This window comes from Zingiber officinale, chromosome 6A, assembly GCF_018446385.1.
Source record: "Zingiber officinale cultivar Zhangliang chromosome 6A, Zo_v1.1, whole genome shotgun sequence".
Classification (NCBI taxonomy): Eukaryota; Viridiplantae; Streptophyta; class Magnoliopsida; order Zingiberales; family Zingiberaceae; genus Zingiber; species Zingiber officinale.
This window is the reverse complement of record NC_055997.1, coordinates 132,937,381-133,008,059: the sequence shown is the minus strand read 5'-3', so window position 1 is coordinate 133,008,059 and position 70,679 is coordinate 132,937,381. Positions and strand designations below refer to the sequence as shown.

General features: G+C 38.8%; 6 protein-coding genes across 9 annotated transcripts; 2 read left to right on the top strand and 4 right to left on the bottom strand.

Annotated features, from left to right (window-relative positions):
• Positions 1–34,302: 34,302 nt before the first annotated feature.
• On the bottom strand, positions 34,303–37,147 carry LOC121998199 (COP9 signalosome complex subunit 5-like). Its single transcript, XM_042552993.1, has 6 exons — positions 36,684–37,147; positions 35,523–35,804; positions 35,292–35,439; positions 35,055–35,137; positions 34,730–34,810; positions 34,303–34,640 (listed from the first exon to the last, which is right to left on the bottom strand). Exons 1-6 carry the CDS (start codon positions 37,086–37,088, stop codon positions 34,542–34,544), a joined length of 1,098 nt encoding a protein of 365 aa, XP_042408927.1. The 5' UTR covers positions 37,089–37,147; the 3' UTR covers positions 34,303–34,541.
• A 28-nt stretch (positions 37,148–37,175) lies between these two features.
• LOC121998200 (ethylene-responsive transcription factor ERF003-like) lies at positions 37,176–38,085 on the bottom strand. Its single transcript, XM_042552994.1, has 2 exons — positions 37,903–38,085; positions 37,176–37,757 (listed from the first exon to the last, which is right to left on the bottom strand). The coding sequence occupies exons 1-2, from the start codon at positions 37,980–37,982 to the stop codon at positions 37,403–37,405; spliced, it is 435 nt and encodes a 144-aa protein (XP_042408928.1). The 5' UTR covers positions 37,983–38,085; the 3' UTR covers positions 37,176–37,402.
• Positions 38,086–39,818: 1,733 nt separating this feature from the next.
• LOC121994435 lies at positions 39,819–41,493 on the bottom strand. The gene is made up of 3 exons (XM_042548472.1): positions 41,215–41,493; positions 40,501–40,683; positions 39,819–40,416 (listed from the first exon to the last, which is right to left on the bottom strand). The coding sequence occupies exons 2-3, from the start codon at positions 40,582–40,584 to the stop codon at positions 39,958–39,960; spliced, it is 543 nt and encodes a 180-aa protein (XP_042404406.1). The 5' UTR covers positions 40,585–40,683; positions 41,215–41,493; the 3' UTR covers positions 39,819–39,957.
• A 5,497-nt stretch (positions 41,494–46,990) lies between these two features.
• LOC121995365 lies at positions 46,991–49,090 on the bottom strand. Its single transcript, XM_042549122.1, has 5 exons — positions 48,976–49,090; positions 48,563–48,838; positions 48,154–48,207; positions 47,807–48,039; positions 46,991–47,047 (listed from the first exon to the last, which is right to left on the bottom strand). Exons 1-5 carry the CDS (start codon positions 49,088–49,090, stop codon positions 46,991–46,993), a joined length of 735 nt encoding a protein of 244 aa, XP_042405056.1.
• Positions 49,091–54,288: 5,198 nt separating this feature from the next.
• On the top strand, positions 54,289–65,774 carry LOC121998197. Of its 3 annotated transcripts, XM_042552988.1 has the most exons (18): positions 54,289–54,443; positions 55,281–55,386; positions 56,610–56,616; positions 56,728–56,812; positions 57,745–57,792; positions 57,888–57,936; positions 58,053–58,101; positions 59,930–60,000; positions 60,799–60,857; positions 61,100–61,198; positions 61,765–61,822; positions 62,157–62,293; positions 62,374–62,430; positions 63,180–63,277; positions 63,747–63,934; positions 64,780–65,023; positions 65,122–65,217; positions 65,334–65,774. In XM_042552988.1, exons 1-16 carry the CDS (start codon positions 54,420–54,422, stop codon positions 64,848–64,850), a joined length of 1,206 nt encoding a protein of 401 aa, XP_042408922.1. In that variant the 5' UTR covers positions 54,289–54,419; the 3' UTR covers positions 64,851–65,023; positions 65,122–65,217; positions 65,334–65,774. The 3 variants fall into 3 exon arrangements, with proteins under 3 accessions (XP_042408922.1, XP_042408923.1, XP_042408921.1); XM_042552989.1 differs by lacking the exon at positions 65,122–65,217; XM_042552987.1 differs by having other exon boundaries at positions 64,780–65,217.
• Positions 65,775–67,049: 1,275 nt separating this feature from the next.
• LOC121998198 (prefoldin subunit 1-like) lies at positions 67,050–70,414 on the top strand. 2 transcript variants are annotated; one of them, XM_042552990.1, is made up of 6 exons: positions 67,050–67,205; positions 67,349–67,402; positions 68,177–68,282; positions 68,840–68,846; positions 68,970–69,054; positions 70,155–70,414. In XM_042552990.1, exons 1-6 carry the CDS (start codon positions 67,182–67,184, stop codon positions 70,266–70,268), a joined length of 390 nt encoding a protein of 129 aa, XP_042408924.1. In that variant the 5' UTR covers positions 67,050–67,181; the 3' UTR covers positions 70,269–70,414. The 2 variants fall into 2 exon arrangements, with proteins under 2 accessions (XP_042408924.1, XP_042408926.1); XM_042552992.1 differs by having other exon boundaries at positions 67,082–67,210.
• The last annotated feature ends 265 nt before the right edge of the window (positions 70,415–70,679 follow it).

Here is a 70,679-nt window from a genome sequence, read left to right as displayed (position 1 = left end):
GATGGAAATTGATGATTTTTTTTTATTTTTTTGTTTATTTTTTTAAGCTCCCGATTATGCCAACAAGCTTTTGAGTTTGAGATTTAGGAGTTGGGTCATAGTATTAAGCAAAAAAAAAAAAATTCAAATTGAATTTTTTTTGTATGCACGGGATGTGTAATAGGGGTCACAATTCGGCTCGGGTTGGGATTGGCAGGTTCGGGTTAGTGGGTTGACAGGTTAGAACATCAAAATCTGAACCCGTCCTAATTAATATTTCAAATCAAATTGTTCAACCCGAACTTGACTCGTTTATCTGTATTTGACTTGAACCCGATCTGAAATAACCCACAACCCGAATCTAACCCAAACCTGACCCGATCCGAAATGACCCATTTATAAAAATATGTTTATCTTAACCCGAATATGATCCTAAAAGACCTATTTTATTAAAATATGTTTATTTTTAACCCGAACTGAACTAGAATCTGACTCAAACCTGACCCAAAAATATTTATAAATAAGTTTGTGGGTTGTAAATGTGTTATTTCAAATTAATCTAAACCTAACCCGTTTATTAATTGTACCAATCAGGTTGACCTGAACCCGATCTAAACCCAATAAGACCTGACCCTAACTTGATTTTTTTTCCTATTCAGTTCGGGTCGTGTTTTCGTATCAAGTCAGAAATTGCCACCCCTAGTGTGCAGGATAAGTTGTACGGGATATCAAAACTCTACATATGTAAACATTACCCTGGCGACAACAGTGGGTGATGGTCATGGGTGGCACTCACAACAACAGAAATCGATGTTTTTTTTTCATTTTTTTAAGCTCTTGGTTATGCTAATAAGCTTTTAACTTTAGGGTTTAGGGATTATGTTATAGTATTAAGTACAAAAAAAATTCAAATAAAAAAAAAAATTTTGGTGTGCAGGGGATGTGCAGAGTATCAAAACTCTACATTCGTAGATGTTACCCTTGGAGGCAACAATGGGCGACGGTCATGAGCAGCACTCACAACAGTGGAAATCGATAATTTTTTTATTTATTTTGTTTTTTAAGCTCTTGATTTTAGTTATATAGAATTTAAGAGTTAGCATTGCCCTTAGATACATACTACTTAATCATAAAAACAGACAAATGGGGGGGGGGGGGGGGGGGGCTCTATTTAGTAAAAGATCAAAATATGATCCCAAGACTTCAGAGTCTCTTTGTCGTTATGCCTCTGGCAAATATAAAGAAAAAGTTCGTCTGACCTCTTTAGATTAAGAACTTCTAGTAGTAATTTACTGTCTCGAGGCCTTTATATTATTTATTTGCAACAAGCTAGAAATCACACTTAGAACAGATTGTGAGGTTATAGTCAAATATAGTCAACAATTAAAGGATGTTAGGAAAGACCTTGGTTCTAAATGATCAATCAAATTCTTAGATATTATTCTTAACAGAGGCCCTAAAATCCATTGGGAATATATTAAAAGTAGTAATTATTGGCGCAGCAGAGCCGGCAAAAGGAGGTAATTGCCTGAAAAAGAAAATAACACCTTTCTCGCTCTTTCAACTCTAATTAAAAGCAACAATGATGATAAATTAAAATAACGACTAGAAAGAAGAAGTACAAGGTTTACTTGATTATAATCTAGATAGTTGTTAATCTAAGGTAAATGAAAGCGCAATAAAAATCCCTTTTATTGAAGGCGGAGAAGCCTCTTACACTCGTTGAAAGGCTCAGACAATTGCTAGGAAATGATTACAAGAGTTGATATGGATTTCCTAGGTCCAGGGGTCTTTTTATAGCCCATGAAAAATCTTATCCGTGCCTTGAGGGTGCCTTCCATAGAGCTGGAAGGCGCCTCCAGCGAGGCACCAGTGCCAAGATTACATGCTTGAACTTACACCGCCAAAACTCATCCTTAGACTTTCCTCCTTTGCCAAGATGATTCTTGGACTTTCCTTGTTGTACATGTATCCTGCACACTCACAATGCATATCAAATATAATAATAAACCTAACTTAAACCTTTGTCCAAACATCAAAACCTAGGGTACCCAGATTGCTCCAATAATCTCTCCCTTTTTGATGTTTGACAATCCGTTTAAGTTAGGAAAACAATATAACAATAATAATGCAAATAAACATGCAATCTACACATGCATAAATCATGGAACCTAATCCTAGGCTCCCCCTTCACCTAAGCTCCCCCGCAAAAGATAAACTTCTCCCCCTTTGCAAATAAATGAGCAATTGCTCCCCCTTCACCTAATCTACCCCTTGAGTTAGGATTTCTTGCAAAGGTAAGTAGGATTCCCTCTTAAACCTAAACTTCTCTCCCTCTGCCATACATCAAAAAGAGTTCCAACAATATCCCAATTATTGAACTCTTTGACCTCTAATGACCATAAACATCATGTATTAATCTCCCAAAAGATTACATACATGTTCACCACTCTTTTGGCCATTTTCTAATGCTGAAAAATATTTTTAGACCATATCAGTCGATTGCCATAAGTCCTAGTCGACTGTCATCGTCAAAATGAGCTTACAGAGACATTCTGTGCTCAAAATTACTGTTACCAGTCGACTGGTAACTGTACCAGTCGACTGATACTCTATTCTGCATAAATCAACCTTTCTGACTCAACTTCATAAATGCGCCAAAAATTTCACAGACCTTCAAAAAATCCAAAATTTTGTGGAGAAGTCTATTTTATTCATGTCTACTTGAAAAATATATATATATATAAATATATTTATAACAGATCCCGAGATTGATATAAAATTCAAAATTAGCTAAATAGTTCAATTGAACCTTGACCCAAAGTCTTAGTTTTAGCTTCCTCTTGATGTATCTGCCTATACTAAACCATAATGAATCTCTTACATTAGTTTATATGACAAAAACTAATTTTCATACAATTGAACCCAATTCATATTTTCATGAATGAAACTTAACCTAATAGTGTCAACCAACTACAATAGAGACTCAAATCCATCTCTAATCCCTTTGGCACATATTGGTTCACTTGAGATCATTTATCATATGTCCCAAATACTCTTTGAGCTCCCCCTTAAGCTCTTAATCTTATCCACTTCCCTAGATGACTCATTTACTATGGCTAGGCAACTTCGGTGTACCTCGGGTGATACTTGGCTTACAAAACTCACCTTCTTAACTTTAGACACCTTGTCTTTGGTTAGTTTCTTCCTGTCCTTCACCTTGGACACCTCATCCTTGCCATAATTATATGCCACCCTAGCATATTCCTTCTTATTGGCCTTGGATGACTCTCCCTTGTCCTTCATCACACCTCCCTTACCAATGTCATGTGCTACTTTAGCACTTAACCTCCTTTTGGTCATGGAGGGACCTAATTTGATATTTTTGGATCTTTGACCACCCAAATATATGTCAAGTCCTTTAGGTCTAATAATGAACCTCTCTAGGACTTTCTTCATTTCCTCAAGATTTGCCTTCAAGACTTGATTTTTCAACTCTAGGGTTCTAACCCTAGAGTCAACATATTTATCTTGGACATCCCTAGACCTACCCACATTCCTAGACATATGTCTCTCTTTCTTGGAATTAATGCTTAGGTTTTCACCTACTTTCCTTCCCTTTGGCAAAGTGGTTTGAGTCTTATTAGGTTTACTCTTACTAGATTTAGCATGAATAGGTCTCCTAGGGTTATCTCCTATATTAACCCTATTCCTATCATTATATCTAAATCCATAATTATGCTTGGATAAATAATAAAAATTATTTCTAGCATGCATGGAGGAATTTAAATTTGAACTTGAATTCAAATTACGGTTTACCTCCCTTACCCTTGAAGCTCTCTTCTTCTCCCACTTCATCAAGTGCGCCAATTTCTTGAGCTCTCCTCTCCTTGGACACTTTGTGTGGTAGTACCCCCACTGACCACACGTGAAACACCTAATGTGTATTTTCTCCTTCCTACAACTCACATTAGTTAAATCAACCTTTTTGAGTTTAGGCTTTACCTCCCTTACCTTTTGGAGCATTGGACACCTACTCTTGTAGTGTCTCATCTTACCACACTCAAAGCATTTGATGTGGTCATTTGTGCTCTTCTTGGTAGTTGAGGTGGAGGGTTGAGCTTCCAAGATCTCTTCTTCCTTGGATTGCTCTTCTTCCTCTACACTTGAAGATGTGGACGGTTCCACTTCTTCCTCCCTTGAAGATGTGGATGATACTTCCTCATCTCCCTTCTCCTCCTCGGATGTTGAACCTGTGTCAACATCCGATTGGTCCTTCTCTTCTTGGACCAATGAGCCCTTCTCCTTGGGCTCCTCTTATTCTTGGATTTGTGTAGGACTCTCATGAAGTGCAATAACCTTTTTCCAAAGGTTGCTTGCATTCTCGTATTCACCTACATTCAATACTGCATTAGGAGGTAGTAAATTAATTAAAACTCTAATTATCTCCTTGTCCGTCTCCGATTGCTCCCTTTGCTCCTCGGTCTAATATCGAGGTCGGAGACGCTTTCCCTTCTTATCCGTTGGAGCTTTAAACGGTTCTTTCTGTTGGATCGAGAAGCGCTAGAGGGGGGTAAATAGCGCTCGTGGCTTTCACGCTTTTCAAATTCGTAAAACTATCGAGTTATAAAGCAGCGGAAATAAAAATGCACAAACACACAAGAGACACAAGAGGTTACTTCGTTCAGAGCCTATCTCGACTCCTACTCGAAGGCCCGCGGTCGTTGACCGCTTTCGGTGGGCAACAACTATATTCACGATAAGTATTACAAATTAAGTGCAATTATAAACTGAATTAAACTTTATACTGACAACAATAAAGTTGAAACTGAAGCTCCGGGTCGTCGGGATGTCGTTGTAACACTTCGGGATCGTTTTGTTGGCAGCACGTTGAAGAAGAGAAGCTTTGAATTCGTTAATACAAGGTGCTGCTCGAAACCCGCTTTTAAACAGTGCCCAAGGCACCTTAAAGCCCATCCAAGGCGCCTTAAACTAGCCGAATCAACCGCGTGGATCACATCGAGCCAGGTCGCACCTTATTTGCTTCAAGGCTCCTTCATTGCTCTCCAAGGCGCCTTCAACCACCAGTCCAAGGCGCCTCCAAGTTTGCTTCGTAGCCAGCTCCAGCTTTGCACCCGAGGCGCCTCCAAGCTCCATGGAGGCGCCTCGGACACTGTTCATCCGAGGCTAAGTTGTGCTCCTTTGGCCCTGCAAAAAGTGTTAGTCCCAAACACATAATCTGCAAAACAAAGTTAGCACAAAACAACAATATAGATATGATAATAGAATATGATGACAGTCTCCGGACTGTCCGGGTTTGACTTCAGATTTTCGACCGGAAACCCTAGGTCGACCCGACGCCTACTGTTCCCTCTACGGGGAACGCGTCCTTACCTACTCCCCTCAGGAGAAATTACCTGATGTCAGTCCGGTCCTCGAAACCGACTGGACTTTCCGCCTAGGGTTACCACCCCTTAGGATTTTTCTCCACCTAGGGTTACCACCCCATAGGACCTAAGGTTACCCCCCCCCCTTAGGATTTTCCTCCACCTAAGGTTATCACCCCCTAGGACCTAAGGTTGCCGCCCCTTAGGGTTTTCTGCCACCTAGGGTTACCACCCCCTAGGACCTAATGTTACCCCCTCCCCCCCTTTAGGATTTTTCCTTCACATAGGGTTACCACCCCCTAGGACCTAAGGTTACCCCCCCCCCCTTAGGTTTTCACCTTGCCTAACCGCAGCTAGGATTTTTGCCTAAGCATCACTTAGGACTTTCCTGTAAGCTCTATGAACCTTGTTAGATAACACCACAACTTAAATTTGAACCCTTTGCCATAATCAAAACTCAGGTTCGATTATCTGGTGCTCACTGCACCAACACTTTCAACGCAATCCATTGGTTCTAATTCATTTAGAACCATATCTCCATGCGCTTCCTCCAATAGTCAAAATCCTCGCGCTCATATGGAGGTGGGATTCGGATGTCCCATTCTAGCGGACCTTTCGACTCCATCTTCTTCCTCTAGCACTCACTCCCTTGGCGATTAGTCCAACAAGAGCTCACCTAGCTCTGATACCACTCGTTAGGACCTTGACACCGCTAAAGGGGGGGTGAATAACATCTCACCCAAATCAATCACTTCTTATAATATTAGTGCACAGCGGAAATACAAAAATAAATCTAACAAATAGAATGTTAAACCTAGAGGTAATAACCAAGACAATCAAACCTCCAACATATTTATGTAATGTGGTTCGGAGATCACTTACTCCTACTCCGCGACTGTCCGTAAGGTGGACGATCTCAATCCGTCGGTGGATAACTCCCTGAAAAACCTTCGGCTAGCTCAAGCTCTTTGTCGGTGGAGAAACCTCGCCATAAACACTTTGTTGGTGCGGGAAGCATCCGACGATCGAACTTAAGTTTTGATAATGACAAAGGAGGCAAAGTTAAGCTTTTTGTTATCTCATGTGTCTGATTGAGATTGCAGGAAAGACCTAAGTGCTTTTAGGCAAAAGTCCTAGTTGCGCTTAGGCAAGGTGAAAATCCTAGGGGGTGGTAACCCTAGGTCATAGAAGGTGGTAACCCTAGGTCCTGGGGTTGGTAACCCTAGGTGGAGGAAAACCCTAAGGAGCGGCAACCTTAGGTCCTAGGGGATGGTAACCCTAGGTGGTGAAAATCCTAAGGGGGATAACATTACGTCCTAGGGGGTGGTAACCCTAGGTGGAGAAAAAAACCCTAGGGGGCGGTAACCCTAGGTCCTAGGGGGCGGTAACCCTAGGTCCTAGGGGGCAGTAACCCTAGACAGAAAGTTCAGTCAGTTTGGAGGACCAGACTAACATCAGGTAATCTCTCCTGAGGGGAGTAGGTGAGGACGCGTTCCTCGGAAGAGGGAACAGTAGGCGTCGGTTCGACCTAGGGTTTCTGGTCGGAAATCTAAAATCAGAATCGGACAGTCCGAAGACTGTCAATTTACTTACCTATATATTCTCTGCTATATTCTAACTCTATTTTGTAGGAGAATATTTCTAACAGTTTATGTGCAGGGTCAGAATTGACCGGGATCGATTGACCGAATCGGGTTATCGGTCGACCGAACCCCCAAAGCAGCAGATCAGATTTCCAGCGAATGGATCCGACTCGACTAGGGGATCGTTTGACTGAACTGAGTTTTCGATCGACCAAACCAGGGAAAAGACTTAACCAGATCGAAGCGGAGCGAGCGGAGCGAGCGGATCAGGCGGATCGGATAGAAGGAGATCGCCTGATTGGTCGACCGAACGCGGGGATCGGTCGACTGATCCACCTCGGGTCAAACCTGATCCCGAGACTTGGGGATCCAGATCAGTCTTACAAAGCCTATAAAAAGGAGCCTCGGGAAGCATCCTAATCATCAATCTCGAACAAAACAATCGGTGCTTTTGAACGCTCTCCAAACGCTTCCACCACGCGCTGCTATACCAACAACTAACAACCTCATTTCTTCAATTCTTGTATTGTCGGTATTATTTCCTTATTTAACATTTGTACTCTTTAATTGTAAAATATTTTTTCGAATTTATAGTGATTGCCCACCGAAAGCGATCTACGATCGCGGGCCTTAGAGTAGGAGTCATCACAGGCTTCGAACCAAGTAAACACCTTGGTCCTCTGTGTGTATTTATTTATTTATTTCCGCTGTGCTTAATAGTTTTACGAATCTGAAACGCGTGTGATCCGGCGGTAACGACGGGGGACCCCCTTTGAGGGAAGTCAACGCCACGTGGAGGTCAAAGGTCAAACGACCAACCGGAGAAGGGGATGCCGACCGGACGAGCGGGATCCTAGCGGAATCAAAGACGACCCGGCGAGGACTCGGGGTTCCGACGCTCATGGGAACAGGGTCGCCTGGCCGAGCGGGCGACCTGCTCGGCCGAAGCGTAAAACATCCAGACTGTAGAAGCCGTCTTAGCCATGCACCCGGTCGGACCTATACTTAGGCTCGGTCGGACGATTGTAGATGACCGAGCGCTTGGACGCTTGGCGTTAGGAAAAAGAAGCCAAGGGCAAGGGGACATTAGGGAACATCATTTTCTGACAGCAGGTATGTTCGACGACCAGGCCATATATAGAATCGTACGACGGAAGGATCTACTGTCCCATCAAAGAGGTGATCAGACTGTATAGTATGGTGTCAGACATGTCCCTCTGACAAGCTCATGCTAAGGTATGGTACCAGGACACGTGTACGCCTCGGTAGGTGTGCACGAGCCTCCCCACAGCTCTATATAAGAGCCTTCATACTTCGCCGGAGGTACGCGATCTCATACATTCGAAGCCACTTCTTAATTTCCTCTTGCCTGACTTGAGCGTCGGAGGGTCGTCGTCGGGAACCCCTTCTCGGCCCGACTTCTTTGCAGGTTCGCCGGAGGTCCACACGACTGGTCGGAGATCTACATCAGCACTTTGGAGAGCGCCATGTACCCAGCGTCCATTGATTCAACGTTCGGACAGGATCAATTTGGCGCCGTCTATGGGAACGCATCTGCATCCGAGCTGAAGCAATGGACGATGCTGGACGACCGCATACGATGATGCTCTCCACGGAGGAGCTCGACGCTCTGATCGAGACAAGAGCAGCTAAGCTTGTAGAACAAAATTAGAAGGCGCAAGCCGAGCGGATGGAGCAACAAGCGACGTCCGCATCGTGAGGCCGAGCGGAAGCACCCCCGGCCACGGTTCCGTTTCATCGGACCCTATTTCGGACACCTCCTGAAGCCGCAACAGTTAACCGTGATCGAGGATCTTCGTCCGATGAGGCACCTCTGCGAGACAACAGAAAAGGCAAGGCCCCCCGAACGGATGCCTTGCCCGAGCGGATCAACCGGCAATTTTCAGAGGCCATCCTGCGGGACCCTCTACCAAAGCACTATGTGCCCCCGGCGATCAGTGAGTACAACGGAACCACCGACTCGGATGATCATCTGGGTAAGTTCGACAACACAGCTACCTTTCATCAATACACAGATGGAGTAAAGTGTCGGGTGTTCCTTACTACCCTCTCGCGCAACGGTGGTTCCGGAGGCTGCCGGACGGATCCATTACAAGTTTCAAGGAGTTCCGTATAGCTTTCCTTCACCATTTCGCAAGCAGTCGGCGTTATTAGAAGACAAGTGTCAGCCTGTTCGCCATCAAGCAAGAGCCCAGAGAGCCGCTCAGAGCTTATATACGACGATTCAACCAGGTGGCCATGGATATTCCAACGACCACCTCAGAAACGATGATGAACGCGTTCACGCAAGGCCTCATGGACGGGGACTTCTTCCGCTCGCTCATTCGGAAGCCGCCTCGAGACTACGATCATATGTTAAACCGGGCCAATGAATACATCAATGTGGAGGAAGCCCAGGCAACCCGAAGAAAAGAAGTTTCAACTGAGCGGCTAGCTCCTGCCGAGCGGAAGGCTGTCACTCGTCAGGAGCCGCCCAGAGGACCGCGGACCGAAGCAGTCCGCTCTCACCATGCGAGGTCCCATGTTGTGCAAGAAGTAGCTGTCGAACGGCCCAAACCAAAGAAGAAGGTATGGACCCCCATGTTCTGCTCATTCCATCGAACCGACACGCATAACACAAGAGATTGCCGAAGCCTTCCCCTGATCGCCCACCCAGTTCCCCGGAGTGGCAGCCGTCGATCGCCATCATCCGACAGACGACAGTGCCCTCATGAAGCCGATCGGATGATATCCGACAGGCGACAGCGACAGACTTCCGAGCGGCATCATACTCCGAGGCGTGAGGACAATCCCCGGATGTCTAGGGAGCAGCCTAGGTCGTCCGCTCGGGAAGAAGAAAATAGAAGTAACACTTCCCGAGGCGAAATCAACATCATCGCTGGGGGGCCGACCGGAGGCGACTCCAATAGAACAAGGAAGGCGAGCGTCAGACAGCTTCAGATCCATGCGGTCGGCTGCAGCCAAGAACGGGCGAGCGGTCCCGAAATCAGTTTCGGGCCCAGGGACTTGGAGGGAGTCGAAGTGCCACATGACGACGCTCTCCTCATCAAAGCGGTAATAACTAACTATACTATTCACCGCGTTTTCATCGATACAGGAAGCTCGGTCAATATTATATTCAAGAAGGCCTTCGACCAACTGCAAATAGATCAAGCCGAGCTGCTGCCCATGACAACCCCCCTCTACGAGTTTACGAGCAATGAAGTTCTGCCGGTCGGACAGGTCCGACTGGCTATTTCGCTGGGAGAGGAGCCGCTCAGAAGGACGCGGACTGCAAACTTCGTCGTTGTCGACTCTTCCTCAGCATACAACGTTATCTTGGGACGACCGGCGCTCAGCGAGTTCCGAGCGGCCGTCTCCACCTTCCACCAGAAAATCAAGTTCCCAGTGGAAGATAAAGTGGGAGAAGTGCGAGGAGACCAGCTGGCAGCTCGGCGATGCTACGTCGAGCGGTTGAAGTCGGCGTCGAGTCTGTCCGGATCCAGAATTATGTTGATGATAACACCGAGCGGAGGAACATGGAATTGGACCTGATTGATGAAGAGCGAGCCAAAGCGTCCGTCCGGCTGATGGCGTACCGGCAGAGGATGAAGCAGAATTACAACCGGCGCGTGATTCCTAAAGCATTCCTAGTCGGCGACCTAGTGTAGAAGAAAGTAAAGCCGGTCGGCAACGTTGGCAAGCTGGAGGCTCCTTGGGCGGGTCCCTTCAAAGTCATCGAAAAGCTCTGCTCGGGTGCTTATTATTTAGAAGATGAAGATGGACGGCAACTGATCGACCATGGAGCGCAAATCATCTCCAGTCGTACCGAGCTGGGTGAGAGGTACGCGGATGTAATTCATTTTGTGTATCTCTTGGTCGCCTGTGTTCTTTTAATGCAGGAAGCAAAATGATAACGCATTTGGCAATCTTCGCCGAACGGCAATGTTGAAGTTAGCCTTGGAAGAAAAGACCGTCGAGCTCCGACGTTAAAAATCGAGAGTCGAGCCGGCGACTATAAACCCTCCGAGCGGAAGATCGTCGAGCTCCGACGTTAAAAATCGAGAGTCGAGCCGGCGACTATAAACCCTCCGAGCGGAAGACCGTCGAGCTCCAACGTTAAAAATCGAGAGTAGAGCCGGCGACTCTAAACCCTCCGAGCGGAAGACCGTCGAGCTCCGACGTTAAAAATCGAGAGTCGAGCCGGCGACTATAAACCCTCCGAGTGGAAAACCGTCGAGCTCCGACGTTAAAAATCGAGAGTCGAGCCGGCGACTATAAACCCTCCGAGCGCAAGACTGTCGAGCTCCGACGTTAAAAATTGAGAGTTGAGCCGGCGACTATAAACCCCCCGGCTTGAAGACCGTCGAGCGGCGACGTTAAACGCTAGAGCCGGACCGACGACTATAAACCCCCCGGCTTGAAAACCGTCGAGCGGCGACGTTAAACGCTAGAGTCGGACCGGCGACTATAAACCCCCCCGGCTTGAAGACCGTCGAGCGGTGACGTTAAACGCTAGAGTCGGACCGGCGACTATAAACCCTCCGGCCGGACGAAGGCAATAAAGAGGACTTGTGAGCAAGTACCCAAAAGTACTCGCTGTCAACACCCTTCGACCGTCTATACTCGTCGATCGGCCAAGTACCCAAAAGTACTTCATCAACATCCAGCGAACAACCTCTTCTGTCGAAACAAGATATATTCATCCGAGCGGACTAGCTACGCAAAATACTTCGTAAAAAATCCTTTTCAAACACGAGAAAGGTGTGATAAGAGGCGAGCGGACAGCATGCATATTGATTAGCGAAAGGAAAAAAGCAAGCAAAAGGATAGCATTAAAGAAATTAAGGCCGAGCGGCCTAATTACAAAAAGGGATAGTTTTTTGGCCGAGCGGCCGAATAACATGCAAACTTCTATTCTAAATAATCATAAAGATCCTTTGGGATGGTGTTAAGGAGCGTCGCCTGGTCTTGAGCTGGGATGGTGGCGGAATCGGAAAGTTGGCCTTTGGACTTTAAATATTCTGTCGTGGCATTCATGGCAAGTTCAAAGGCTATGTACATCCGCTCGCAAACTTTCTCCGAAAATTCGGCCGAACGGATGTAATTTTGTCTCAAGGCAGCGACCCAGCCTGGTTCGGCCTCCTGATATTCTTTAAGGGCCGCTCGGGAAGCATTGGCGGCTGCTTGATGTTCTTGTAAAGCAGTCTCGAGCTTCGCCACCTCATCCGATCGGGCAATCTTCTCGATGGCCAGTTGCTCCATCAACTCCTTTACTTTCTGCTCCAAGCCCCGAGCCTCGACATTCTTTTTCTCCAGATCGGAGATAGCCGTGTTTTTCCGAGTGGTGGCTAGGCTTATTTTTTGGTCGAGCGTCTTGACTTGCCGCTCGAGCTCAGCCAAAGTGTGGGCCTGATCGGCCGTCTTCTTCTGCTCGGCCGCCAACAAGTCTTGGGCCTTCTTGAGCTCTTTCTACAGCTCAGAGTAAGAAGGGCCTTGGGAGCCGGGCGGACCGCCTGCAGCCTTCAGTCTTCTCAATTCTTCGTCCACCATCGCCAGACTGTTGGAGACAGCGATCTCCTCCACCCATCTCTGATAAAAGAAAAATTGTTAATAGCCGATTGGACAGAATGCGTAAAGAACTTTGAGAAAATAGACTTACCCCCGTGGCCTGCTGCATGTAGCTATTGGCCAAGTTGCTGAGAGGAATCATAGTGACGCGTGCCCGAGCGTCGGCCCACATTTCGGCCAGAGGCCCCTTCATTGTGATCATGTGCTCGGGCGCGGTTGGTCGAGCGGCCTCGGGCAACAATTCTTCGGTCGGGAGGTGAAGTGAGACCCTGACGGTGCGGCGCCGACAGGGTGTAGTTTGAGCGGAAGCCGGGGAAGGATCGGAAGCCGGCGCAGAGAATTGGGACAAAATTGTCGAACGCTCTACTCGGCGGGGAGCGGGCGGAAGGGCGCTGACTGGAATAGCCTCAAGAGGGTCCGCAGACGCATCCAGCTGAGATGGGGTCCGATCGGACGAAATCGCCTCGACCACTGGAGCCTTGTCGCGAGCAGCTGCAGTGGCCCGTTCGGACGGCTGGACCGCGGACGTGACCGATCGGAGGGGAGTCTCCAATCGGCGCCTCTTTTGTCGGAGAGGCCGCTCTTCTCCCTGAGTGGAGCCTTTCTCCCGGACGGAAGGCTCTTGGCTAACAGTTTCTCCCACCGCCGGCTCCAGGAGAGAAGCCTGAGCGGCTGACTCCTCGTGAGTCCCGCTCTCCCCTTCATTAGAGCCAACCGGCTGGATGCCAAGCATCTCCATCTCTTTTGCAGCCGCGGCCTCGAGTGCCGCCGCCTTCCTCTTCAAAATACCAGCCATCACCGACTCCATGACAATATTCGCTGCAAAGGACAAAGGAGAAAATCAGTTAGCAATCAAAGCAAATGTACAAGTAAAATTCTTACCGAAGCCACTCGGGAGGGGGGTTCTGATCGGGCTCAGGCCGAATATGTACATCACCCCTTCTGGCAGGAACTTCGTGATGTCAAACTTCAGACCGGCTAACATGTTGGCGGCATGAAGATAGTCCGGCCGGGTCTTGAACCTTTTGAGTTCTGGGGAGAGAGGATGTCCGACCTGTCATTGGGTTCGGAAGGGAGCCCGCTTGGGAAGGCGAATATAAAAGTAGAATTCTTTTCAATGCTTATTGGAAGAATGTAGTTTATTGAAGAAAACTAAGCCGGGCCAAGCCTGGAACATGTAAGTGCCCGGCTCAGACTATTTAGGGTAGTAGAAATAGTAGAAAACCTCCGGTCGGAGGGGAATGTTATGGATTTTGAATAGGACGACAACGCCGCATAGAAGGCGGAAAGTGTTGGGTACTAGGCTTCCGAGCGGAATGCCGAAAAAATTACAAACGTCAATGATAAAGGGATGAATTGGAAGTCGCAAACCGGCAGTGAACTGGTCGCGGAAAACACAAAAGGCTCCGCGCGGCGGTTTGTGTGGCCGAGCGGAGGGAGTGGGTAAGATAATTTCGAGATCGGAAGGGATGTCAAAGTTATTTATCAGAATATCGGCGTCACGCCGATCGAAGCGTGACTCTATGGTAACATACCACGGGCCGAGAGTTTGGTCTTGGGATTGAGAGGAATGGGTCATTGTCCGAACGGACGAAATCAAAAAAGGCAAAGAAAGGTAGAGGATAGGAGAAAGAAGACAGCAAACGAAACGATGCCCCGAGGATCCAAACTCGGGAAAGAAATGCAAAGAAAACACAAGAACCAAAGAGAGAAAGAAGGAGAACTTTACAACGAAGAGGAGGATCGAGGGAAGCGCACCGAAGATCGTCGAAAACAGAAGAGCAAGATCGCCGAAAATCTGGAACGCGAGAAGCAGTGGTAAGCACGCGACAGCATAAGTGAGGCGAAGGAAAGAAGAGAAGCCTTTATAGGGTGGAACCCGAGCGGCCTCCGCCGTCGGATCCAGGTCGCGAGAATCGGAGCACGCATCGCGCCGTCCATTTCGAACCGCCTCGGTCTCGTCACCCGCGGTGCCGCCGCCGTACGATGACGTTAGCAAGGCCACGTGGCATTCCATCACGGGGGAGCATTTAAGGAGCGCCTTAACGAGGCACAGAGCGCGTGCTCGACCTTAATGATGGAGATTGGCGAAAACTTCAAAAAGATACCAAGGAGGATTGGCGTTGACTGGCATTTTAGCTGCTCCCGTGGGGGCCGAGCGGAGGATAGTTGCTAATGGATGCCGCTCGGCGAAACTGATGGTCCAGTCAGTCGGACTAATCACCTCCTTCGATTAGACTTGAAGGGGAGGCAAGTGATCCGGCGGTAACGACGGGGGACCCCCTTTGAGGGAAGTCAACGCTACATGGAGGTCAAAGGTCAAACGACCAACCGGAGAAGGAGATGCCGGCCGGATGAGCGGGATCCTAGCAGAATCAAAGATGACCCGGCGAGGACTCGGGGTTCCGACGCTCATGGGAACAGGGTCGCCTGGCCGAGCAGGCGACCCGCTCGGCCGAAGCGTAAAACATCCAGACTGTGGAAGCCGTCTTAGCCATGCACCCGGTCGGACCTATACTTAGGCCCGATCGGACGATTGTAGATGGCTGAGCGCTTGGACGCTTGGCGTAAGGAAAAAGAAGACAAGGGCAAGGGGACATTAGGGAACATCATTTTCTGACAGCGGGTATGTTCGACGACCAGGCCATACATAGAATCGTACGACGGAAGGATCTGTTATCCCATCAAAGAGGTGATCAGACTGTATAGTATGGTGGCAGGCATGTTTCTCTGACAAGCTCTTGCTAAGGTATGGTACCAGGATACGTGTACGCCTCGGTAGGTGTGCACGAGCCTCCCCACAGCTCTATATAAGAGCCTTCATATTTCACCGGAGGTACGCGATCTCATACATTCGAAGCCACTTCTTAGTTGTTGGATCGAGACGCGCTAGAGGGGGGGTGAATAGCGCTCGTGGCTATTTTGATCGTATCGGAATCGTAAAACTATCAAAGTAAATATACGCAGCGGAAATAACGAATGCAATCACAGAGGGACACAAGAAGTTTTACTTCGTTCGGAGCCTAAGGCGACTCCTACTCGAAGGCCCGCGATCCTTGATCGCTTTCCGTGGGCAACAACTATAAGCTCGTAAAATGTACAATAAGATATTACAATTGAAAGAACTAAAACAAATTATACGGACAACAATAAAGTAGCAGAATCTGAAGCTCCGGGTTGTCGGGGACTTGTAACAGCACTTCTGGGTGTTTCTAGAGCAGCTTGTAGCGTAAGGATTGCTTGGAGTTCGTTGTTCTGGTGCTGCTGCTCGAGACCCCTTATAAAGGGTGTTCAAGGCGCCTTGAAGCCCTTCAAGGCGCCTTAAACAGGCCAAGTCACCCGCGGAGATCAGCACAGACTTGGTCGAACTTCATCCAGTTCAAGGCGCCTTCAGCCTACCCAAGGCGCCTTCAACCTTCGACCTAAGGCGCCTTGAACTTCATCTAAGGCGCCTCCAACCTTCTGTGCTGGCTTTTCCTGGTTCGCACCCGAGGCGCCTCCAAGCTCCATGGAGGCGCCTCGGAACTGTTCCTTTGTTCCTGCAAAATGTGTTAGTCCCAAACACATACCCTGCAAAACAAAGTTAACAGAAACATAATGAATGATAATAATGAAAGTTTTGACAGATTCGAACTGGGTTCGACTTCGAGTTTCCCGGAAACCCTAGGTCGACCAGACGCCTACTGTTCCCTCTACGGGAACACGTCCTCACCTACTACACTCGGAGATTTACTGTTGTCGGTCGATCCTCGGATCGATGGACTTTGCTCAACACTCGGCGCTTCGGACTTTCGCTAGACATCCGCTTCGGCTAGTCAGGTCTTTCACCGTTCGCGACACGGGACTTTCCACCTAGGGTTACCACCCCCTAGGACTTTTGCCTAAAGCCATCGACCTGCCAAGACTTTCCGCATAGGGTTACCACCCCCTATGACCTAGGGTTACCACCCCCTAGGGTTTTCCCTTTGCCTAACAGCAGCTAGGACTTTTTCTGAAATACTCATTCAACATGTTAGATCACAACACACCTTAACTTTGAATCCTTTGCCATTATCAAAACTCAGGTTCGATCGTTAGATGCTTCCCGCACCAACAATCTCCCCCTTTTTGATTATGGCAACCCAAATTCAAAGTTAAGTAAAAACAAATAAAAAGGTTTTAAGTGAGCAAGCTTAAGTATATAAAATCAAATCAACGCCTAACTTAAGCTAACACTTAAACTTTTGTGAAGCTCCTCCTTAATACAGGGTTTTCTTTTTAAATTTTTACTTTTTACTTTTAAAGTTTACTTTTGAATTTTCTTATTCTCCCCCTTTGCCTTTATAAAAAAATAAGCCAGTTTCAATATTTCTTTTTGAAAAATAAATTAGATAAAAAAATAGGATAAGTGCTAAGTTGTAAAATAACTTTTCACCTAAAATTTTGAAAGCACTGAGTTAAAATTTTGCAAAACTATCTGAAGGGTAACCTAGAAAATATCTTAGCAATAATATATAACGTTAGGTTTCAAGGTTGGCTAAGTTTGAAAAAAAATTTGAAAGTTGCTCTATAAACCACTTAGCTAAGCCTTTTGCAAACATTGAACTTTGAAAATGTAGCTTAAGTGAAAAGTGACTTAGCTTAATTAAAAAAACTTGTTAATTTTTAAGTTGAAGAGAGAGAGTAGCTAAAATTTTAATTTAGGTTATTTATTCAGTTGTTCCTTAAGTCCAAGCATGAGTCAAGTTGAATAGCAATGTAATTGGTGTTGATCAGATATCAGAGCCCTAAAGTATAGGCATTTTTAACTAAAAGATTGAGTATCCTTTGCCAACTGTCTAACCTTGAGTTACTTGCTGATTGTCTACAGGACAATAACTTTCACTTGGTTAGTCAAGTTAAGGCATTTTTTTAAAAAAAAATAATTTTGAAATTAATTTTGAAAGAATTTTTTAAATAATTTTGAAATTAATTTTGAAAAGATTTTTAAATAATTTTGAAATTAATTTTGAAAATATTTTTAAATAATTTTGAAAAGGTTTTTAAATAATTTTGAAATTAATTTTGAAAAGATTTTAAATAATTTTGAAATTAAGTTTTGAAAAAGATTTTAAAATAATTTTTGAAATTTAGTTTTGGAAAGATTTTTAAAGTGATTTTTGAAATTTAGTTTTGAAAAGATTTTAAAATGATTTTTGAAATTAAGTTTTGAAAGGATTTTAAAATGATTTTGAAATTTAGTTTTGAAAAAGATTTTAAAATGATTTTTGAAAAGATTTTAAAATGATTTTTGAAAAGATTTTAAAATGATTTTGAAATTTAGTTTTGAAATACTTTTAAAATGATTTTGAAATTAATTTTGAAAAGATTAAGTTTTGAAAAAGATTTTAAAATGATTTTTGGAGAGATTTTTAAAATTTTGAAATTGATTTTGAGTTAATTACTTTGATGATAATTTAAGATAATTAACTTGATTAATTTAAATTCAATTCAATTTTACTTTTAATTTCTTAGTCATCTCACCCGATCTAAATTGTCAATCAGGGAATCCTATAATTGATGTGAGATGATTTATTGTTGAATTTAAAGGTCTGGTTTAACTTTGTGTTAGCTTCAGGTTTAGCTTTGGGTTCAACAAGTAAGCATTCTTTGGATAAACTTCTGGGCTGTGGTGAGTCACAAGGAACTCATTAAAGTAACCATGCCTTCGAAGTTTCCAAATAGTCCTACCCACTGAACTTAGTACAAAACCTTGGTCTAACTAGTTAGGATCCATTTAAGGGTAGCTTCGGTCAGTTTCACTTGGCCAAATGCACCAGGTCGAAGCCATATCTTCTTAGACATGCGATGCCCAAGCTTCCCTAACGTACTATCATCCAAAAATTTCACCAGTACTAAGTTTCAAAGTAAATCTAATTTTTTTTTTAATCTATCCTTAATTACCCTTCCGGGTAGTCTACTCTTGTTTACCCATTTCGGGTAGATTAAGTTCGGAGGTGGCAGATAATCTGGAGCCTTCCTTTTAATTTGATTTAATTATTTAATTTCGAATTTTGAATTTCATTTAATTCTTGAATTTAATTTTTGAATTTATAATTTTAAATTTTGAATTTTGAATTTGAATTTCGAATTTTGAATTTCATTTTTGAATTAATAATTTAATTCTTGAATTGAATTTTTGAATTTATAATTTAATTTTGAATTTTGAATTGAATTTTTGAATTTATAGTTTAATTTCGAATTTTGAATTTCATTTATAGTTTAATTTCGAATTTGAATTGACTTTTTGAATTTATAGTTTAATTTTGAATTTTGAATTGAATTTTTGAATTTATAGTTTAATTTTGAATTTTAAATTTAGATTTTGTAATTTAATTTTGAATTTTTAATTTAGATTTTGAATTTTAAATTTATTTTATTTTTAGTATCGTTTTTCTTTTTGCTCCCCCTGGATCACGGCCTCGATGTGGTCTATCGAGGTAGTATATTTGATCATTCGGGACCCAGTATTGACCAAATCCAACTTGATTGATCAATTTGGACTTGGGGACCCATGCTTGGACTGATTTACTACTTTGTTTGTTTATTAAAGATAAATAGGATTTATATTTCTTTTTACTTTTGTATCCTAGCCCAGTTCTATTGTAGACAGCTCTTTGTGTCCCAAGAATTAGATCCAAATTCTTGGAACCCAGAGAGAACTTTTCTAGAGTAATTTTTAATTTGTTTAACTGATTTTTCAGATTTGAATTTTCTTTCTCTAGTCGTTGTACTTGAGTTGAATCTTCAGTTAAAGATTTTGAGTTAGTTACTCCTTTAAGAGTGGTTATTTCTCTTAAAAGTGCCTTAATTTTCAAATTTGACTTAGCTAATTTGCGAAGTAAATAATTGACTAAATTATTGAGTCTAGGAATACTTACAGCGGAGTCTGGTCCTTCGGAAACGGATGCGGATCCGTGGCTTTGCTCAGAGTCGGCTTCTGACTCGCTCTCGGATTCGCTGATCTGGTCCCGGGCCATCAATGCGAGTAAACTTGTTTGGTTGAGTTCGTCGTCTTCGTCCTCCGAAGAAGATTCGTCCCAGGTTGCCTTTAGGGCCTTCTTTCTTCTTTGCTTCTTGGCTTCCTTTTGATTGGGGCAGTTGGCCTTGATATGACCCTTCTGGTTGCACCCGTAACATGTGACTTCAAATTTTGTCTTTGATTGGGCCTCCTTGGATTGAACTGCCTTCTTCAGATCTTTCTTGTTGAATCCCTTCTTCTTCTTGTCGAGTTTCTTTACAAGATTCACAAATTCGCCAGCCAGTTCATCTTCTGAATCTTCTGAATCGGATTCGTCTTCTGATTCCGATTCAACTTTTCGCCGTCCTCTTGATTCCCGTGTTCGACTGGTTCCTACAACCAAAGCAATCCCTTTCTCGGATGGCCGTGCATTAGTCTGTTCATGGAGTTCGAATTCACTAAACAATTCATCTAATTTTAAGGAACACAAATCCTTAGAGACTTTATAGGCATCTACCATTGATGCCCATAGTGTACTCCTAGGGAATGAGTTAAGGGCATACCTTATTATATCTCTGTTTTCTACCTTCTGCCCGATTCCATGTAGAGAATTCAGGATATCTTGAATTCGGGCGTGCAAAGAGCTTACCGTCTCGCCTTCCTGCATTTTCAAATTGTATAGTTTATTTAATAACAAATCACGCTTACTTACCTTGGTTTCCGAGGTGCCCTCGTGTAGTTCGATCAGTTTCTCCCATAGTTCCTTTGCGGAGGAGAATGGACCGACTCTGTTGAGCTCTTCTTTGGTCAGACCGCATTGGATGGTGCAGGTGGCTTTGGTGTCGGCTTCCACCTTCTTGATAAATGCGGGCTCCCAGTTTTCACAGGATGTAGGCTTACCATCGGTACCAGTTGGTAGTTGTAGTCCTGATCTGACGATCATCCAGGTGTCGAACTGGATCTTTAGATATATTTCCATTCGCCCCTTCCAATATCCGAAGTCTTCTCCGAAAAATAGTGGGGGGCGAACGGTGCTATATTCTTCTTGTTGGGCCATTTAGATCTAAAAGAACAAAAAACAACAAGATCTATTCCAAGACTGAGCCTTGGATTAGTAGTGTGGGAAGAGAATAATAATAATTACGAGCTCGAGTGGTGTTGCACCAACTTCGGGAAAAAAATCGATTCGTAAAAAGAAATTAGAATATAGCTATGAGGCTAAATTCTAATTGACTCCGAACAAAACCACGAAAAGAAAATTATCTTGAATAGTGGTTGCACTGATTCAAGACGACCCTGCTTTGATACCAATTGTTGGATCGAGACGCGCTAGAGGGGGGGTGAATAGCGCTCGTGGCTATTTTGATCGTATCGGAATCGTAAAACTATCAAAGTAAATATACGCAGCGGAAATAACGAATGCAATCACAGAGGGACACAAGAAGTTTTACTTCGTTCGGAGCCTAAGGCGACTCCTACTCGAAGGCCCGCGATCCTTGATCGCTTTCCGTGGGCAACAACTATAAGCTCGTAAAATGTACAATAAGATATTACAATTGAAAGAACTAAAACAAACTATACCGACAACAATAAAGTAGCAGAATCTGAAGCTCCGGGTTGTCGGGGACTTGTAACAGCACTTCTGGGTGTTTCTAGAGCAGCTTGTAGCGTAAGATTGCTTGGAATTCGTTATTCTGGTGCTGCTGCTCGAGACCCCTTATAAAGGGTGTTCAAGGTGCCTTGAAGCCCTTCAAGGCGCCTTAAACAGGCTGAGTCACCCGCGGAGATCAGCACAGACTTGGTCGAACTTCATCCAGTTCAAGGCGCCTTCAACCTTCGACCCAAGGCGCCTTGAACTTCATCTAAGGCGCCTCCAACCTTCTGCACTGGCTTTTCCCCGAGGCGCCTCCAAGCTCCATGGAGCGCCTCGGACACTGTTCATCTGAGTTGTAACTTGCTCCTTTGTTCCTGCAAAATGTGTTAGTCCCAAACACATACCCTGCAAAACAAAGTTAACACAGAAACATAATGAATGATAATAATGAAAGTTTTGACAGCATTCGAACTGTCCGGGTCTGACTTCAGGTTTCCCCCCGGAAACCCTAGGTCGACCCGACGCCTACTGTTCCCTCTACGGGGAACACGTCCTCACCTACTCCACTCAGGAGATTTACCTGTTGTCAGTGCGATCCTCCAGATCGACTGGACTTTTGCTCAGCACTCGACGCTTCCGGACTTTCTGCTGGACATCCGTTTCCCGGCTAGTCCAGTCTTTCACCTGGTTCGCGACACCAGGACTTTCCACCTAGGGTTACCACCCCCTAGGACTTTTGCCTAAAGCCATCGACCTGCCAAGACTTTCCGCATAGGGTTACCACCCCCTATGACCTAGGGTTACCACCCCCTAGGGTTTTCCCTTTGCCTAACCGCAGCTAGGACTTTTTCTGAAATACTCATTCAATATGTTAGATCACAACACACCTTAACTTTGAATCCTTTGCCATTATCAAAACTCAGGTTCGATCGTTAGATGCTTCCCGCACCAACAATACATTCGAACCCTAGGGGGACTATTACCTCGGTAGGTGTGCACGAGCCTCCCCACAGCTCTATATAAGAGCCTTCATATTTCACCGGAGGTACGCGATCTCATACATTCGAAGCCACTTCTTAGTTTCCTCTTGCCTGACTTGAGCGTCGGAGGGTCGTCGCCGGGAACCCCTTCCCGGCCTGACTTCTTTGCAGGTTCGCCGGAGGTCCACACGACTGGTCGGAGATCTACGTCAGCACTTCGGAGAGCGCCACGTGTCCAGCGTCCATTGATTCAGCGTTCGGACAGGATCAGCGTGAAAGCCACGAGCGCTATTCACCCCCCTCTAGCGCTTTCAATCCAACAATTGGTATCAGAGTGGGGTCGCTTTGATTTGGTGCAACCACTAATCAAGCATTTTTATCGTGGTGATTTCATTTTTTTCGGAGTCGATTGGAATCGGTACTCTTGTCGTCTTCTGATCTTAATTCTTTCGTAATCGGATTTGTCTCGAAGTTGGTGCAATACCACTCGAGATTACACCTTGTTTTTACCTTTATACCACACTGCTAATCTAGGATCAAGTCCTAGACAATCTTTTCGTTTATTTTCGTGTGCAAGTGTTCAAATAGCCTAACAAGAAGGCTACAGCACAGTCCGTCCCCCGCTCTTCTCTGGCGAAGACTTCGGCTACTGGAAGGGCAGGATGGAAATTTTCCTGAAGATCTAGTTCGAGATGTGGATGATGGTCAAGATCGGGTTTGAACTACCGACTGACAGAGACGGCAAACCAATACCCTACGAATATTGGAATCCAGCATTAATCAAGAAGGTGGAAGCAAATGTCAGAGCAACGTGCACCTTCCAGTGCGGATTGACAAAGGAGGAGCTAAACCGCGTCGGCCCATTCTCGAGCGCCAAGGAGTTATGGGAGAAGTTTATCGAGCTTCACGAAGAGACCTCCGATACCAAAGTAAGCAAGCATGATTTATTATTCAATAAATTGTAGAACTTAAAAATGCAGGAAGGTGAGACGGCCAGCCAGCTCCACGCCCGGATACAAGACCTACTCAACGGACTTCATGCGATCGGACAGAAGGTAGATACCAGGACATCATCAGGTATTCCTTAAACACTTTTCTGAGGAACACCTTGTGGGCATCCATGGTAGACGCTTACAAGGTATCTAAGGACCATTCCTGTATTAAATTAGATGAGCTATTCTCCGAATTTGAGTTGCATGAGCAAGTTAATGCACGTCCGACCGAGAAAGGGTTGGCTTTGATTGTAGGTACAGGAAGAGTGCGCGAATCGAAAATAAAACACAGAACCAAATCAGAGTCAGAAGAAGAACTAGATTCGGACAATGACGACGACAAGCTCACAACCGAAATAGTCAACCTGGTGAAGAAACTCTACAGAAAGAAGGGCTTCAACAAAAAAGATGTCAGAAAGACCATCCAGTCCAAAGAATCCCAACCAAGCTCGAAAGTGAAATTCGAGGTGACGTGCTACGGGTGCAATCAGAAGGAGCACATCAAGGCGAACTGCCCGAACCAGAAGGATCCAAAGAAGCCAAGAAGGAAGAAGGCCCTGAAGACAACGTGGGACGAGTCTTCTTCCGAGGAGTCTGACGACGAAGAACTCGAGCAGGCAAGCTTCCTCGTGTTGACGGTCCGGGACTACACCAACGAATTCGGAAGCGAGGACGGATCGGAAGCCGAGTCTGAGAGAAGCCACGGATCTGTATCCGTTTCTGAAGGGTCAAACCCCTCTGTAAGTATGAATTATTTTTACAGTTTAATTAATTACTTAATGTGTAAAGTAGCTAAGTCCAATGTTCGGATCAAGTCGCTTCTAAAGGAGGTAACATCTCTTAGAGAAGCGACTAATACCGAATCTTTAACTGAATCCGTTCAAACCCTAGGCAAAAGTCCAATGTGCGGGAAGCATCCGACGATCGAACTTAAATTTTGATAATGGCAAAGGAGGCAAAGTTAAGCTTATTTGTTATCTCATGTGTCTGATTGAGATTGCAGGAAAGACCTAAGTGCTCTTAGGCAAAAGTCCTAGCTGCGGTTAGGCAAGGTGAAAACCCTAAGGAGTGGTAACCCTAGGTGGAGGAAAACCGTAAGGGGCGGCAACCTTAGGTCCTAGCGGGTGGTAACCCTAGGTGGTGAAAATCCTAAGGGGGGTAACCTTAGGTCCTAGGGGGTGGTAACCCTAGGTGGAGAAAACCCTAGGGGGTGGTAACCCTAGGTCCTAGGGGGTGGTAACCCTAGGCAGAAAGTCCAGTCGGTTTGGAGGACCGGACTGGCATCAAGTAATCTCTCCTGAGGGGAGTAGGTGAGGACGCGTTCCCCGGAAGAGGGAACAGTAGGCGTCGGTTCGACCTAGGGTTTTCAATCAGAAATCCAAAGTCAGAACCGGATAGTTCGAAGACTGTCAATTTACTTACCTATATATTCTCTGCTATACTCTAACTCTGTTTTGCAGGAGAACATTTCTAACACTTTATGTGTAGGGTTAGAATTGACCGGGATCGATCGACCGAACCGAGTTATCGGTCGATCGAACCCCCAAAGTAGCAGATCAGATTTCCAGCGAATGGATCCGGCTCGACTAGGGGATCGGTCGACCGAATCATATTTTTGGTCGACTGAACCAGGGATAAGACTTGACCAGATCAAAGCGGAGCGAGCGGATCAGGCGGATCGGATAAAAGGAGATCGCCTGATCGGTTAACCAAACACGAGGATCGGTCTACCAATCCGCCTGGGGTCAAACCTGATCCCGAGACTTGGGGATCCGGATCAGTCTTACAGAGCAGTCGACTACACCACACTAACCGAATGAACAGAAGCATTCTATTCACTCCTAGTCGACTGCCCGGTCGACCGCACCAATCAACTGATGAAAACATCAGTCGACTGCTACAGTAATGGTACAGTACTTCTACAGTAACACTACAGTGAAATCCTAATTCTAGGACTTAACCCCCGAGTACATTCACTCAACACTTGTCCTCGCTCGACCAACCTAAACCTAGTATTCTATCCTCCTTCATCAGCCTTGCGTCCCTCAGATGTCTCCTCATCCTTTACGTCTTGTTTTTTAGAGCTTCCATCAGTCCTGTCATTGTTGTCGGGTCATCCTTTGCCAAGAGGTCGCGCCTCCGGGACTTCATCCATTGACAAGTCACACTTGGACTTATGTTGCCAAGACTATATGCTTGGACTCACACCGCCAAAACTCATCCTTGGATTTTCCTCCTTTGCCAAGATTGTTGGTTAGTCATAGGAAAACGTACCGGTTCCACTGTACAAAAATTTTGTACAAGTGTCGAACCTTTCCTTAAATAACCTATTGTGTTCTTTAGAAGTTAAATTAGGAATCACAGACGGAACTTAACATCATTGATTTCAAATTTAACTTATCTGTTCTTAATGGTTTAGATTTTAATCGCAAGCGGAGCTTAACACTATTAATTCAAATCCACCTATGTTATTAATTCCATTAAATATTAATTTCCAAAATTGGCTTCCAGGACTGCATGGTGAGGCACATGATCTTCTTGGATATGGGAGCAACCACCACCGCCTAGACAAAGCCTTTTAAGGAAAGCTAATATTTAATTTCCTTAAATAACTCTAGGTTAACCAAAAAAAATAATCGAATCACAAATTCGAAAAACAAAGAAAACACAAACTCGAAAAATAAATTTGAAAAACTAGATCTAATGCCTCTTGTGTTTGAAATTCATACAAAGAAAAAAAAACTAGTATGATGCGGAAGAAAATTACTAGTTATACCTTCTCTTTATATGTTAATAACCTCGAGATCTTCTGTCGTATTTCTCGCCCCGCCTTGGACGTCGTGTGGGCGACAATCCTCCAAGATGAACACCACCCAAAGAGCTTTCTTCTTCTTCCTCTAAAATCCGGCCACCACTACCAATTTAGGAATCAAAGAGAGCAAGGGAAAGGGAAGGGGAGAGATTCGGCCATCATGAGAGAGCACAAGCAAGAGACAAGAATTAGATGCCTCCTCCTTCTTCTTCTTCTTCTTCTTCTCCTTCTCCTCCTTCTTGTATCCGACCACTTAAAGGAAACCACAAGCAATATGTGGCCGGCCCTAGCATGATAAAGAGCTAGGGGCCGACCCTAAGGAGGAGACTAGAGAGAAGAGAAAAAAACATTCATTAACCCATGAAGCCTCTCCTCCCCTTCTTTTATAATACTTGCCCAAGGAAAATAAGGAAATTTTTTTTACAAAAATTAAAATCTTCCTCATGTTTTTCCTTTTCCCTTTTTATTTTTCCTTTTCTTTCCTCTTGATTGAATCAATCACCAATCATAGATTAATTTTAATTTGATTGGATGATGATTTAATCCTATTGGCCGACCCCTTGCTTGGGCACCAAGCAAGGGTGGCCGACCCCTATAAGGAAGGAAATATATTTTTTTTATAAAATTTTACAAGAAGAAATCCTCTTATAAAATTTTACAAGTTCTCTTTCAATTTCCTAAAGTAGGAGTTAAAAAAGGAAAGTTTTAAAAATTTAAACCATGTTTTAAAATTAAAAACTTCTCTTATAAAATTTCCTTTTTTAACATGGTGATAGAAAATTTAAATTTTAAAACTTCTCTTCCTTTTTTTTTCTAAACCATGAGGATGGTTAAAAAATGAAAATTTTAAAACTTTTAAACTTTCTTTTAAAATATGTGGCCTAATTCAAATAAGGAAAGTTTTTAAATTTAAAATCTCTCTTTTAAAACTTGTAGTTTTCTACAAAGAGAAGATTTAAAAAATTTAAAAACACCCCTCCTTGTTTGAATTATTGTGGTCGGCCCCCTCTTGCTTGGGCACCAAGCAAGGGGCCGACCCCCTTAAGAGGATATGATGGTCGGTCACCAAGCAATGGACCGACCCCCTTCTTGGACACCAAGATGGGTCTTTCTTTGGATGGACTTGAGGCTTTAATGAGGCTACGACAGGGACCTAGAGGAGAAATTGGTTTTGGCCTTCCGATGAGCTTGAGTATATAACTCATTCCACTAGAGAGCTATTATTGCACTATCACACCAATCCCAAATTACATTATGGGCTCCTTCTTATCATGAGTGTATTAGTCTCCCTGTGTTTAAGATAACGAATGTCCACTAATTAAGTAAGTTACTGACAACTCACTTAATTAATATCTAGCTCCAAGAGTAGTACCACTCAACTTCATTGTCATGTCGGACTAAGTCCACTTGCAGGGTTTAACCTGACAATCCTTATGAGCTCCTCTTGGGGGCATTCTCAACCTAGATAACTAGGACACAGATTCCTTCTATAATCAACAACACACACTATAAGTAATATCATTTCTCAACTTATCAGGCTTATTGACTTATCGAGTTAAATCTCACTCATTGATAAGTCAAAGAAATAAATACTAAATATATGTGTTTGTTATTATATTAGGATTAAGAGCACACACTTCCATAATAACTAAGGTCTAGTTCTTTTATAAAGTAAGTACAAAAAGAACTTACCTAAAATGGTCCTACTCAATACACTTGGAGTGTATCAGTGTAATTTATTAGTTAAGATAAACTAATACTTAATTACACTACGACTACTTCAACGGTTTGTTCCTTTCCATCTTAATCGCGAGCAACTATTTATAATTTATAAAGAACCGACAACATGATCTTCTGTGTGTGACACCACACACCATGTAGTCTACTATATAAATTAATTGAACAAATTACATTTAACAAATTAATGTAGATATTTGACCATTGTGATTCTTTATTTCTAAATAAATGTTTATACAAAAGCTAGGCTTTTAGTATACACTCTAACAAAGATCACCCTTGGACTTCCTTGTTGTACATGCATCATACACACTCACAATGCATATCAAGTACAACAATAAATCTAACTTAAACCTTTGCCCAAACATCAAATCTTAGGGTACCTAGATTGCTCTAACAAATATTACCCTGTCCAGGTGCTTACGGTTTATTAGCAATCGTCTCCCAAGATACAATAATTTGTACCTCGAAATAGGAGCACTCCAAATTTCGAGTCCTGTTGAACTTTTGAAACCTTAAAACTCTAAAGAGAGGAGAGAGAGATGAGAACTCAGGAGGAGAATTCACAATTTGAAAATTGAGTGTATTGAGTGGAAAGAATGAGGTTTGCTTTATAGAGATGAAGGGTTACTCCCAAAAGGTGAAAGGTTTCTTTAAGAGGTGAAAGGATATGAGATATGTCTTTTCCCTTAAACCTTTTCACTTAAATATTTTCATTATGATTAATTAATTTAATTGATTAATATGATTAACTATTTAATTAATCTATTGTAAATATTAATTAATCAATTAATTAATATTATAATGATTAATCTTTTAATCAATTAATAAATTAACCAATGAAATTAATTATAATTTTATACTCTCAATGGTTCCATATACTCGAGTTAGCGTTCATCAATAAATCCAACTTGTATGCGAATCAAATGTTCATATGATTATATCAGACTAACCTTTCATTAAACATTAATTTCTCATTCACTCGAGAAATTAGTTTACGATGGTCTACTCACGAAATAGTCGTCTTATCTCTATTGGTCACCAAACTAATTTTCCAACAATCTCCCATATGAATGAAAATTATGGATAAGTTTCAAGTCTCAAATAAGAGTTTCATCAGAAGATTATTACATCAGGAAAGGTAGCTTGTGGTTTTGAACCTTCTATAGTGGAATATGGTTAGATTTACTTGACTCCCAATGAACTATGTCTTGAATTGTTCAGTCGTTGGTATAAACCAAGACAATCATATTCACACAATAACCCCCTAGGCTTTTACTAGTTCTCTATCGTGTCCGTTTTAGCCATAGACAAAGCTTGGGATTCATAAGTGTTTGATTGAAGCGACATGTCTTCACATTTATATAGGTGATCTCCTATAAGAGTGTCCTACGATACCCTGTTATACCCTTTACGGTATAATATAGGAATCATCAAGAACTTTTGTTCATCCTTTACTCATTTCACATGTTGCACTTTTTGTCTCCTGGAATGAGTTGAAATAATTATTCTTAGGTGCCTCGAATCTTGTAGCTTAGTTGTTCCTTTTGAACCATGATCTTGGGATCTCCAGTCATCATAGTTGGATTACCACTACTCATTTTAAATGTTGAGTTTTAGACTCATTCCCCTAAACATGCAATATAATTGATCTCTTGGTAGGTCTAGTGGATCCGCACAATTTTCCATATTCAATGGAGATTTTACTACTAGAGATCTACTACTTTAATGGTATTAAGTCATTTCAAAACTTACAATTTTATACTAGTGCCCCTGTCATGATTTTTTATATACCATAATGTATCATATATGTTGGCATAATGGTTAACCCCCACATTAGAGGTTTGTGACCTTTCAATGTCTTATAGAGATTTTCATTTCTATCTCACTAGGACTTGTGGTTTACCGAGAGGATAATTTTTCTCATAATTTTCAAGATAAACCCAAAACTTATCAGCATAGCTTTTATCATCTCCTTAATGTTTAAGCCACCATTATTGAATCGAGGTGAATGTGATATAGTCAATTATTAGAATGTTGCTCTTCCTTGAGAAACATTCCTTAAGCAATATCCTACATTCTCTCCCTCAATCACCATAGATGATCTTGCTTAGTTGAATTTTCTAACAACATTTCTAGTATTTTATAAAACACTTCAAGGGCCTCAATCTTGTTTAAAAGCAAGTCTTCATAACTCCAATCTTCTGATTTCATCGAGTTAAAACTGTGGTTATCTAATCAAGATGATGATCACAATTACACTTGTCAAAAAAAAGTGCTCAATTTAGAAAGTATGCATCACTTGGTCTTTCAATTTCACTCAACTAGAGCTATGATCGTCCAATTAGAGTGTTGACCAAGATTGTATTACTTATAGAGAGATACTCGACTCAAGAAGCATGCATCCCTTGGTCTTCCAATCTCATCGAGCCAAAGTTGTGGTCATTTGATTGGAGTGCTGACTAAGATTGTATTACTCTTTGAGAGATATTCGACTCAAGAAGTATACATCTCATGGTCTTCCAATCTTATCGAGCCAAAGCTGTGGTTATCTGATTGGAATGCTTGACCAAGATTGTATTACTTTTCGAGAGATACTCGACTTAAGAAGTATACATCCCTTGGTCTTCCAACCTTATCAAGACATAGCTGTAATCGTTTAATTGGAGTGTTGACTATGATTGCATTTATTCTTCGTGAGACACTTGACTCAATTCTTAGTCACTTGCAACATATGTAATGCAATGCTTCTAACTCATCTATTTTGACCTCCATTTAGGTCTTATTGAGCTATTCTCAAGTCTAGCTTTTTACTAAGTAGGCTTGATCTTCTGTCTGAAGACCTTCATTAGTCCTCTTTTTTGGATAGTTTAAGCTAAGTGAGTGAAACTAGGCAGATGAAAAATCCTAGTGAGTGAAGCTAGACAGATGGAAATACATGGTGAGTGAAGCCAGGCACGTAAAGATCCAGGTGGATCAAGGTTGACCGGACACCTGGTGTTAGGAAGCCCAAGTAGGTCAAAGGATTGACCGGATACTTGGCACGAGGAAATCCAGATGGGTCAAGGGTGACTGGGCGTCTGGTGGAAGTTCAAGTGGGTCATAGAGGATCGGACACTTGGCACGAGACAGTAAGTCCAAGTGGGTCAAGGTTGACTGAACATTTGGCACAAGGGGAAAAGTCCAAGTGGGTCAAAGGATTGACCGGACACTTGGTGAAGAAGTCCCAGTAGGTCAAGGTTGACCGAATGCTAGGCACGAGGAGTTCCAACAGGTCACAGTTGGCCGAATGTTGGATTTGGGGACCCTTGAGCTTGACTTAAGTAAGTCAAGGGTGGTCAATCGATCAGTCGATCGATTGGATCAAAGCCCAATCGATCAGCCGATCGATTGGGAGAATGCTGCGATAAACAGCAGCCTAATTGATTGATCGATTGGAGGTGTTTATCGTGCAAACAGAAGTCTCCCCAATCAATCAGTCGATCGATTGAGATGGATTGGGGGTTGGAAATCACGTGTGACGCGAGAAAGCTAAATCGATCAATCGATCGATCCAGGCTTTTCCAGCAAAGAGCACAGAGGCGCTTTGAATCGATCAGCCGATCGATTCAAGCCTGTCCAATCGCTTGGGAAACGACCATTGCGCAGGATGCAGATTTTAGACGGACGAGATCATTGGGATCTGACATGGCAATCGATTGGGAGGAGCCCCAATCGATTGGAAGCCCTAAAAGTGCAGATATAAATGCGACAAAACGTTCAAACGCGACAATCCTTCTTCCCGATCTTCACTTGATCTTCTCTGACACTTCTCGCCAGTTCTTGGAAGCTTTTGGGGATAAGTGCTCGTGCACTTCTAAGGTTCAAGAGGTAACTACAAATAACAAGTGAGTAAGAAGAGAGTTTTTCATTTGTATTCATTGTACTTTTCTTCTTTTGTTGAGTTGTTGTATGTGTGTGTGTTGTATGAGGTTTGTCCACCTCCGACAGTTACTAAGAAGGAGAGTTTTATTAGTGGAGTAAGTGTCGTGTATGAATCCTTGGATTAGTCACCTCTTCTTGAGATGAATACCAGGTAAATCCTCTTGTTAGCATTGTGAGTATTTGCTTCGAATTCTTTTCCGCTACAGATCATCACGAAGCATCAAGACAACGAATACGACGAACTATTCATCTCTCCTCTAGTTATAAATCGACCATAACAGTTCTAACATAATTTAGCTCTTCTATATTACTTGTAAGACAAATTGGTGAGAATACTGGAGCAAACACAATAGTCTTTTACCCACTAGAGTAAACGTCTCCTGTCTCATGATTTATGTGGCAAAAAGACGATTCGCTCGCCCCTAGTGTCCCCTAGTGCAAATGGTCAAGACATAGGGGAGGTTATACTCGGTCACGCCGAGTTTCGATCCCAAAACCTTATATGATAACATCCCATGCCTTAACTATCGCACCGCCACGAGGAAACCCTGTCTCATGATTTATGCTCTTTTAGACAGTATGAAATCGCCTTTCAAAACCGCTAATGTGGCGTCCCCTTTAAAGAAAAAGCTTTGCTAGAAGAAGACACTTGTGCATGCGTGCAAGCGACCTCATAACCAGAACAAAGAGAAAAATCGAGGCATCCAGCAGTATGTACAGTGACAGAATTGCCACAAAGCAGTTGGTGATGTGCCACTCGGCACAAGTAAATTGTGAAACCCCATTTCACACACTTTGAACTTAAGAACAAAATAATTTAACATATATCAATCATTTTAATTAGTAGGTGAAATCAGATTTCAACTTTTAAAAGTTTATTGTACTTTACTCCTCATGCTTTCATACAATCACAATAAAATTTAAAAATAAAAAGAGAAAAAAATATATATGCAAATTTTAGATTAATCGGAAAAGGTTAGTGCATATCATATCATGTATGTGCCCTACGCAAGTACACAGCTGAGGTATATATTTTTCAGTTTATTTATTTATTTATTATTATTTTGATTCCTGAAAATTGACTACTAAAATAATTGATTTTTTTCTAGCATAATCAAAAATTTAATTGGACTAGGAATAATATTAGATTCTTAGCTATATGCTGACAGTACACCTACTTTCACTCTTCAATCTATAAATTAAAATAAAAGTCTTGGAAATAAACATTCTATTCTAATTCTCTTTGTTAGAAATTTGTAAGTGACAAATGGTTGCTACAGCTGTAAAATATACTAAAAATTTATAATTCTTTTTTTAAAACCGTTTTTATTATTTTTTTCAATTTTGCTATATATCCTCAAAAGTATACTATTAATTTATCCTCTCTAAATTTATAACCATTAAAAAAAGAATAAACTTTTTACTGAGGAGGGGGTTGTTTACTTTGGGAAAATATTGGCTTGGAAAACGCTTATTGTTTCTAATGTTTAGCTTTGCATAATGAAATCATAATTAATGAATTCTTTTTATCAATGAAAAATGTGAGCATTGTGAAAATTAATTTTTTAGTTAGTAAAAATATATTATATTTGTTTCACCATTTGCAACTCTGCCACACAAATAATCATTTTAACTCGCCTTATAGCTCACATTTAAACTTCTAAAATTATTTAAAAACTTGTGATGTATAAATAGATCATCTAAAATTTTGTCACCCTAACTAAAAGATCTAATCATGCAGGCTATCTTTATCGTTACTCGTGATAATTTTCATCACCCTAAACCATCATTTATGATAGCCCAATAAGTATGAAAACAAAAGCCCGCCCTATGGTCATGGCGTTTATTCTGTTATTTTTAAAAATATATATATTCTTTTTCGCTCTTTGAAAATTTTCTTTTTATCCTTAAAAAAATTGCTTCTAAATTTCAACCTCTTCATTTTATTAATTATTTTATTTTAATAAATAATAAACTCTAAGAGTATGTCATAATTCACCACTTGTTTCATCAAATAAAATAAAATTTTGATGTTAGTTGTTAAAGGTGAAAATGTAGGAATTTTAAAACTTCTAAAATGCATTTTCAACAATTCTAAACTCTAAAAAGCATTTTGAATGTAACAAAGTTCAAATGGTGATATATATATATATATATATATATGATATCCAGGACAACATAACTGTGCACATTGCACAACATATCAACTGTTTTACATTTTTTTTTCTTCTTAATTATTATTTTTTAAAATTTTGAATTAAAAAAATAATTAAAATATTTTAAAAAATTTTATTTTTAAGGTTCATGCTAATTGAGTTATAATTTATAAACTATTTTTTTTAAAAAAAAAATATCTCAAGAATTCATACTTCCTAATTGGATTATAATATTTAGTAAAAAAATTAAAAATAAAATAAATTTAAATATTTATGAAATATTATAATATATTTGAGATATATTCATGAATTAGGAGTTTATATATGAAAATATTAATTTTTTAAAATTCAAAATCTAAAAAAATAATAAATATCATCTATTATTTTTTATTATTATTTTTTAATTTTGAATTAAAAAATTGACTAAAATATTTTTTTAAAATTTTATTTTAAGATTAATGCTTCCTTATAATTTTTAAATTATTTTTTTTATTTTACCTTTAGTATTCAGGTTTCCTCATTAAAATCATCTATTAATGCTTCCTTATCCGATTACCTGGACATCTCTACAAGACCTGACCTGTACTTCAACTATTTCCACGTATTACTTACTTTTAAGCTCTATATAACTTTCAAATTAATTAGCCATAAAAAAACCAAAACAACTTGTAAAGCATCAGACATTAACAGGGAAGTAGCTGACATAACCTCCTGCTGATACCTTACTGTTCTCAGTTGTTGCAGGCGCCAAGACATCCTACGCATAAGAGGACGACAAAAAGCCATACAAAACTTTCAACAAGTTGTATTGCGATAAGAACGAAAGGGTGCATTGGTTTCCCATCTTTCAAGATTCAACCATGGGTTCCGGTTCAGTCAAATCAGGAAGGCTAGCGCGTAATCGGCTCGAATGACCAACAGAGTTGAAGAGAATGTCCTTGATAACCTAAATGGAAGGATGAGCAAAACAGTTACAATAAGTAGTTCAATGCCAGACAAAGTAAGTACTGGAAACTTGGTTTAGATTGTTGTTACCTGAGACATGAGACCGTGCACCTGTTCCACGGTAATTTTGGAGCTATCGCGTGTTATCTTGGTCAGTTGAGATTCCTCAGGCTGCAATTGCAAAAATTTGTAAAAGTCACATTCAAGTTAGCATACAAGAAGTTCTAGTAGCAAATTGTGCATAAATTTGTGAAAGACACATCCAAGTTACAATACTATGTACGGTTACTTCTAAGTTCTAGTAGGAAATTGTGCATGAATTCATAAAAGTCAGAATCAAGGGTATGATATCCAATGAACGTATTTAAAACGTACATAAAGGATGTGCCTAGCAAATAAAAAATGAAAAAGAAACCTCTTTCTTTCGTTGTGAAGGCAAAAGAAAGGATCCAAATCGTGTATGAGCCAGTTGATTTTCAGCTTGCTCCAGCTTTTCCACTGCAATCACGATCTAGATCAGATCTCTGTAAGAGTATACTAAACAGAGAATACTTACTGCAATATTATAGAAGAAAATGGCACAGGAGATCAACACACATATAGGAGAATTTATGTAGTAGTTAAAATACACAAATCATAGAGTAAAATTTACCCAAATCTGAAATTTGACCGGCAACATAGTCTCGATTTCCAAGTAGAGGAGAAGACGACAGTGTGTTGACCCAATACTTGTTCCAGAGTAGATCCAGGAGGTGTGAATCCAAGGAAGACTTGAAATAAGTTATGTCTAATGCATAATACTGCACCAAAGTGGAGGATACATATAAGTGCATAAGCGTGTAGGTGCCCAAGACAAAGGAAAGTGTGCTTCAAAACTTTGTACCTGTTTACAGTGAACCCCGAAATCCTCAATCTTGTTAAGTGGGATGGTTTGGTATTCAGACACAGGTTCATCGGGTGGTTTGTATCCTCGAGGATATGTCCTAAATGCACCAATCTCCACTTTTCCAGCTGAGACAGTCCTTGTAGGATCAACTACAACAGCTAAGAAAGGCTCCTGAAATTGCTGATTATCCATCTGCGTCGACACATCAATGCCTGATAACCAGCAACCATAGCCAGGGTGGGAGTGATACCAGCCCACTACATTTTCCAACCGTCCAGCCTATTTGTTTTCCATACAAGAGAACTTAAACTAATATGAAAGACAAATATTACTAAAAACATGGCATTGTGCATAGTGTGACATACAAAGTTACAGCGATATAAGAAAAGTGAGCATACACCTCATGACCATCAGCATAATAAAGAACTTATAGATTTATTACATGGAAAGTTCAATTATATGCTAAGCAGTTACTAAGAGCATATTTGTGTAACGATAAGTTATCACTTACAAACCAACATGTTTAGATCGACTAAATAAGGAGAGAGCTTGAAGTTTATTTCTTCTGTTAGTAACAAGGAATATTTTTAAGTGGTTTGGGAAAGAGCTGTATAGTATGCAATGTGCAGTATAGTACAGTATAAGGTCATGTCAATAATTATGGATTTTAAATAACCCCCGCTTGGTTTTAGTAAGAACCATCGTAACCTTATAAAAGGCAGGATTTGAAGCTGACTGTATAGCGATTGCATATGACAATGTACAATTAAAATATCTTATTTGGTTAATCAAAACCAATTTAAACAGAACACAAAAAACACTCTCATAAAATCAAGGGTGATAACTCCAAGAACATGAAAAATTAAAGACAAGTCCATTCGCCCACATTTTAAATTCATTGACCTTCTAAAATACGAGTTATCCACATAAAACATGTCATATACTTGAACAAACCAAGGAATTAACTTTCGTATAACAGATAACAGAGAACAAATAACAAGAAGAAACTTGAGATGCACTTTGCAAGTACTTGTCTTTAATTTTAAATGAATTAAGAACAATGACTAAGAAAATTCATTCTACATTCACACGAAAAAAGAAAGAAAATGCTAGGTAGGAATGAATGTTATCGGGGGGACGGAAAAGGGGACACCTCACCTGCTTGTTGGTCTGCGAGTACTCCACCATGTACTCGTTTGCGTCAGCCTGGGCATTGACGCGGGTCTCCGTGCCCTCCACTGGAAGCGCAAAGGCATCCATGACGACGAAGGTATCGCCTTCGGTCTTCCCCTGCATCAAGCCCATGACCTCGATGGTTCCGCCTGAGCGGGCGTGCACTACCATCTTCAGCAGCGCTAGTGCCGAGATCTTCACGCGACGGAAGTAGTTGGGATCTTGCGCCCATGGTTTCTCCTGCTGGAACTTGACCTGCGCCGCCTCATCGTAGAAGTAGATCGCGTCCGCATCAGCGCCGGCTGCCCCGGAACTGCCATCCACCGCCACGATGTTGTTCTCCAGCTCCCATGTCTGTCTCGCCAACGCCGAAGACGACGACGAGTCCATGGCTTCTAGTTCTAGGGTTCGTCAATCTGGGATCGACCCAAGCTGCCATGAATGAAGCCGCCTTATTTAAATGGTAGAAGCCATAATTTCGGCCCGGTTACTTTTTTAGAAGGCCCACTTAATTGGGCCCATCAAATACCCATGATTCTTCGCTTCATAATTTAGTAGTAATTAAGTTGAATTTACTCTCTCATTTTAGATCATTATTTTACTTGTATCAAACTAACCACATAATCAAGACAACAATCAATACCACTAAATAAAATATACCACTACAGTTCATTCACAAGTATATATAACCATTTGAATTCGAATCATTCACGAGTGACAAGAGAAGAAACCCATTTAGAGGTAGATATCTCGAAAGAACCATTATAGGTCAGTTCTTCAATCATCTCCTCGATGTACTGATCATCCACTATTTGCTTGTGCTTGCCTTTCTCATCTTTCCCTGATCTATCGCCATCACCTTGTAATGACGATGGCAAGCAACATTTCTCCAACTTCGCCATGAGCCCGGGTGAAAGCGTGAAGGTTGAGGTCCATGAGTTTTGATCAAGGGGGAAGTTGGTTCGGGCTCTTGGTCCACACATGAGCCGAGCCGCTTCATCGTAAGCTCGCGCCGCATCCTCCGCTGTCTCATATGTGCCCAACCATATCCTTGTCTTTCTAACCATTCAAATGTGATAATATATTTAATATGATTATAATCTAATCAAGAACAACATCTTGGAACGGAATTAAATCTGATCTAACTTTCACTGAACATACTATTTATAAAAAATAAAAATAATAAAAAAGTGAGGAAATTTACAGAGTGGGGTGCCTGATCTCAGAGACCCATGAACCCCAATGCCTTTGCCTCACTCCTCTAAATCTTTGAAACTTTGGCATCTCCAAAATCAACTAAGGAATTAAATGAAGAAGAAAGGGTAGGCAAGAACAAGTCTTCGAGGTATGCAAATTAATGATCAACACTTTTGCTAGCTATAGTTTGTAGTATTGAATTAGAAGTCCTTGTTATCTATATTTATAATGCCAACCAAGGGACATCTTTGTTCCTTTGTTTCTTGTGCCCACTAAGCTCCAAATCTAACACCTAACATCACATTGCTCTCTAATTAAGATATCGAGTTTTGATATTGCTTCTTCCATGGCCTAGATGTGGCCAATAACCACATCAATATCTTTTGCCCTCCAATCAATTTTTCATCCACTCGTATCAAATTGATCCTACTTGTAATATGGCTATTGTTCTTTGATAGACTTCTTACAATGATATGTAAGAAGTTGGTCATTTTCCTGTACCATGAAGATACCAAGAAAAGTATAAAACACAGAGAGTGTGTGTGTGTACAACTATTGTTCAAAGGTATTTTTCTTGTTAGTCATTGATAAACCAACTTCATTGATAAAACTAGACAACTAGACCGAATTATAATAGTATATGGTGATATAATTAACCAATTTTCATGACAAAAAGTTTGATAAACAAATTAGGACCCATGTGTTGGCTTCCTCCTCTCATTCTTTTATGCTTGTTTCAAAAAATTCACAGGCTATGTAGATATGACAACACATATAACAGGACGTCACAAATGTTTGTATTGGAGGAAGGGAAACATGAGAAGATGAGGCACTTAACGTTTTCATATGAGGTGTTGTAGGGTTGTCGGGTTCTTGTGAAGGACCACAGATGGAATGCCCTACAATTTAAGGCATTTAAACACAATCTTTTGTTGGTTAGTTGGCTAAATTGGAAGGAGACTTCTTCCTGTGTCTCTTTGGATTTTATTATTTTTTAGGTTGAACTAGTGTTTGAGGAAGAAGCAAGTGAGCATGGCACATGGAAGCATTAGGAGAGCACATGAAAGGATTTGGCTGTTCCAAGGGATTGGTTGAGGGGATTGGGACCCAAGGGATGTGGCATTTAGTGAGTGAGTTAGGGCACTACATGTGATGAGTTTAGGGGCATGTGCGTTATGAATTAATTATATAAGCATGTTGATTGAACGTTTTTGGTGGGTGACGAAAGGAATCATAGAGTTACAAGTGATCCAAACTTATCCAAAAAAAAAAAAGGACTTCCAACTTGGCCATATATAGAATATTAGTACCTTTAATTTTCTTGTGCAAATTCAAGAGAGAGTTGGATGTATAAACTAGAGTGTAATTTTTGAAGGTTAATTTAAAAGTATATAGAGTTGTGATCTATCCAATTTTTTTTCATTCGATTGGTGATCATGAGAAGAATAAAACGAGCTCCTATATATCACCAAGATGACCTAACTTGTGGAAGTCATGTTTATATGATAGGTCAAAGAGTCGATATAAAATAATATTAATCTTTTATTAACCTGAGCTTCTGATTGTTTGTATCAATAGTAATTGATTAAGATTTTAGATCTCAAAGAGGGCTTCATGTGAGAGATAGCAAAATCCCAATTTATAGACATTGTGTACCACCAAAATGATGAGTTTATAAGCTTAATTGAGAGAATTTATTATCAATTTAGATTTAAAACATTTTGGCTTTGAGTTTGACAAACTAATTGATCAACTTATTATTTTTACATAGGCAACTAAATGTTTAGCTAAAGGTGCTAAGAAATAAACTATAAATGTAATAATTAACCACCTCATGTTTAATTTGCTAGCTGGTGGATTTATTAGCTTCATCCATCCATGAATAATTAGTAAGCACAGTATTAATTTAGTTTAATCTCAATGGCAGAACAAACATAATCAAGAAAAAAACTTATCCATCAATGTTGTAGGTCCTCTTTTCAAACCATGAATCTTTGTAAGAATGCCAGAAGAAAAAGAAAGAAAGAAAGAAGGACAAGAACTAGAATTGTTATGTATGGTTTCATGTGGTGTTCAAATTTAGACCCTGCATAAGCCAAGGGGGGCTCTTGAGCCTTTTCCTGTCCAAACCAGAAGAAGAAGAAGATGAAGAAGAAGAAGAAGAATTCGCTTGTTCTTTTGTGTGATGGCCACCACATCCTACGCTAAGTGTCAACTCAACTTCACTTTCATCTCCAGGCCACATTTCATTGATCTTCTGCCTGGCGCCCTTCTCCCCTTTGGAAGTGAACTCCTCGGCTGGCCGACCGAGATTGAAGCCCTTGCCACGCGCAACATTCAATTGGTCGCCAGGACAAATGCTTAGCAAGTTGGCATTAATGAAATGAGAAGAAGAATGACTCGTTTCTGAAGTTGAAGCAGCACTGCTAAAGTTTCTAGTCCTTGTGTGACCGAGCCTGGTCTTACCCAACTCGGTCATCAGCATCTTTTGAACTCGGTAAAGGCGGTGGAGTTCATGCACCTACGGGCAGACATTGGTTAGCTTGGTGACTCAAGATTTCGATCGGAAAGCGGGCACGGTTAGTTCTTCTACGGGCAACGTTACCTGCTGCCGGAAGATCTCTTCATGCCTCAGCATTGTGTTCCTTAAGGAGTCGTCCTTGCCATGGCATTCTAGGAGTCTCTCCATTATATTGGAGCCTTTTCACTTTTGTAGTTACTACATTACTGTTATTCTTTCTCAAGGTGTTGAAAAGTTTGTTTATTTGGTGAAGCTTTGAGCCCATTCCTGAATAAAAGGATGAAAAAAATGATCTTGAGTACCTAAGAAATCATATATCATTCCTGAACCAAACAACTTGATGTATAACAAGTAAAATGATAAAGATAAATAGTTTTAAAAATTATTATTAAGAATGAGGAATCATATTGAGTTTCAAATCTTACTGAATTCTTTGCGCAAGCAAGCATGGAAATGTTGTCAAAATGAGAGCAAAAGTTTTCTAAAAACAAAAAAAAAATATATATATATATATAATAAACAAAGTACAGTGTGAGAAATCCACAAGGGATGATCAAAACCCAGCATGAAATAATGAAATCAAGAGTTTCCTGAAAACAAAAACACAAATAATTAGTAAGATTACATGAACAATATACTTCAAATCTCACAGACCAGAAGTTAATTTTCTGAAAACAAAAACCATAAACAAATAAGCAAAGCAAACTGAGAGAGAGATCCAAAAAAGGAGATAGGATTAAAACTCAAAAATGATTTCGAAAAACACTTCCAAATGAATCTCAGTGAATTCTTCATTACCTGATCCCAGAGGATATGCATCTTCATCATCTTCCTTTCTCTCTTTCTCCAAACAACGGACCAATCATTTGCATGATTCCTCTCAGTTGGTGTCCTATTACAGAATCTAGAGAGAGAGAGAGAATTGCATATAATTTACAGTGAGTTAGGCGTACATGCTTATCTAATCAAGAACATCAATTAGAATACTAGAGTTGTCCTCTTGAAGTACGACACAGTGACTACTGAGTTGGGCTAAAAGCCTATGCATCATGACTTAATTTATGTGGAGGAAGTGGAGGTGATTAAATAACTAGTAGATGGATAATAAGATCAAAAGAAATAAATAAATCAGACTGTGAATAAGCTATTGAAGTCTTCTTTTAAAAAAAAGAAAGAAAAATTGAGTTTAGTTGAATGAGGAGGAAAAAATGATGAGTTTACAACCTTTTTTCCTAAAAAAACAAGTATGGGAGACATGATTGACCCACCATGAGGAGATGTGCCACCATGTGAAATTAAGTTTAGATGTTGGCCACTACTTTGGATAAAGACATACTAACTTTCTCATATTTTTATTACTATAACAATACTTATGCTCTTTAGTTCATTTTGTCTACTAGTGGAAGGGACCCATGTTACTTGGAGACAAAGGATGAGTATTCAAGAGCTAGGAAGGTTGGAAATGTCACTCCCACGAACTTTTTACCATGTTTATGTGACAAATATATGTTATTATTCCATCTTGTTAAAACCAAGTGTACCAAATAAAATATTTTTGACTAAAGGTAATTAATTAGGTTTGGATGGCAATATGGTAGTCAAAGGTGGAATCCACCACCCAACGGTTCCACACGGTCAGCCCTTGGTCCCACACGGTCGACCCCACAACCATTTATGTGAAGGTAAATCAGGAAGCTATAGTTGATCAATACAGAGGAGGTTTTTTTTTCCTCGGTTTTGCCAAGATTCAAACCCTTGTTCTATAATAGTAACTCTGCCTTGTACTAACCAGCTCAACCCTACATCGGGAGTAGTTTGGATGCAATACGACACTTAATTATATACGTAGTCATATGACTAGAAATCTAGTTCATTAAGAAATGATGGAATTAGTTTAGAGTTCAACTCGATGCAATGTTGTGCAACTATTTTTGGGTTTGAGTAAAAGTGACGTGGCTTAGCTTACCTTTACTCGGTGTGAAAGAATGCAAGGACCATGCTAAGAAGCACCTTCTTTATGTCTTCTTAGGTTAGGCGTTGTCTCTCTTTATTGGTGCTAAAAAACGTAAGAGTGAAAAGGGAGGGATAATAAAAAATTTAATTACAGAAGCTATGAGAAGGCATTAATTCCTCAATGTCCGTTTAATAATTGAAATGCACCTTTGATCGAGATGGGTTTATTATAGATAATTAATTGGCATTTATATTTTAAAAATATATAATGAGTTTAATAGCTCTTATTTTGAAGGAAAAAATATAAAAGATGAATATTTCTATACACCAGGCAATTTTCATTTCGGGATAGTCTTTATTAAAAGTGCTATTCTAAGATATTGAAACTATCCATATTTATTGAAAAATCTCTCTCAATTACTACTGTACTAACCAATTTGTTGGTGTAGCATAAATTTATTTTGATGCAAAAGGAAAAAAATATTGTCCAAAAAAGAATATTTTAGTGCAATAGGATTTATTATTCCAGACTATACACATCCGAATAGGGAGCCCAAATTCAATATTCCCAAAATGTTAAGGGCCTATTTGATCAATTTTTCACAAAATAATTTATGAGGAAAAATAAAACAAACTTGAAAGTAAATTAAAGGAGACAAAATGAAATTATAGTTCTCTTATAAAATAGGCAGGTTGGTGAAATTCTGGGAAAATTTCAGCCGATCGCTGTTGGCAGTTGTGATGGACGTGGACATGGCAAAGGCATTCTCCGCCACGGCGGCAGGCGCCGGAGGGGAACATCACAGCCGCACAACGAAATAGTTGATGGTGGAGAGAAGGTCCACTTTTTTATGTGACTAAGGGAACAAGAACGATCAGTAATCAGATTGATGCTCTAACTAGTCCAACGGGTATACATTTTTTATTTATCAAAATTTTATTAAACTCAATGAACATATATCTATATATATATTCAAAATTATATTCATAAAACTTAAAAAAGAACAACTTACCAACTAAGTCGGTATATGTTATCTGTTTATACTCGACAACATTTAACATCTGAATAAAATTAAAATAGTTAGAAAAACAAAATGATAAACTCAGTTACTTCATTAATTAGCCTTGGATGATTAGTCCCATGTAATTTTTCCATCGGTCATCATGATAAATCAAAAAGGACTTGTAGCGAGCGGCTTAACATCATGTAATTTGGTTTTCATTATAAAATTAAAATCCTACTTACCATCATCTAACGTGGACCTATGTACACTATAGACAAAGCCAACAGGAATGTTAGAGAGGGAACCAGGGAGGGAATTCCTAGCATATGAAAAACTACGCTCGAGTCAGAATAGTAGTCGAGCGAAAAATAAAGAAGAAGATGAAAAATAGAACAGTAGTGTCGATGCGTAGACGTACGTGCACGTGAGTCTATGTACGTAAGCATCTCTGGCCAACGGAGAGACCCCCTTTTTATACCGTCTCTCATAACTTTTGCATTAATGAGACATCAGAGAATATCAGGTATCAGAATATGTTGGATAGTGGAGGATGTACTACAACCTTTTTATAGGCAGAGGAAGACTTCATTTTGTATATAAGAGAGTAATAGAATATTCTTTTATAGGCTGTTACAATTCTCTTACAATGTTGTCTCTTAAAGAGACTTCTTCGATCGGCCTGGAGCCAACCAGGTTCAAGCTGAGAACCATGCCTATGTGAAGAGCAGGGAGCCGAGCCCCATAGGTTTGACTGACTATGTGGCTAAGCTAATGTAGACTAGGAGTCGCACCCCGGAGAAATGAGGAACTAAGTTTGGAGGTCAGACCGGCTCTAGGACCAGGCAGATGTAGGCTGAGAGACTAGCACAAGAGTAGTGGGGAGTTAAGCCCTGTATATCTGACCGACTTCAAGGCCCGACCAGCTGTATGTTGAGAGACTTATACAGGAGAAGTGGGGAGCTAAGTCCCGTATACCGGGCCGGCTCTAGGGCTCGACTGGTTGTATGCTGAGAGACTTATACAGGAGAAGTGAGGAGCAAAGCCTTGTATGTCCAATCGACTGCATGCTGAGAGACTTGCAAAGGAGAGGGAGTTCATCCAGATATGTATATCATGATTTTGACTACCACCTCACATTAATTTTGACTGTCATATCAACTTAACTTTTGACCCTATTTTATTTTTGGAGCCACTCACAATAGGTCGTATTATGAATGATAAGAACAATTTGTTTTTTTATTAGGTGTACAGTGAAAAATTTATAGGAGTGTAAATTCATATTAATCTGACATTTTCTGATACAATAAGACCTATTAATTTTCACGTGTTGTACTCTTGATGTTTTGATATTTATATTTTATTTATACCAGCGAGATAGTTGGTGGATGATATCTTACGTGATATGATACAACTAAAATCTATATTTTTAATTTATTTCATTTGTATATCATAACTCTTTTCTCTCTTTATTTTTAATTTATCTCATCTGTATGTCATAACTCTTTTCTCTCTCTTTTAATTGCATGCAAGATAATGCTACTTTATAAATATCCAATACTAAAATAGTGCTGCCACCACTAAACTAGCACTATCCATCTTGATGTTGGTTTGTAGAAACCAACACAAAGATGATGCTGGTGTTTAAAGACCAACTACAAGGTTGGAACTAGTTTACAGACCAGCTATAACGTTGGAGCTGGTTTACATACCAACTCCAACATATTAGTCTTTAAGACCAACATCAAGTGGTGTTAGTTTATAGAAATCAGTACTTGATTCGTAAACCAACACCAAGTGGTGTTGGTTTATAGAAATTATCATTAAAGTAGATGGTGCTAGTTTGATAGTGTCAGCACTAAAGTGGTGCTAGTTTGAAGAAACCAACACCGCCTTGGTGCTAATGCAGGTTTGTAAAAATCAGTACCAAGGTGGTGCTACCACCACCAAACTAGCACCGTCTGCCTTTCTATTGCTTTGTAAAAATCAATATCAAAGTGGTGCTGACACTACCAAACTAGCACTATCCACCTTGGTGCTTGTTTGTAAAATCAACATCATCTTGGTGCTAGTTTCTACAAACCAACACCAAAGTGGTGCTGATCTTTAAAGACCAGCACTAGCACCAAGATGGTGTTGATTTGTAGAAACCAATACTTGGTTTGTAAACTAGTACCAAGGTGGTACTGATTTATATGTGTTGATTTTTACAAATCAACATCATCTTATATGCAATCAAAGGAGATATAAGAGAGTTATTACAGGTTGATAAGAAAGATTAAAAAAATAAAATTTGATTGCGTTAGATCGTTCACGTTGATGATATCCACCCAGGGAGGGGGCGGTGTTGGTGATCGCCCCCCCCCCCCTTGTCGGTGGTGGAACCCCTAATATTATGGGGTTCCACCGGCTGAGATGGAAGATATCATCCCTTGTTCCGCGTAAAAATTGGTCATGCTCAGTTCAGATGGTGATCATCCCCCTCCATGCTTTAATTCCTGGATCCGCCACTATGTCCACCGCAACTCACATAAAGATTTGCAGACTATTATATTTCAGTTAGGTGGAAGAATATTTAACAATCCCAATAAACTTTCCTTGTTCTTTATATTTCCTCTTAAAGTAAATCCATTATCTTAATGACCCTTCTAGTATTAGTCCCACATATATGAAAAGAGTTAAATATATGTACACATACATTAAATATACGGTAAGATAAATTTTAGATCGTTAGTTCCTATGAATTGATCTATGACTATTACACCTGAAATATTATACGTCTACACCTTGGGAGACTTTATTTCCTCTTAAAGATATTATATATGAAGATGATTTCTTATATGATCATGTGAAAAATTCTCTCTTGGCAAACGAATCTTTAAGTGAATTTATATAATTTTTTTTAAATACTTTTGCATTATATTAAGTATCATTATTATTGAATGTGGTCCCACACATTAGTGCCCCTCACCAGGGGCGGAACCAGAAAAAAAAATTCAGGGGGGCTGAATTGTATAGATATTTTTTTTACAACTAAATAAAAATATGTAATAATTAAAGTTTTACATCAACTCTTACATAATATACGATACTGCAGAAACTATACAGATGAAGTCTGAAATCTAACGGACAAAGGAGTTAAGCTCTAGACTCTAGTCTATTCATTTTCACTACGTTGATCCCTCCAAGGCTCCAACTCTTGCATAATATACGTTGCTGCAGAAACTGCAGCCCAATAAACATGAACGTCACTCACATAAATCGTAATATGCATGGAATTCTTATGAGAGATAGTGTAGAACAAAGCAAAAAAAAAAAAGAGGTTCAAAATTTTGAGGAATCAACGATGAACAAAGAACACTTTAATAACAAATGTTTTTGTCAATACAGAAGCAATAAAAAATAGGTCTACATCTCATTTTGCAACCCACTTGATGACTAACAACATGAAACACTCTCCATGCAAAAGCTATTAGTCATTCAGCCTATTAAGTTAATCACAACTAATTGATCTTATTGAACACTTAGGATCTCATTTAAATCATATAACAGACTGCAATACTAATACTTACAAATTACAATATGTGATTGAAATGATATTGTTAGAGTTTACCAAGAGACTAGAACTCGAGAGCCTTTCCCTTGTCCCACTTAATACTCGACCAATTCTCCATAACCTGATAAATTAACATTGAGAACATTTAATCTAACTTGCAAGAGAAAAAAACTAGAAGCTTAGGAAATATTAGTCTACCTTTATTCCATAGGTGAGCTTCATTTCCTGGTTGGCACAGAAGTCTGCGACGGGCGACGAGTCGGTACAAGAGGAGGCAATTGGATTCTACGATACTGCATTTGTTGAAAATGTTGTAATATTTGCTCATTTTCAATTGTAGAAAAAATATCTTTTTCAATGTATACAACTAGACTGTCATTCATCCATTCATCTCTCATTCTATTGCGTAAATCAGTCTTCATTGTAGAAAAAACTCGTTCAACCGAAGCAGTTGCAACTGGTAAAACTAATGTCAACTCTATATACGATAAACCAATGGGAACACCAAATGTTTTTCAGTCTCAACCAATTTTTGAACATGAATTCCCAAGTCATCAATTGAAGAAAAGTAAGGATCATCCCGCAGATTATAAAAGTAACTTATAAGTTGTTGTTCCAAAATAAATAATCAGTACCACAGAAGTCCTCGGGATAAAAATCAGCAAGATGGATGAGTTTGTGAACATCAAATTGAGAGAAAGAATTTCTTGGATAAAGACATGATATGCAACCAAGCAATTCCGTACTAACTTCTGAAAACCAATTATTCATCTCTTGTATAATTAAATCAACAACCTAGCATTCAAATTTGTAACCATGATAACATTAATAATCAATGATATCTCTTTAACAAAAAAAAATAGATTTTTAGAAATAATACCTGACAAAAAATCTCCACACGATAATGATGAAAATTGGTGATGAGTTGCCCTCTACGCCTACCATGACCACGAGTTAGCATGTTGTCCTCCATATCAAGTATTGGAATCATATTCAATTCACAAAATGTGTTAACTTGTTCCAAAATTATCTGCCATCCATCTTCCCTGAAGTCTTGTAGTCGACATTTCACATTTTTGACCAAGGACATGACTTGAACAATATTTTGATCCCCTTATTGTAGGGAAAGTGATAACTCATTTGTAATTTCCAATATATACTTCATCAAATGTAACACAAAAACAAATTGATAACTCTCCATCTTCTCAATTAAACCTGCGGCAATACCTTTATTCGCAGAATAAGAGGCGTCATCATGTACATTTCCTAACACTTCTATCACTGAAGACCACATAGAGCATAAACGAAGTAATGTTAAGTAGTGTGATCCCCAACGAGTATCTCCAGGTCTTGCTAAACTAGTTTCTTGATTTTTTTCTTTTTCCACTAGTAATTTCTCCACTTTCCAATTCAGCAATTATTTTATCATGTTGAATCTTTCTAAGTTGATATCTCCTCTTACAAGATACTTCAGATATATTCACAATCATAATGATATACCCAAAAAATTCACTCACAGTAAAATTGTCATGGGCAACTCCAATAAGAACTAATTGGAGCTGGTGAGAGAAACAGTGAACATACATTGCAAATGGATTTTCTTATAGTATCAGAGATTTCAATCCATTGAACTCACCACACATATTTGAAGCTTCATCATATCCTTGGCCTCTCAATCTAGATAATGATAAACTATGTTGCACAAATAAAGCATCAATAGTCATTTTCAAAGAATGAGAACTAGTGTCAGACACATGCACAACTGCAAGAAATCGTTCAATCACATATCCTTTTTTATTCACATACCTCAAAACAACTCTCATATGCTCCTTCACTAAACTGTCCCGAGCCTCATCAACCATCAAAGAAAAGAATTTATCTCCAATATCATTGATTATAGCAAGTGTGATCTCTGAAGCACAAGCACGTGTTAAATCTTTTTGAATTTTTGGAGAAGTCAATTGATTGTTTGCAGGAGCATTTGTTTTATAACTTTAGAAACCTCTTCATTTCGTTGACTATATCATTCAAGCAACTCAAGAAAATTACCTCTATTTGAAGAACTAGTTGACTCATCATGTCCACGAAAGGGAAACCCTTGCTTCAATAGAAAGCGTGTCACATCCAACATTGCTGTTAAACGAGTCCGATAATCAATTTCCATATCGCGACTATGTACTCATAAAATATTCTCCACACTATGCCTTTGATCTTGAAAAGTCTCAAATTGTATTCTAGTTTCATTGTGACAACTATTTGTTGGAGCAATCTAGTGGCCCTATGTTTTGATGTTTGGGCAAATGTTTAAGTTAGTTTTATTGTTGTATTTGATATGCATTGTGAGTGTGCAGGATACAGGTACAACAAGGAAGTCCAAGTGTGATCTTGGCAAAGGAGGAAAGTCCAAGGATGAGTCTTGGCGGTGTAAGTCCAAGCATGTAGTCTTGGCAACGTAAGTCCAAGTGTAACTTGGCAATGGATGAAGTCCCGGAGGCGCGACCTCTTGGCAAAGGAAGACCCGACAACAATGACAAGGCCGATGGAAGCTCCAGAAGGCAAGACGTGAAGGATGGGGAGGCATCCGAGGGACGCAAGGCTGATGGAGGACGCTAGAAGGCTAGGTCTAGGTTGGTCGGGCAGGGACGAGTGCTGAGAGATTGTACTCGGAGTAAAATATAAGAATTAGGGTTTACTGTAGCAGTACTGTAGCGTTACTGTAGCGCTACTGTAGCAGTACTGTAGCAGTCGACTGCATGTTTTAGCAGTCGACTGGGGCAGTCGACTGGCAGTGAAATTGAGCCGTTGGGGTGTAGCAGTCGACTGCATGTTTTAGCAGTCGACTGGTAGGCGGGGTTTTCAACCCGCGGGCTATAAAACCAAAGCTTGGGAGCTTGGTTTGAGTTGACGAAATTAGACTTGGTTAAGGTCTAATTAGTAGTCTACAAGTGCTCAAGAGTTTTCCTTGTGTCCAAGAGGTCTTGGTGAGTTTGTGGTGAGGTTTCTCCACCCACAAAGAGTTTGAGCTAGCCGGAGGTCTTCCGGGGAATAATTCACCGACGGATAGGGATCGTCCACCTTACGGACACGCCGTGGAGTAGGAGCTTTATCTCCGAACCACGTAAATGATCGTGTAGCTTGGTTTGCATTCTTTCTTGTCTTGTATTTTGTTTAGCTTGTTTATTTTTGTATTATTCCGCTGCGCAAGCTAACAACGTAAGAAGCGAACGATTTGGGTGATCCGCTATTCACCCCCCTCTAGCGGACGTCAAGGTCCCAACACTATTCACAGTCCCCATATGACGATTGGATCTTTCTAATGCCCTTTTCCAATTGTTGTATCCATCTTTTATAAAGGCATTATCTACATTTTCTTTATTTAAAGGTTTGAAAAGATAACACCAAAAACAAATGCAACGTCTTTTGATATGCTATACTCTAGCCATGTATATTTTTTATACCAAGTTCCTTGAAAACTTCTTTCTTGATTACCAAAAGTTATTTTCGGATACACATGACCATTTGGTTGACAAGGCCCTCGGAGCGCATACTCTCTTCGAGCTTGATCTCGAATAATAATATCAAATTCTTCAATTGGTTTTCGTAATCCCGGATCACTAACAATATCATCCAAATTTAATTCTACACGGGATTGATTTTCTACTTGTTCAATAACATTCAGTTCATTAGAGGAGCTAGAGCCGGAACTACGAGTTCGTTTAAAAAATCTCTCCATATCCTACACAAATAAATAACTAAAAATAAATTATGTAATGGACAACTACAAAATGTAATGGAAAAATATATGTTGAACTAAAACTTTAATAAACTACCACAGTACCGTACCACTACCATTCTACCAATATAATAGAATACTCATGGAAAACTAAACAGTCTAAACTACAAATGTAATTCTATATATTTTATAAAAAAATAAAATAAATAATAATGGAAAACTACCGATCTAATAGAAAACTAAACTACAATGGTAAATTGTAATATGGTATTCTATAGACTATACATTTCCAAAAAAAAATCAAATAATAAATTTTTTTTTAAAACATAGCAAATCTAAGTTCTAACCTTATGAAGAAATGGTGTTGGAGCTTGGAGTCTTAGAGTTAGTGTCTTAGAGACTCGGTTGCAGCCTTGCAGGTTGCTGGTTGGAGAATGGAGACTTCATAGTTCAGACTATTGTCGGCGTTGCCGCCTGGCGCTTGCAGTTGCTTTCTGGATGTTCGCGAGAGAGACCGCAAGTTGGAGGCTTAGCTCCTTGGACTCTAGAGTCTAGAGCTTTGGAGTTGGAGGAGAGTTGAGTGGGAGTGGGACTGTGGCCTGTGGGAGAGCCGGAGAGGAGGAAGAACTTAAGAAGTCAGGGAGAGGTTTCCACTGTCTGCAAAATGCGAAGCAGCAACACTGCAGCAATGAATTGGGGCCAAAGAATAAAAAAACATATTTACACTTTACAAAGTTACAGTCCGATTTAATTTTTTTGATTTTTTATTATTTTATTTATTTGACTTTGGGATCCACTCTTCTTTAATTAGAATTGATGAGGAAATGAAAAAAAAAACAAAACGCTTTGTGCCTTCGTCTTCTTCGACAGTGGCAGTGCACTGCGTGTCTGCGCTGGCTACACGGCTACACCAGTGTCCAGCAATGGCATTGGGCGGTGCACCGACGTCCAACCGTCCAAGTGGGGGAGGCTGAAGCCTCCTCATCCTCTTCCTCTGTGCAGAAAATTTCTTGTCGTCAAGTGATGTCTAGTGAATGGCAGCCAAGCTTGGGGTCCCTCACTATTATCCCCCATCATTAAAAAGGAATTCAACGGAAACTTAAATTGACAAATATATAAGTGGGATTCACCGAGGTGATGAAATTCTCTATTGAGTTTTAATCCTCTGATTACTATAATTATTATCTCATGTACTTATCAACTAAATCCACCCTGGGGTCAAATGTTGAATTTGGTAACGTTGAACCTGGGGTGACTTGTTCGATTCTAAGGAAGTTTTTCATAAGATGCCAAGGTAAATTGGGAAGCGCTCGCGACGAGCAACACATAACCCCCAGTATCCTGTGGTTATGCACCCCATTTAGAGGACAAATCTTTGCAAATGCGTTATAGCTATGGATCAAACTGTGAGTACCTAGATGATAACTTGATGTCCTTACCTACACCATAGCTTCGGAAGTAAAAAATATTAAATCAGGTAATACTGAATCTGGAAAAATTGATTTAATCTTGTGAAAATTTTTATTGACCGTTAAGATAAATTAAGAAATACTAATGACTAACTGCTCATAAATATAATATTTCAAATTGCGCGTCGGAACCTATTAAGTATGATTATTGCTATGGTTATTAAGTTGTCTTAAAGATTACTAAATTATATCATATTTGTCATCTAATTATATTGCATCGTGAACATCACCAAAACTAAACAATATAAAGTTATAAAATCATATCTTATTTATTATCGAATTTTATTATAGTGTTATCGTAGGTATGTATTATAGGAGGGTTACTAAATTATAATATATATAATTAAAATTTACTATATTATTAGATCACATGAAAGATACTAGCAAATAAATTAAATAATATTTTAAGATTTATATAGAAATTTATTTTAACATTAACACGTGGAATACAGCCCAATCTTGTCCAACTACAATATCAAACAATTAATTAAACCCCTTGAAATTATTGATCGCATGATTAATATATCAAAAGTGAATCAGATAAAAAATATTATTCAATTTTCTTGCAAATTTTTCAATGGCTAAAAACTTAACACGTAAATAAAAATCACATGACAATGGATTGAAGCTGCCAATCCCCTGAAAAAGCTAAATTTGAGCGGGCTAATTTAATCATTTTTTAGCGTCACAGATAATTCAAACCCTTAAAATTTTCCTTCTTCAACCCAAGGTTGAGGTAGTTAATATGGTAAAAAATAATTCATTTATTCCTAACACTTCCGTTAACTCATTCTTAAATCAGAAAAAATAAATCATGAATAACTATTAATTATTAATATAGATGATAAAACATGAAAGGGAGACATACATGCTGACATAAATCAAACAGTTGAGGTAGTTCTTGATCTCATTTAGATCTTATCCATCAGAACAGTATCTAAATCCAATCAGGTATTATCATATGGATAAGAATCAAGCAGTGTCTCTGATCGAATCCAAACAGTTGATAGGATCCAAATTACCCTCATTTAGGGTTCTTCCATCTAAAGAGCTTAGAGTATTTTAATTTTGTGGTGAAGTGATTATCTCATAAGAATAGATTATGACAACCGTTAATCCGCTTTCTAAGGGCACTGTCTAGTCAATTATGCTTTGACTTTATCAATTTGCTCCTCAAAATTTCAAAAATAGCAATTTATCATGGTTAATCGACTTATGCGAAATAAAGTATTGATTTTGAAAATTTTAAGAAAAATTGAAAAATCCTGGTGAGGCAAAAATATATTTTAGGACATTAGTACATGCTAAGGATGTGATAATGATGCCTTAATTCACACCTTCACATCAATATTGGTCCTTCATCTCAGATAATTTATTATCAGTATTCTTAGAGTTATGACGTGCTGAGCGTGTTTATTGTATGATAACAAAAAATGTGGATAATATGGAATATAGTAATATAATGATGAAAGAAAATGTATAAACAAGAATACCATATATAATAAGATACTTGCATATGAAAATATGACGAAGATTAAAGTTAAATAGATCATTTAATCTTTTTTTATCATTTTATATTTTTAATGGAGATAGCGAAGTCCGATTGATAATCTGGGAAGTATATAATGCTTTTAATCATTTGATGATGGACTATAAATTAATCTGATTTATTTCATTTTATATAATAATTAAGAAAAATCTGAAGTATAATTATCTATCCCATAAAAATCATGACAAACAAAAAAAAAAAAGTGAGGGGCATGTAGTGATCGAGGTTTGATCTTTTATAGAAATGACAAAAAAAAAAAAAATCACGGACCCATTACAACGGTAAGGTATTTTGATAGATTCATAAAGGACCATGATTTAAAATCTAGCTTAGCAAGAACAAATTTTACATTCGATTTTTACTATGAGATTAGCTACCGAACAGATGGTCATGATCACTTTCAAATTTATTGTTATAGAGAAAAAGTTAATTTGTAAGAGTGGATATCTCGATTAATAATAATAATAATAAATAAATAAATAAATTCTAATATCCAGAAAAAGTTAATTATTTAATCCCTAGATCGCCGAATGAACTTTCTAGGGTTCCCAAATCCCAAATAAACAGGATCTAAAACCAACTAATTCCCCGCAGAGAAACTTACGTTGGCCTAGCCCATTTAAACGGCCCATCTAAACACCTCACCCGTTTTTCTTCCCTGCTTCGTCTTCGTGGTGGCGGATCGCGTGCTGCCTCGTACTAGGGTTCTTCCATCGGACGAGGTTGAAGCAGATCTCTGGAAATGGCGGATGAAGATAACCGGATGGTAAGCTGTATGCTTTCAGCTCCTTCTCAAGTGGTTGCTTTTTTTTTTCCTTCTCGAGGATTTTGCTACTCTGTCGACCTTTATCTCATCGGTTCTGGAAATTTAATTCATGCTGTTAAAGAGCGATTTTGGACTTGTTGTTCTAGCTTAACTTGATAGATTTAATCTAAGATCTTGGATCCCAAGTGATGATATAAATTGCAAGGACTTAACTAGAGTGTATTTGGCCTGGGCTTTGGAGAGCGAAGATGACTTTGGTTTTTTTATTGTGTCCTTAAATTGCTAGATGGAATTCGATCAGGTTTTTTTGGATTTCACATTATTGTGAGTGATTATCTCATGTGAAAGATAATGATAATAGAAAAGCAATAAATCAGGAGCCTCTATGTGTCTACACCTTTTTTTGGATGTGCATTACGTCATTTGGTGATGGGTGATCGATCATTTGGAAGCTGATGAATTATTTTTTTTTCATCTTGTTATTGGAAGAGATCAAATTACATACAGCTCAGTAAAGTATACTGTCGTTGTGTCAATGACTTGGAAGTTGGAACTGCATTCTTTGTGAAAACTATGGCATGGAGGACTGCAGAACTTAGAACTAGTTGAAAATGATTTGATTGGAGAAGTGAGATAAATGAGTGATTTTCTTCAAATGCTCATAGATGAATTGGTTTTCACTTTTCTCTCATAAAATAAAAATGTTACCTCAATCTTTTTTGCTATTGCTATAAATTAGTTATTGTTGTTTCTATTGTACACAAAAATAGATTGTGAAACTTGTAATACACAAAAAATAACATTATACAGTATGTTTGCCTATCTCTCGTCTTTCAGGTACAAAATCAGATGCAAACTAATGAAGGTGAAAAGAAGCGAGCTTACCTAACAAGGGAAGAACTTAGTCAGTTACCAGATGATACAAATACCTACAAATCCATTGGTAGGAAAAAAGTTTCTGTTTTGAGTAAATATTTTGTTGATTATTCTATTGTAAGAATCAGAAGCAACACTATGGTATTGAAAGAATTGTTCATGTAGCTTGACTGCCAGTGGCCATTGTAATTGATTTCTTCACTGAAAAGTATTCATCTCTTTTTCTTTCCCTTCTTTAACTCTTCTAATATTATCTTTGAAACATCGTAGCTAAGATAGAATATTAGCAGACATCTAACTGCTGTAATGGGAATCCTAATCATTCAATGAAGGAATTCAATGCCATGAATTGCCAAGTATTGCAATTTTAGTTGTTCATCATATCTTCATACCCTTGTTTATGTAACAATTACATTCATTACACGTTTAAATCTCAATGCTCAAATCTTTTGGGAACTTTTTGCCATACGTTTATGGATTAAGCTAAACACAAGTCTATGTGACGTCTCTTATATCTTTCTTAACTACCCAAGTAGATGTCAATCAAAGCATACATTGCAGTGCAAATATTCAAATGTTCTGTCCTGCAACTTAAGCAGTGTTTTTTTTTTTTTTTGTTTTCATCTCTGCACTCTAATGTTAACGGTGAAAGATAGATTCACGCACATACTTTTTTAACTGCAGAAAAAGGTGAAAAAGAATCCCTTCTTGCCATTGAACCATGCCATGATTTATGTGCTTTTATTCCATTGTCCTTTATTTAGATATCAACCTGAGCACTATAATGTTAATGGTTAAAGATAGATTCATGCACATACTTTTTTAACTGCAGAAAAAGGTGACAAAGAATCCCTTCTTGCCATTGAACCATGCCATGATTTATGTGCTTTTATTCTGTTGTCCTTTATTTAGATATCAACCTGAGCCTACGCAAATGTGCCTAAACAGGTTCTGATGTTTGAGGCCTAATTTCGCAGCATAGGTTCACTGAATCTTGAAGACCATGGATGAGTGTGTGGGGTTCTTTTCTAGGATTAACACCTAAGCCATATGTTTCTTTTCCATACTCCATTTACAAGGGGGTGAATCGGTAGATAACTTAGTGAGGTAGAAATATCATTTCTTAATCAAGTTGTTTGGAACTAGAATTTGATATACTGAACAAAGACACCTATATCTTTGATTACCAAGTCACAATAAAATTGCCTGCTCATAGCTAGATTATGCTTTGGAGAAAGTGAACTATGCAATGTATGCTACTAACTAAAGACATTTTGTCAAACCTTGCAGGAAAAGTGTGAGTACTTTGTAACCGCAACTTTTTGTCAAGGAAGTAATTTCCAATTTATGATATGCTGAAGTTATACCTTAGTTCATCCAGGTCCTAATAATTACTCTTGATATGCAGGTTTGTTCCAGAACCAAAATCATTTCTGTTGAATGATCAAGAGCAGAAATCTAAAGATAGTGAGATATCTACAAATTCTTTGCAGGTTTGTCATCTGCTTTCTTAATCTTTGTATGTCAAAAATAAGGGAATACCTATATTGGATCCCCTATTTGAAGTTGCACAATCTAGGCTGCCTGTCATCCCATGGTTTCAGTGTTTGTAAGTAACACTTTGCATGGCTGAAATGCATTGTTCATGTTGTCAATCAATATTGATAAGATTGTGGGCACGAGTGAATTAGGTTCTGAGTTTGATCCCCTGTATAGATAAGCATTCTTTAGTGGCTGTTAGTTTATCAGTAGAAGATGTGTATAGTCTGGGCGCTGAGAAACTGGTATGTGTATTTAGTACTGTATTGCTATCCATATGTCAAAACCTAAAATCACAAATTGTATATTCTATAGTCTTGCATGCATGTTAAATACCAATTCTTTTATTTTATCTGGCATTCCTATTATCCTAAGCCCTGAAATTGCTATTTGATTCCTTCCTGCTGTTGAAGGTAAGAGAGGATATTCTGCAGTTCCTGTAAGCTAGGGCAAGGATAGGTGTATGTATTTGCTTGATTCCTACTGTCCAAGAAGTAATGAATAGTCGATTTCAAAGTTTGAAACTGAGAAAGCCTTGGTCACTAGTTACTAGAGTAGCTTTCCCATTATGCAATCTATTCCTTTTGCATTGTATTACGAGTTTTAGAGTCCTAAGTGCATCTCTTTTCTTGTCTTAAGGTAAGCCCTTTCATCTATTGGTGTTCCTTCAACCTGTGGTTGAAATCTCTCTGTGTTTTTGTTTTATTGAAAGGGTAAGTTTGTGTACCAAGCCCATAGAGTTTGTGAAATATGGAAATAAACTAGGATACTGAGATAGATTTTAGCTTCAGATCAATTCTCTTTTTGTGCTGTTTTTTTAGTCAATTGACCTAGATGATCTTTTGTCTTCTGACACACTTGATGGATGTTGTCTTCTGACATGCAGCAAATAGAGCAGTTGAAGAGACGGTCACATGCACTGACTGGGGAAGTGGTATGCAAACTCTACTAGCAGATCTTCTTAGTTTAATTAGTAATTGAGCACTTTGTGAAATATTACAGTCCACTAATTTTTCTGTTACTTTTTAGAATTTTGCACAAGAGGAGGATATTCGGTTAGAGACAACACGGGCTCGATGTAGGTTCCTATTTTCTGTATTCTAATAAATTTGCATATTTTTTTGAATATCCTGTACCAGAGGAGAATGAATAAAATATTTGTCAATGCTTCAAATGTTTGTTGGCTTCTTTCAGTGTCAAATGTACTGAAAAGGCATGAAGAATTGACAGAGCGGTTATCAAGGTAAACAGTTTATTTGGTTTACCAACATTTTGTAATGATGTGTCCGCCAATAAACACCTAATCTGTTTTACTAGGAACATCATGTTCTCCCTTCTGTATTAGAATGCACCTCTCCTGTCCAAATTCATTTTGTCCAAACGAAGAATTTCACTAACAATACTGTGTCTAGGAGGATGCTTTATTAGAAGGGGACTTCATACATTATTTTTAGAATAAATAGACAAGGAAATATCCTTCAATACTATGCCAAGTCTATTTTTTTTGTAGTCATCTGCTATAAGCCATTTTTTAATTGTATGACCCTTTGAAAATGGAAAATTGTTCTTGACTAAATAAAATTTGCTAACATCATTGTAATCCTTCTAGGCTAGATAGTTTCTTTCTACTTTTATTAACGAGAAGTACTTGTTATCAAGCTTTTGAATCTGGTTCCAATCCGGGGATTCAATCCTTGGCCGGAATGAGACGTTTTGATGCCGTGCCGATAGTGCCATCACATAGTGTTGAAGACACAGACATTCAAGGAGGAAAGAATTGGAGATGAGTAGAAAGAAAAGGAAGAAGATTGAAGTAGAAAAATGATAAAAAAAAAAGCTTGCGTTGTGGAATCTTGTGAAGTCTCCGACAGTTTGCAGAAGCCTCGAGCAGTTTTGTTGTCTTGTATAAGTTGTGAAAGCTTCACTTCATCTTAAGCAGCTTGTAAAAAGTTTGTGGTTGTCTCAGAGGTCACAGAAGCTTCCTAGTTGTCTCAGATAGGTTGCGAAAGTCATGTTGGACAAGTCATGGGAGCTTTGCCGTCATCTTGGGTAGTTTGGGGAAATGTCGAAGTTGTCTCAGACCTGTCATGGGAGCTTTATCACCACTTTGGACAACTTCCTCAGTGTCACGTGGTTTGTTTGATCGCATAAGTTTCCAAAGAGTTTCTCTGCCTTGGATAAGTTCTATGTCTTTTGGCAGGCATAACGAGATATTTCGCTTGTGCTAACTGACACAACAGGATTTTATCCCTCCTTGTTACGTTTTAATTTAGGATTAATAAGTTGCATGATAGAAGGGGAGCCTTGATGCAATGATAAAGTTGTTGCCATGTGACCAAAAGGTCACGGGTTCGAATCCTGGAAACAACCTCTTGTAAAAAGCAAGGTAAGGCTGCGTACGATGAATCCTTTTCCGAGACCCCGCATAGCGGGAGATTCGTTCACTGGGCTGTTTTTTTTTTTTAAGTTGCATGATACATGTTCTTGAGTTTGTCAGTTTGGAACACATTTAAATCATATTCAAAGGGACTAATCCTCTTTTTCAAGTCATAATGGAGTCGTGGTTGTCTGGTGAGCCATGATGAAGTGCAAGATTTCCTATCAGGATTTAGTAGATCTGCCTATAATCTGCACAAGGTGTAGATTTGTTTCTAATTGAAATTTCTTGTATCAGTTTTTCCATCAACAATGTAGGTTCATACATGTGAAATGTGCTATTGTTTTGTTGTTCTCAACTATACCAATAAAGAATTCATTTTAGTTGCTCTTTATATGTTTCATTCAGCCTCTAATTACAAGATAACTTCTCTTACTCTGTAGCCATAAAGTTTTTTCATTATCATGTTGCTGTTGTTTGAAGGGGAGCCTTGGCGCAATGGTAAAGTTGTTGCCATGTGACCAAAAGGTTACGGGTTCAAATCCTGAAAACAGTCTCTTGCAAAAAAAAGGATAAGATTGCGTACAATGGATCCTTCCCCGGGACCCTGCATGGCGGGAGCTTCGTGCATCGGGCTGCCCTTTTTTTTTTTATGTTGCTGTTGTTTGGTGATGATAAAGCTTATTTCTCACAGGGACTCTGATAAGATAATATTTGAACGTTTGGAAAAGGAATTTGATGCTGCACGAACTGCTCAAACTGAAGGTATCCTTCTGATGACTTTGCAACAATGGTTCAGTGTTTGGTTTCTTACATATCTGTTTGTTTCAAGTCTTTCAGCAAGACCTTGAAGGCTGCATGGGAACTCGCCACACTTATTATTACATTGCACATTTGCTGCATTCATTGCAAGCCATGTGTTGTAGTCCATATCTTGTTTGTATAAATTAATAAGATTTAAAAATATGATTTGTTTTTTAATTTTAGAATCACTAAGGTATATGTGATTCTAATATTTGATAAAAAAAATCCATATTCTTGTTTTGGTAACCTTACTGTGTAAGTTATGGAGCATTTGCACTTGCATTCATCTATTTGAAGCAACTACAAATGTGGTAACAATTGCAATAATATGCAAGTATTCATGCAGTTACATTTATATGTTTTAGGGTAGCATTTGCTTATGTGTCCAAAACTGCAAATTGCAATTTGTTGGCATTTACACATAGGATAGATAAATTTCAGTAAAAAGTGTCAATTGTGTTTGTTTTATCTTGGTGTTCAAATATTGAATCTTTCTATGTGCATCCATATGCTCAGAATCCTTGATTACCAACCTACTTTTCATTCATCCATGTTAATACTCATGTTGGATACTTGTACATTAAAAAAAATTCACAAATGCTTTGAGATTCCATGGATAGCCTCAAAGATCTAGGGAATCATTTCCAGCTGACATTGTCTTGTTACTGATATACATCATCTTTGTTTTTGATTGGAAAGCTGTATGTCATAACTTTCTAACCAGAAAATCTACACATCTCAACCATATTTTATTGGCAGAGATTTCTTTGGATGAAGAGCAGTGGAATGACGGACTACTAGCTACAATCCGTGAAAAAGTATTGCTATATTTCTCCATTTATTTTATTTTATTTTATTTTTCATCACACTAAAGCATATAGTTGTATCTGATGGAAATGGATGATGCTTTTTATGGAAGTGGTATATTATTTAAACTTGCCACTGGAAGTAGTAATTGGTTATTCAATTTCTATTGTATTAAATTATTATTACATTTTCTTATTCTTGATTTAGCATATAGTGCGTCCTAAATTTGTAGTTTTTAAAATTCTTGACCCAGGTCCATATGGAAGCAGAGAGAAAAGCAATGTCTAATGAAACATGTACACCATTGGATCCATTGATTCATGCCAAAATAACATACAAAATGAAGAATAAGGTATTTCTCCATTTTGGCTACCATACATTATATAGTTGTGATGAGTTGATTTTAATTTTCTTTCATCTAAACAGAAGTTACATTCTGCTGTTAAATTGTCATATGCGGCAACTTTGTTACCAGTTCCCACGCGAAAATGCAGTGTTACAGTGCTAGAATTTTTTTCACCCTTAATAATTGTATAGTTTTATCATAACATTCTATTTTAGGAAATTTAACCATTGAGTGTTCTTTAAGTTGCAAGCTTAGTGTTATGGTGCTGAGAACTTTCTTAATCAGATGTACATTATGGCAGTTCTATAAATACTGAAATCATTGAATTGGAGCACATTGTCTTGTTTGTAGCAGCTATACAATTACTATTCTAGGACCATACAAAGCTGTACATGAAATGCGCCAAAACCAAAGCAAGCCAACCAGTACTGGACTTTCCAATGAAAATTATTCAATAAAATCAATGATAGCTGAAGTTATTCTATTTCTTACAATTACATGCTCGTTGGAGTGATTTTTTATGGCTTTGGAGTTGCTAACTGAATTGGCATCCTTTTTGTCCTTGTTAGTAGGTAATCTGTTGTCTAGAAGGTGCAAGAATTGGAATACAATTTGAGACTTATTTTGCAGGTAAAGTAGACTAATACTGTTGCTGGTATTATGTTACTTATCATCTGAAGGCAAATGTATCCCTTTGTATATAATTCTTTGAAAAACCTTGGATTTCCATATTTCAGCATTCTTTATAACTTGGAAAAATTGGCATACGTCAATGAACATGAATAAAGCCAAATTAAGCCAAATTATACATTTCTAGAGGATAAATATTAGACCAGCTTCTAAAGTGTCTGTTAAGGACTGTCAACGCACATTTAACCTAATGAAATGGTCAAAGGCGAAAATTAATGATTTCTTAGGATCCTTTTAAAAATCATGGATTTTAATCTTCATTAATCCTTTGTAGGAGAACCCTGTGAAACTTACCATTGTGTGCTTGAAAGCAAATCGTTTCTTGAAAAGATGTCTGTAATTGAGCACACGGTTCCTTTCTTCCTCCCAATACGTGAAGCGGAAAATGACCTTCTCTCTTCTAATGCCATTGTAGGTTTATGATTTATTTCTGATATACTTTCTTTATTTTTTAAAGTAAAAAATCAGCTGATATTGGTCATACATGTTAGAAATTTGTAGATTATGTTGGAGAAATTTTGCAATCATACGTGGACAGGAGAGAACAGGTATGATTATGTTGAGTTTTATCTTCAAATGCTATTACAAAATATTTAACTTAGATGTTCAGATTAAAACTTTTTTTTTTATAACTTTTCTTGCTTAATAAGTTACTCTTGATCCTGCATGATTCTGTGTTATTTTATATCTATTTTAAAACTATAGATGACAGGCTAAATATTTTTCACATAGATTGTTTTTTTTTGTCTCTCATATTATCTGTATTTAATAGCAATTTCAGAGTCCTCTTGTCCATGAGAACAATATAGAAGCTAAGTTTTGACTCATCCTTTAGTTGTATTTCGAAGCTTTCATGAGTATGGATAATAGTGGAAGTCACCAAACGTGTCCTATGGATCATATGTTGAATGGTTAAGAAACAACAGGCTCAAAATGTTAAAACATTTAATAGGAGGATCTTGAGATAGATGTGAGTAGATAAGGAGAGAGAAATAATATTGATGACTTATTATTTACTAGGTAAAATAAGATAATGACTCGAGGTGGTATGGGCATGCCCAACAACAGTGTATATATTTCATTGTTAAGCAAGTTGATCGATTACAGCTGATGGTAGTAAAGTAAAGGAAGACCAAGAAGTCTTTGCTGCATTTAATTAAAAGATGTCTAGACGGCTAATGAAATACCCAAATTGTCAGGATAAAACTTGTTGATTGTTTTTATCTATTTAACATGCTATGAACATTTTACAATTCACAAAATTTCCTCAGTGTTCATTAACATTTGGATTTACTAGGTTCGTCTTATCAAGGAGCTTTATGGGAATCAGATAGGGGAACTATTTCATAGCCTTTCCTACAACTTGATTGAATTTGTATTGGAGGACTTCGATTGGTGAGTACCAAAGTACAAGTTCAAATCAGTTATCCAACTGATACATTTTATAATTTGCTTGTTTGTAATGTCTGCGTCAGTACTTTTGAATGAGTGGGCACTTACTACATCATAGCTTATAATTTCAAATTATAAGCTTAAGTCTTATCCTAAATTGAGGTTACAACCAGACTTAAGGTGGCGGGATTTATCAAGTTGTGTTCTCATAATTTTGTTCCTCGTGAAAATATTTGGCCAAAATAACAAAAACCTTCTTTGATAATATCAAATACACCCCTATATCTATATAGTTTTATTTTCCCCCTTATAATACCCTGGGTTTTTTATTTTATGTTTCAGAAGATGTGGTACATGTCAACTATGAAGAGGGCCTTTTTGAAAAAATGATACTAATTTTATCTTTTGTTATTCTTAGTTGATGCTAAGCAAATTGTTTGCTTCTTATATCAGTGTTTTTTTCCTCGTGCAGTAAGGTGACTGTTAGTCTTAGGTATGCAGATCTCATTTCTATACTACCTAGTCGTATACGGGTTTTGGCATGGCCTGTACACCCTTCGAAGAAGACCTTAGCAGATGAGAAAAAAGGAGGTGCACAATCTATTCCATCTCGTCTTCCTTATGCCGAAGATGCTCTCAGAACCATGAGCTTGCCTGAAGGTAATTACAATCGGATACTTCTGTTTTGGACAATTTATTTAGAGCTTCCACAAATTCCAAAATTTATCAGGAGTATGCCGATTTTGAAAATTACTCGGAAGTAGATAATAATGTTGTAGGAATGCTTGAATTTTGACAACAGTGGTCGTTGTAGTTGATAAACTTTTGAAAGCTTGGAAGTTTTATAGGTAGGCTGCCCTTAGTTTCTTGAGAATGGCAATGCCACGCTTGATTTATAGAAATAGATATTGTATTTTCTTTGAGTTCTTCTCTCGTCATAAGAAATAACTATTCCTTGTCTATTTCATTCTTTAAACAATTCATATTTTTTTACTTTGTTCAACTCTGCTAAAAAAAATATAAATAAATATATATTATGATGGTGAGCTACATAGACAGAGTGGGTCGGGCAATCAAGCATGCAATTTGAGTGTGACAGCATTCTAGGTGAGCTGGGCCAGAATGGTCTGAGCACAGACTGGTGTAGTCAGTTGGACAAGGCAAGCCGACAAGTCGAGTGGGTCTGTCAGGCTTGCCTCGCCCAAGTGGCTTCACCAAGGTTGACCAGTCAAACTTAGAGAGTTACCAACAAACTAGCTGGCTCACCCAAGATCAAGCAGATTGTGTTAGCTAGATTAATATTTATCATTATGAAAACTATTCGTTATAACATTTTTGTAAAATAAATTTTCCATATTTATTCCATTCCACTAAGGAAATCAAACAATTCTTTTTCTAGTCTTTTACCTATTCCAGCATTCAAAATAGCTATCCATTTTATTCAAATGCATTATGAGGTCTTTCTGCTCTCCCTGAATCTTTTGTGCCTTTGTTTGCTTCTTTAGCTTATGCAGAGATTGTACTGAACCTTCCCCATGTGCTGCAACAAACATTCCCTCACCTTGCAAGTTCTTAATTTTCTGCAAGAACTTCCATCTGTAACAGTGTTGAAGTTTCACAGTTATCTCTATCATGACCACTTACAAGCAACTCTCAAACACCCTATGGCCCAACAGAGGAATATGCAACTTGTTTGCTTCATCTCACAAACTTACACATGGTTCCCATATATGTTCAACTCAAGAATCTGTAAGCACTGTTTCATCTCATCTCCTGTCCTGTATAAATATCTTCATATTATATATTTTCAATATTCTTTAGTTGAAGTTAGATCATGTATTTGCTAGACTTCTCTCCCTACTACTACAAAAGTCATGTTACTGACTTCAAATAACGTTCAGACTGCTAGATGTTAATTGAAGGATATGTTTTTCACTCATTCTGTAAGCATTGTTCCTATGTCATCTTCTGTCTATGTAAATATTGTCCTATTACTTATTTTTCAATATTCTATCAAAGCTACATTGCTCACCTTAATATTGTTATTGTGTGATGTCAGCATTATGTTTACACAGCCAGAAAGAAATCAATTTCATGGATTGGTGCAATTTCCAAAAAACAGCCTGCAAACAATTCTATGGATTAGCACAGGTCCCATGCATTGTCAATACTCCTTCCCTTGCTTAAGTTGAGTTGAATGTAAGAGCATACCAGCGGAAATTGAAACCACGGGTTCGATTTATAAGGAATCGTATTTGGGAAGTAGGGGGCTGCTTAGAAACTGTGCTGACTCATGGAATTGGTTTCCTTGATGTCTGTGTACAGACGTTAAAGTTATGTTCGAGTGACCTACAGACTGCTAGATGTTAATTGAAGGATCTGCTCATTGAACAGGATGCATTTCACATTATTATCACGAGTGGACACTGGCATGGTCCTGGAGTTAAAAGCATTATTCTATTTTAGAATAAGATTTATGAAATTGCGATTGCAGTTGTTACGGCTGGTTTCCAAGTTTAAAAGTAGTGTGCTAATCGGTTATTCAGGCTTGGATCATTATTTTGGGCATGTCGCTAAATGAGTATGTGTTAAACTTTGGTCAAGCTGATGAGGTTTGGCTCAGTTTGGACTGTTTTTGGTTAGCTTGGAACTGTTTTGGCTCAGATGGTCCAGGTTGTGATGTGGTTGGTCTCAAGTGTGTTGGGCCTCAACTGTGCCCTTTCTAATTGGGAAGCAACTCGGTTTGAAATTTGTTTGTGTCCTGTTTGAATTTGTCTGAGTTGAGAAGCAACATTGTGGGAATGGAGTTGAGTTTAGGTGAAGTCTAGTGGATTAGAGTGGAGCCATTGGTTTAGTTGAGGATCAATGGTCAATGCCTTTATGCTCTTGATCTTATCGGATTGGTTTCATTTCATAGCTTGCAAATAGTCGGGTTCCTCCAGCACTCATCACCGGTTATACATGGAGCCGCTCTAGAAGCTTCTAGAAGGTTATCCTGATTGGCTCGAGTTTGACACTTTGAGACGTGAATGCCCGGACAAAAGTCAAATGGGGGAAATTTAATTTCCCATCTGTAGTTTTATAAATTAGTAATTTTAAATCAAATATCCCTTTCTGTTCTATTATTGATATTATTTTATTTGATTAAAAGAATGATATAGCACATATATTACTATGTCTGCATGTTTATGGAATCGATTTACTTTTAATAGTCACCTGTGAAATGAATAATAGGGAATATTGTCATATTTGATGATAATAAAATTTTAGATGATACTGAGAAAATAAATTAAATTGTTTTCAAGGGTTTTTTTTTTTCCAATGGAAAAGTGAGTTGTCATTGAAATATATAGATGGAAAGCATATATTGCACCGACAATCTCAACTGTTGGTCCGCTTTTAAAGACACTGTCGAGATAACTTTGCTCCTCAGCTCTCAAAAATTACAATTTACCGTTGACAATTAGTTGAGCTATAAATGTATTATAATGAGATAAGGATTAAATTCAGACGTGTAAGAAAATTCTTTTCATTTTCTAATTATTTGATGGTTGATTATAAGTTGAGTTGATCGGATCATGATTGATGGTTGTTAATATTATAGGTGATCACATGATTTGTTAGTATTATTATTGAGGAAAAAAAATATATAATTATTTAATCCCTCGGCTGTGCTCGACCGAACCAAGTTTTTTGGTCTGAATCAAATCGAACCTATTCCGAATCATTAAGCATTAAAACCCATCAATATTCCACAGAGAGGCTCTTTGGCCTGGCCCATTTATCAGCCCATTTAAACCGTACTCCTTGCCTGTTCCCTTCCCTGCTTCGCTCTAGTGCTGGCGGATCGCGTGCTCCCTCGAATTAGGGTTCTTCCATCGGACGACCTTGAAGCAGATCTCGGGAAATGGCTGATGAAGCGAACCGGATGGTAAGGTGTATGCTTTCATCTCCTTCTCAAGTGGTTGTTTTTTTTCTTCTCGAGGATCGTGTTACTCTGTCGACCTTGATCTCGATCGGTTCTCGAAATTTGATTCATGCTGTTAAAGAGTGATTTTGGATTTGTGGTTCCAGGCTTTTATTGAGATACAGAGCCGTATGATCGAGACAACCGGGAAGCTAAAGCAGGTAATCGTGCATTCTTTTCTTTCTCTATAATACTGTTGAATCTGGTTTGGTAGAAAATTTGCTACTTTCGTCTTCTCTCTGTAGTTTAACTTGATAGATTTAGTCTCAAATCTTGAATCCCAAGTGATGATATAAATTGTTTGGACTTAACTGGAGTGTATTTGGCCTGGGATTTAGAGAGTTAAGAAGACTTGGGTTGTTTTATTGTGTCCTTAAATTGCTGTATGGAATTCGACCAGTTTGTTTGGCTTTTTGATTATTGTGAATGATTATCTCATGAGAAAGATAATGATAATAGAAAAGCAATAAATCAGGAGTCTCTAAGTGGCTAAACATTTTTTTGCGATCTGTATTATGCCATTTGGTGATGGGTGACTGATCATTTGGTAGCTGATAATTTAGGGGTTTTTTTTAATCTTGTTATTGGAAGAGTTTAAAGTACATACAGCTCTGTAAAGTATACCATCATTGTGCCAATGACTTGGAGTTGCATTCTTTGTGAAAAGTATGGCATGGAAGACTGCAGAACTTAGTACCAATTGAAAATGATTTGATTGGAGAAGTGAGATAAATTTTTGATTTTCTGATGAATTGGTTTTCACTTTTCTCTCATAAAATTAAAATGTTACCTCAATCTTTTTGCTATTACAATAAATAAACAAATTGTAGACAATCAGTTATTGTTGTTTCTATTGTGCACAAAAATAGATTGTGAAACTTGTGATACACAAAAAAAAAACACTATATGGTATGTTTGCCTATATCTTCTTTCAGGTGCAAAATCAGATGCGAACTAAAGAAGGTGAAAGGAAACGAGCTTACCTAACCAGGGAAGAACTTAGTCAGTTATCAGATGATACAAATACCTACAAATCCATTGGTAGGAAAAACGTTTCCGTTTTGAGTAAATATTTTGTTGGATATTCTATTCCTGCCATAGATTTGGTAGTGCAGGTAGATTCCAATTTCTACTGGTTCAACTATTGGGCAACAACTTACATTTGAATTGTTATTTTGTATCTAAATTCTTGTGATTTAAAAAAAAAAACCGAAATGAAAGCAATACCATGGTATTGAAAGAGAACTGTTTGTGTAACCTTGACTGCTAATGGCCATCATCCTTGTTTGTATTGAACAATTGTGATCCATGTACTCTGATTCTAGACACTGCCTCCCATCCACCAATGTGATGCCCCCTCTCCTTTATCGGTCGTTATCTGCGACCTCCCTCCTAGTTGCCAACATCCAGATCAGTGTATTTTTTCTCAATTAAATTGTTTCAAAGAAGTCACCTATTTCTTTCAATGAAGCCGCCTATTTCTTTGATTGCCAAGTCTTGTTAGAATTGTCTGCTGATTGCTTGATTTTTCTTTATAGAAAGAGAACCATTGAGTTTATGACTATCTGATGACAATTTTTTAAAAAAACAAATTGCAGGAAAAGCGTGAGTTCTCCATAATCCCAACACTTTTGTCAAGGAAGTAATTTACTATTTATTATTGTTGAAGAGACCAAATTTTCTCTTGATCTATCTAATAATTGTGATATTTTATATCTTGATATTTAGGTTTATTTTGGAACCAAAATCAGTTCTCTTGAATGAGCAAGAACAGAAATATAAAGACAGTGAGACTGCCATAAATTCTTTGCAGGTTTGTCATACATTCTTGCTTATAAAAAATTTGAGTTTGACCCTCTTTGAAAACTGTCAATCTAGCCGTCCTCTCTTCCGTTGCAAGGGCGACAATTCGTGGCATGCTAATTGCGTGTCATTTAGGTTACTAATTAATTATAAGAGATAATATAAAATTAATTATGCATTTTTTAAAATAATTTTATAAGGTAAAAAAAATCATAAAAGACAATGTTAAAGTAATTATATATTTTTAAGCAATATACAAAATGAATTGTCTACATGAATGTCTATCTGTGTCAACCTATTTATTTATTATTGTGTCATTTTAAGTTTTGTATTCTTTTAATCATGTTTTCAGGTTGAGGTTATTTATTGTATTTAGTATTGTCAGCTCTAATCCATATTCTCAAATTATCTTTTTCCTGTTGTCAAATTATCAAATTATTTTTCAAAACGGCATGACGGATGATATTTAGTATCAAAATTATGTTAAAATCTAAGGATTAGTTGGTATAAGTTGGATATCTAATATCAACTAAAAAAATAATAGCTTTTTTAAACCTCAGGACAAATTGTTTAAAATGTGAAATTGCCAAATTTTCAATCAATCAATTTGTCTCATTCAACAATTTTGTGAACAATATTTTGTATTAAAATTCTACCAGAAAAGGGTATTTCACAAATTTTCATTTCTTACAGCAAGTTGTTTCACCCTATTACTTAATAAAAGATCATTTATATTCAAATTGTACCAAAATTGACCTAGATAATGCGATTTGTTTCAAACATGAAGACAAACTATAAATTTGAAATTGACAAAATTTCAGTCCTTATGTTGATTGATTGTATCACTTTAGAAACCATATTTTGTATGAAACTTGTACAAAAATCATCTTAGGTGATAATATTGGTGAATTAGATCTCAATACGATTCTGTTGTTTGTCAATGTATGGTTTATCAAGTAGTTTCACTACAATTTGATGAGGGGGACCTGAACTTGTTATATTTTTGAATAGTGGAGCCGAATCTAGTGTTTTTGTACTATTTGACATTCAATTTGGGTATTGGCTTCAAATATAAACTTACATAACAATCATTTTTGTTGATTTGAGCAGGTTTCCAAAGAGTACCTAGAGAAGCAAATGGCCGAGATCGAAAACAATCTGCGAGAGTTACTTCAGCAAGATCCAGGTCTTGCGCACCAGATCATGTCCATGTCTGTGATGTAAAGCGTTTCCAACTTCTCCCATCAAGTGATCACTTAAAATTTTCAAAAATTATTTATCGAACTGTAGAATTACTGGCTTGCTCGTGTTGTCGTAACAATTTGGTTCTCGTTTAGATGATGAAGATGTGGCTTCAACTTTTGGGATTACTTTTTTTTTTGTCCAAGGTAGACATCTGGCGATGCTAAAAATCTGTCACCGCCCCCTCCCCCACACCACCAGAGGAAGTAAATCATAAAATTGGGTATTTTTATCGGGACCAATCTTGCTCAACTTTATAAATTTATTATTATTATTATCAACTTAGTTTGGTCCTGGGAGAATCTGGTGATGCGACACTTGTACTATGCTACAGTTTGTCTCCCATGGGACGCTGCTACCGTTGGACGCAGAGGAGAGATCGGCGTAATCTCT

Excerpts from the sequence above, each read along its gene's own strand:
- LOC121998199 (XM_042552993.1), bottom strand. The coding sequence starts at position 37,088 with ATGGACTCGTCGTCGTCTTCGGCGTTGGCGAGACAGACATGGGAGCTG. Across the intron at positions 35,805-36,683 it reads ACTCGCAGACCAACAAGCAG|GCTGGACGGTTGGAAAATGT; the intron begins GTGAGGTGTCCC and ends GAAAACAAATAG. Across the intron at positions 34,811-35,054 it reads CTTCACAACGAAAGAAAGAG|CCTGAGGAATCTCAACTGAC; the intron begins GTTTCTTTTTCA and ends TTGCAATTGCAG.
- LOC121998200 (XM_042552994.1), bottom strand. The coding sequence starts at position 37,982 with ATGCCAAAGTTTCAAAGATTTAGAGGAGTGAGGCAAAGGCATTGGGGT. Across the intron at positions 37,758-37,902 it reads GAGATCAGGCACCCCACTCT|AAAGACAAGGATATGGTTGG; the intron begins GTAAATTTCCTC and ends TTGAATGGTTAG.
- LOC121994435 (XM_042548472.1), bottom strand. The coding sequence starts at position 40,584 with ATGGAGAGACTCCTAGAATGCCATGGCAAGGACGACTCCTTAAGGAAC. Across the intron at positions 40,417-40,500 it reads AAGAGATCTTCCGGCAGCAG|GTGCATGAACTCCACCGCCT; the intron begins GTAACGTTGCCC and ends GTCTGCCCGTAG.
- LOC121995365 (XM_042549122.1), bottom strand. The coding sequence starts at position 49,090 with ATGGAAATTGATTATCGGACTCGTTTAACAGCAATGTTGGATGTGACA. Across the intron at positions 48,040-48,153 it reads CTCTTATTCTGCGAATAAAG|GGGATCAAAATATTGTTCAA; the intron begins GTATTGCCGCAG and ends CCCTACAATAAG. Across the intron at positions 47,048-47,806 it reads GTGTGGAGATTTTTTGTCAG|GTTATGGAGAATTGGTCGAG; the intron begins GTATTATTTCTA and ends TTAATTTATCAG.
- LOC121998197 (XM_042552989.1), top strand. The coding sequence starts at position 54,420 with ATGGCGGATGAAGATAACCGGATG. Across the intron at positions 60,858-61,099 it reads TAGCTACAATCCGTGAAAAA|GTCCATATGGAAGCAGAGAG; the intron begins GTATTGCTATAT and ends TTCTTGACCCAG. Across the intron at positions 61,823-62,156 it reads ATTTGAGACTTATTTTGCAG|GAGAACCCTGTGAAACTTAC; the intron begins GTAAAGTAGACT and ends AATCCTTTGTAG.
- LOC121998198 (XM_042552990.1), top strand. The coding sequence starts at position 67,182 with ATGGCTGATGAAGCGAACCGGATG. Across the intron at positions 67,206-67,348 it reads CTGATGAAGCGAACCGGATG|GCTTTTATTGAGATACAGAG; the intron begins GTAAGGTGTATG and ends TTGTGGTTCCAG. Across the intron at positions 67,403-68,176 it reads CAACCGGGAAGCTAAAGCAG|GTGCAAAATCAGATGCGAAC; the intron begins GTAATCGTGCAT and ends ATCTTCTTTCAG.